Source organism: Salvelinus fontinalis, chromosome 19, assembly GCF_029448725.1.
Source record: "Salvelinus fontinalis isolate EN_2023a chromosome 19, ASM2944872v1, whole genome shotgun sequence".
NCBI lineage: Eukaryota > Metazoa > Chordata > Actinopteri > Salmoniformes > Salmonidae > Salvelinus > Salvelinus fontinalis.
The window spans coordinates 5,091,081-5,154,106 of NC_074683.1; the positions used below are offsets into that span (position 1 = coordinate 5,091,081).

Below are 63,026 nucleotides of genomic sequence, written 5' to 3' on the forward strand. Positions count from 1 at the left end.
TCGGGTGCACGAGTGTGCCAGAGACCAGACCTCCTCTCACTCTTGCGTTCCCATCAATTTTAATGGTTAAGGCGATAAGAGAGTCGAGGTCCCCTGGCAGTTCCCGAGCAGCTAGCTCATCCTTTACCTCCTCAGATAATGTGTGCAGAAAAGTACCGAAAAGAGACTCCCGATTCCAGGCACTCTCGGCGGCCAACATGTGAAAGTCCACCATATAGTTTGCCACACTACGGGAGTTTTGACGTAAGTCAAGCAGTTTGCTGGCCGACTTTCTCCCGGATAAAGGAGACTCAAAAACTTTTCTCACCTCATCCATGAATTCAACCAAATGACCGCAAATGGCAGATTGTTGTTCCCAAACTGCCGTAGCCCAGGAGCGCGCCCTTCCGATATTAGCGTATTTATATACGCTATCTTCGATTGGTCTGAAGAAAACGAAGATGGCTGTAGCTCAAAAATAAGCGAGCACTGCGAAAGAAAACCCCGGCAGGGACCAGGATTCCCCGAATATCGCTCTGGAGGAGGTAAGTGGGGTTCACGGGGAGTCGGGATAGGCTGAACAAACTCACCACAGATAGGGAAAAAATTACTGGGTGATTGTTTTTTTTCCAGAGGTGGCAGGTAGTCTCTGAGCTAACTCCCTGATTTGCTCCATGATAGCCTTTTTCCCACGGTCGTGGCGTTCTGTCAAGGAACTGAGCCCTTCCAAAAGGCCCTGTAGCAACTCCTGATGTCTCCCAATGGTGGCTCGCTGCAGGGAGACAGCTTGGCGGCACTGGTCCAAGTCTGCTGGGTCTGTCATGGCCAGTTCGTACTATCAAGGCACAAGGCGAGACCCAAATGCAGACACAGGAGGCAGATAGTTGGAGTCTTACAATGTTTATTAATCCAAAGGGGTAGGCAAGAGAATGGTCGTGGACAGGCAAAAAGGTAAAAACCAGATCAGAGTCCAGGAGGTACAGAATGGCAGAGAGGCTCGTGGTCAAGGCAGGCGGAATGGTCATGTAGGTGGGTACAAAGTCCAGAAACAGGCAAGGGTCAAAACCGGGAGGACTAGAAAAAGGAGAATACAAAAAGCAGGAGAACGGGAAAAAACGCTGGTTGTCTTGGAAACATACAAGATGAACTGGCACAGAGAGACAGGAAACACAGGGATAAATACACTGGGGAAAATAAGCGACACCTGGAGGTGGTGGAGACAATCACAAGGACAGGTGAAACAGATCAGAACGTGACAACACCTGGCAAAAATACTTGCTCGCTAGCCTAACTTCCTTTCATGGGCAATGATACGCCAGGCCAGCTACTGTAGTTAACATTAGCATACTACATCTAGCTACATGGGCACAATGAATGTATGAATTTAGGGTTGGATCAGAATTGTCTTTATAATCATTGGCCAATATGGAGAATTAAGTAAAACCACAAGTCCAAATACCAATCTCCATCGATAGCTAATTTAGGAAAGGGACAATTTTAGCTACCTAGCTAGCCACCAGAGGACAACAACACAACAAAATGCAACAATAAAAAAAAAATCCTGTCAAGCATGGCGTTTGTCTTCCTTTGACACTTTTTGTTGGTACACCAGGACCATTCACAGCTCACTCAGTTTAGCTCAATGCTGATTGGTTATTGTTATTTTATTTTTTATCAAGGGAGGCCAAATGCTCACTTGGCTTCCCTTGCATTCACTGCTAGAGGCAGCAACAATGTCATACTCTTTCTGACCAGACAGCATCAGATAAATGCCCTACACATACAGACAGATGGGCGCTGTTTCGCTCGCTCAGATGCTTTCTCCGGTGAGATACATTCAACCTCTTGCAAATTGAAGAACATTTATGAAACACAGAGACGAACGATACATTATTTTGTAATTTTTGGGGGGAAGCCTGGGTTCCCTTGGAACTCATGAATACACGCCACTGAATCCTACTAATTACTACACATGCTTAATTACCTCACTTTTATTTTGAGCCAACTTCGCCTTGGGCTTTGAACGGGGCACATGACTCGAGCTCGGGAGGCAGCCCGGTTCTAAATCAAATGCAATCAACTTTCAGCCAGTGCAAAACACGCCTACACGGGTGTCCGGGGGAGATTAAACGAACCCCTTTTGTCATGACAATTGTAAACAGAAGAGGCAGCAGTCCGTTGGTTTAATTTTTACTTAAGAGGAATGTTTCACAGAGATACGAGTAGCTAAAGATGTCAGATCAGATGATTTTGATGATGATCAGGTTTACCTTGGTGTGAGTAAAAGTGTGCTATAACTTGTAATAAACTGTGGTTTGAGTCCTGAATTCTGATTGGCTGACAGCCGTGGTATATCAGACTGTATACCACAGGAATGACAAAACATTTAGTTTTACTGCTCTAATTACGTTGGTAACCAGTTTATAATAGCAATAAGGCTCCTCGGGGGTTTGTGATATATGGTTAAGGGCTGTTCTTAAGCATGAGGCAACGCGGAGTGCCTGGACACAGCCCTTAGCCGTGGTATATTTGCCATATACCACACCTCCTCAGGCCCTATTGCCCAATTATACAACGGATGGGTCTAATCCTGAATGCTGATTGGTTAAAACCGCATTCCTGCCGGCGTCTATTCCACAAGTTACCACAGGCATTTTAACGTCATTGATTTAGCCGATTTACTCTGTTCCATCTGACTGCGCAATCCACTGTCTCATCAGCCAAGCCAGGCACTTTATGAACTTGATCTCCACTATTAAAAGCATTTAGACAATACCTCACATTTCTTTTAGATTTCGTTTTCAACAGTGGAGATTTTTATAAAACTTGCTCCGACATTTGCAACATTGTTTCAATATTCAAATACTATACCTCTCTGTCGCAGCCAGCCGCGACCGGGAGGACCATGAGGCGACGTACAATTGACCCAGTGTCGTCCGTGTTAGGGGCAGTAATGCGTGCACGGCAGTATGCTATAAGGCTAAATGCAATTAGGGGAAAAACACAGTTCTCAAAAGCGCACCACCAGAGCTGTTGCCAGATAATTGAATATTCAATTCTCCACCATAAAACCAACGTGGTTTTAGAGAATTTGGCAGTATGTCCAACCGGCCTCATAACCGCAAACCACGTGTATGGCGTTGTGTGAACAAGCGCTTTGCTGATGTCAACATTGTGAAGAGAGTGGCCCATGGTGGCGGTGGGGTTATGGTTTGGGCAGGCATAAGCTACAGGCAACGAACACAATTGCATTTTATCTATGGCAATTTGAATAAACAGAAATACCGTGATGCGATCTAGAGGTCCATTGTGGAGCCCAATTTTTAAAGGTATCTGTGACCAACAGATGTATTTCTGTATTCCCAGTCATGTAAATTCCATAGATTAGGGCCTTATTAATGGATTTCAATTGACTGATTTCCTCATATGAACTGTAACTCAGTAAAATCTTTGAAATTGCGTTTATGTTTTTGTTCAGTCTATTTCAATTATAAAGATGTTTCTATAATAGCCTAAGTGTCTATCTCATAATTACTGTTCTGGGATTTGCATGTCACTGAGGAATTCTCTCAGTATTAAAAGGTTGGGTGTGATTATAAATAGCCTCCATGGACTCTGCCAGGGTAAAAATGACGAGTCAAAGTTGAGTGAACATTGCCGCCCTGTGATGAAATGCAGAATAGCGGCCATTTATTTTAAGTGTGAAGTCATCATCCTGCGACGAGGTAAAACACATGCGAAAAGCTCAGAGAAATGTGTTTCCACATGAATTAGTGGGAACATGGCGCCAATACAACAAGAATCAGAGATCCAGTTCGCTCAAAGATTGGCATCTAACGAGAAGCCCATGCGGACAAAGGCCATCAAGAAGCTAAGAAAGTATATCAGTGTTAGGTCACAGAAAATCAACGGTAAGGCTAACGGGCTTACCGGGAAATTGGACCACGCACTTCTCTTTTAACATAACGGTGGAAGGGATACGCAGCATGTCCGCCTCATCTCTTCGTATTGCTAGTTTTCTAACCCTTTGATTCGTTTGTGCTTGTTAAAAGATCGGAATTTCACGGTTTAACAATACAATAGTTAACTTGTCATTAGCACAAACAATTATGTAAAAGGTCTTAAGATGTAGAACACATTAAAGAAAAGTCGCACAAGCCCAGTAACGATGCGACCAACAAAGTTGCCAACTTCCTTTTATAGTAACGTTAGTAATTTATCCAGTTGTTTCACCGATTGCCTTTTTTCTAGGTGGTTTCACAGGCGACGAATTACTTAAACTATGGAAGGGCCTCTTTTATTGCCTGTGGATGCAGGACAAGCCACTTCTTCAGGTAACGTCAGTGTCACGCTGTGACCCAACTTATGTGAATTCATGTAAAAAGGTTAAACCATTAGAGTTGATACGCAAGTTTGACAATTTGTGGGTCCAAGAGAAGTTTCATTAATAGGAATTTTACCTACAGGAGGAGTTGTCGAATCAGATATCTGGCCTGATGCATAACTTTCAGAACGTCCAGAGTAGTAAGTCTTCATAAAAAGAAGCTACCATGTATTCATTATTGTCATTTTTTAAATATTTCCTATGGGTCTGTGAACAAATTTTCGGAGAATTGACAGACACTGTACAGAAAGTGTACTCCAATTTGAGATTTGTTTATTTTTTTCATTGACTCTCTAATCCCTTTTGTAGTGTTTTTGTTTCTGGAGACTTTCCTGCAGACCATCAAAAGAGAATGGACTGGCATTGACAGGCTTCGCATGGATAAGTTTTTCCAGGTCAGTATATTCATCCATCAAAATCTTATCAGCTTCTCCTTACCCAATAAATCATTGCATATAGTTGGAGAATAAACTGTGAAAATAATTTGGACATGAAGAAATGACATCATTACCTGTCTCTCATTGTCTTTCTCTGTGACAGCTGGTTCGTTTCGTGTTCAGGAACTCTTTTGAAATGATGAAGAGGAAAGAATGGGAGACCAGGTGGGTGATTCTTTGACCCTAAACATCTGATAAACTACGAGTTTGAACTGTAATGTCCCTTTAAGCCCTTTTGCACGCATCCTCCCTGTGATGTTCAACTAACTTGTTTTGTCTTTCTACAGTGTGGTGACCAGGTTTTTGGAGCTCCTGACTGCTCAGGTCCTCCATAGCACCAGCGGAGACCCTTGTGGGTTGCAGTTTCACATACTGGACCTCTACATGACAGAGCTGGCTGCAGTTGGCTCAGCTGAGGTATAACCTATGGTTACTGTAAGTGCTGATCGAGATTTAGTTTTGCTGCTAAAATTAGGAATATAATTGTGAGGTAATAAATCGATCAATAAATCGGCTTATGAAGGTAGAGACGTGGTATTACTAAAGTATGATACCGATATGGCTGTTATAATAATGGTTAGGGTTTGTTGGGTTTTAGGAATCCATGTTGTGTGTGTGAGCTAGTTCCATGCTGAGATTGGTTCCACCACAGTTTAATGATTTAGGCCTTTGTTTGTGATTGCAGCTCACAGCGGCTCAGAACCTGACGTTTATCGACCCGTTCTGCAAAACAGCATCCAAAACCAAAGAGTGAGTTTTACAGGGAACTTTTGTGCGAGGGTTGACAACAGCCACTTGAGTAATACCACTGTCTTTATATATGACCCTCTTCAAATGAATGGCCATCGCCCTTTGACTGTTGTTTTAACCCACTCTACGCATTCCCCTTCTCTTTTTCTCCCCCCTTGTTTCCTTTGTCCCAGTCGGATCCTGCTCAAGGCTATTTGCGGCAGCATCTTCAGTGCCATCGTGGACCAGGCTCCCTTCGCCATTGAAGACCTGCTGAAGGAGGTGAATGCTACAGGTGGAGGGTCTGAGGAGTCTGACTCGGGACAGGCTTCTGAAGAGGAGGAAGAGAAAAAGGAGCCTCCCAAGGGCAAAAAAGCTGCTAAGAAATCCACCATGAAAACCATTGGAAAGCAGACCAACTGTAGGCATTGAAATTCTGAGGACTAACTGGTAGAGAAATTATCTTGACTTCCACAAGTCTACATTGCAATATACGGAATTGTCTTATTAATGATACAAGGCCTCTAATTAAAAATGTCCAGATATTCAATATTTTATAAGTCTTGTCCTCTTTTCCCTTTGTGGTTTTAGGCACCGCATCAACTGAGGAAGATGAAGGTAGTCTGGAGGAGGGGATCGGACCTGTTCTCCAATTTGACTACTCTGCCCTGGCGGACAGGCTGTTTGGGCTAGCCAGCCGTAGCAACACCCCCAGCCACAACAGACAGAGACTCTACAAAGTCATCAAGACGTAAGTAAACGCACACACTTACATTAGAATAGCTTGAAATGAACTCAGATTAAGAGGAATTTGTTCAGCTTGTGTATTCTGACTGGCAGTCTTATTTTTCGGTTTTGTTCCCCTGCAGTCTCCGGGACCTCAGTGACGGTAGGAATCCTTATGGTCATAACTATTCAATCACAGAGTATCCCTATTATAGATGTGCAAAGAAGCTGACGTCGCTCTTTTCCTTTTGTCTTCCTCTCGCTCTCTCAGGAGTCTTCCCACAGGACGAGTACCCAGAGGAAGTGTCAACGGATGAGGATGACGATGAAATGTTTGGCAGCAGAAAGAGGATGAATAGGGGAACAGCCCTGGAGGAGGAAGAGAGTTCACCAGCCAAGAAATGTAAAGGTACCTCAAACTCACTATTTATACACTAACCTTTCACCTTATGTCTTTGTTACCGTGATTGCCATAGATATTAAGCGTCTTTGTTTATTTATATATTTTTTCAGTATTGAATGTACACTGAACAAAAATATGAACGTAACAATTTCAACAATTTTACTGAGTTACCATTCATTTAAGGAAGTCAGTCAATTGAAATAAATAAATCAGGCCTAATCTATGGATTTCACATGAATGGGCAGGGGTGCAGCCATGGGTGGGCCTGGGATAGGCCCACCTACTTGGAGCCAGGCCCAGCCAGTCAGAATTTAATTTTTCAGACAAAAGGGCTTTATTACAGACCTAAATACTCCTCAGTTTCATCAGCTATCCGGGTGGCTGGTCTTAGAGGATCCCGCAGGTAAAGAAGCTGGATGTGGAGGTCCTGGGCTGGCGTGGTTACACGTGGTCTGTGGTTGTGAGGCCGGCTGGACATACTGACAAATTTCAAAAATTATATTGGGGGGCTGGCTTATAGTAAAGAAATGAACATTCAATTATCTGACGAGCTTTGGTGGACATTCCTGCTGTCAGCATGCCAATTGCATGCTCCCTCAATTTGAGACATCTGTTGCGTTGTGACAAAACTGCACATTTTAGTGTCTTTTTATTGTTCCAGCACAAGATGCACCTGTGTAATGATCATGCTGTTTAATCAGCTTATTGATATGCCACACCTGCCAGGTGGATGTATTCTCTTGGCAAAGGAGAAATGCTCACTAACAGGGATGTAAACACATTTGTGCACAAAATCTGATCGAAATAAGGATTTGTGCGTATGGAACATTTCTGGGCTCTTTTATTTCAGCTCATGAAACATGGGACCAACACTTTACATGTTGTGTTCATATTTTTGTTCAGTGTTGTTCTTACATCATTGCTATCTCCATATTTTCTACTTCAGGCAAGAAAAACGACTCAAAACCAGGGAAGTCAGGCCAGCGTGCAGCATCGGACAAGAGCAAACCAGCAAAGACACCCGGTGACACCACCACGCGGAAGAAGAGGAGCATGGGAGAAGTGAAGAGTGGCGAGCAGAACCGGGTGGCGGAGGAGTCGGAAGTGAAGGCTGAGGCGGACACAACTCCTCCTACAACAGAGAGCAAAACGACAGACGCTAAGAAGGCAGCACCTACAGAAGCAAAGACTGAGCTCTCTGCCCCAATAGACTCTGTAGAGGCGAGGGTAAAGAAGAAAACATCTACCCCAGCCGAGCGCACCGATGTTGGGGAGAAGCAAGAGGCTGTCCTGGAGGAGGACGCCTCTCCTATGAAGGTCACTGATACTCCCTCAGAGGTAACTGCCATGGAGACAGAGGTCCAATCAGAAACTCCACAGGATATAGTGGTGGGGAGCCTATCATCTGTCATGGAGATTGGACAGAAGACCCATTGCGAGACACCAGTACCAGACAGCACGAAGACCAAGAAGTCTAAAACGCCTGTACAGGAGGAGGAGAAAGCGGTAGCAGAACCAGAGACTAATACAGATGTGCCGGAGGCTAGTGTGAAAGCCACGGAGACAGAAGACCAGGCTGCTCCAGCTACCCATGACGGAGAGGCTGCAGAGGGGGCTACAGAGCCAGAGAGCGTCCCTGAGACTGCTACTACCAGCACAACCAAGAGGAAGGGCAGGAGGAGGAGCACCAAGCAGGACCCTGAGGAACAGACAACCGTAGAGGAGGTTGAGACGAAGCCAGATGCTGTATAAGAGATCATGGACACCCCACTTAAGAAGAATAGGAGGAAGAAGGCTGAATGGAGTGCTGAGAGCACAAAGGAAGAGGTCGCTGAAACAGACTCAGCACCGGTTGACACGACACCAGCAGGCCCTAAACCACTGGCCACTCCAGCTGAGGAGCCTCCAGCTGACGTCCGCATCGCCACCACTTCCCTGAAAAAGAAGAAACTTAAGGCGGCCAAGTCTGAAGAGGAGAGTGTGGAGGTTGAGGGTGAAATGCAGCCAGAAACTGAAGCGGACGTCCTACTTGTAGCCGCTGAGACGGTGCCAGCAGAAGTCGCTACACCAACCGTGCTCAAAAAGAAGATGGCTGAAGAACAGAGCGTGGGGGCCGAGGTTAAAACAAAGACTGCGGCAGACTCAAACCGTACACTTGTAGACGCTGAGGCGGAGCTGGTAGAGGTTTCCACACCAGCTCCCCTCAAGAAGAAGAAAAAGAAGGCAGCACTGGTATCTGAGGAGCAGGAGCCAGACATCACGGCAGTGGAGGAGAGCATTGCAGAGGAGCAGCCCACAAAGGTTGACCTGGAGACTCCCGTGAAGAAGAGGAAGATCCCGGTAGTGATAGAGGTCGAGGCTGAGGAGCTGGAGGCTGAGGCAGAGGCTGCTAGAGTCAACGTGAGTTTTAAGTTCACATTTGACTTCAGCCTACCACATTTGATGGATGTCCCCCTCAATCAAATATGCAAATGTTTGAAAGTTAGTTCCTAAATGCATAACCTTTTAGTTAGCTTAAGTGTAGCAGATGTGACCTAGCCATGTGCTTGTAGCCATTGAACAGGTTTCTCGTTTATACATTTGTTTTGACTATTGTTAAATTGCTTTTTGTTTCATCCTCTCCTCAGGACAGCGAAGAGCCATCCACACCGGTGAACGCCAAGAAAACAAAAAAGATGATGCCCAAGAAGGGTAAGGGAGGGGAGGAGTCTGACTTCATTACGTTCCAGAGCCATGCCACCATCCCTACACCCATCTTCTTCAATAGAGCCAAGGGAAGCCCCAGCACATCGTTGTCCAGCAAGAAGGTACTTAACACTGGTTCAACACAGAAGATGCCTATTATTACAGTTACTTCATCACCACCTGTCCTTGTTAACGTCTGTTCACAAATGTGTAATCCCATTTCATCATTTTCTTTCACAGAAGTGTCCGACTCCAGAATCTGAATCCAAGAAGGTTACCTTCGGACTTAACAAAAACAGAACTGCAGGTATGAGGGGGCTGGATAGCACCTTATTTACTCATACAACGGACAAGACCTCTATTATTTTCCAATGTATATACTTTGTTGTCCCGTGTTCAATGATTCATTGATAATCTAGCTTCTGCGTCCTCATTTATTTACAGTTCAATGTTCCATAGTTTTGAGGAGAGTTTCCTATTTGTTTTTGCCCGTTTATGATTCCCAGAATTTAGGAAGACCGATCGCAGCCTGCTGGTGAGTCCAGAGGGGTCGTCCAGAGTGCCATTTGACCCCCAGCAGAAACCCCTGTTCGGAGTGCTGGTCCCCAGTGGCCTCTCTTACCAACAGCACCAAGAAGAAGACCAAGAGCACCCCGAAAGCCACCCCCAAACGCCCTACCGCTGCTGACTTTTTCTAGTCAGTGAGGAGACTGGTGAGACTGAGGACATTTCCCCCCTCAGTCCCACCCCATTGTTTGTCCACTAGGAAAATATAATCATGAACTGAATGACCACAGAATCTGTTATTCCTCCGTTGGGGCGATATTGATATACACTTATTTTGTTTGTGGAATTATTTCTAATTTTCTGTTATTTTGCTGTTCTGTGGGTGAGCAAGTGTTCAAATAAAGACCACTCCCTCCTTTTAGTGAACATGTCTGACTCAGTGAGCAGCTCAACTCGATTATTCATAAACTTCTGCAAGAAATGTTTTGGCTGTTTGGCAAGACATGACAAGTTGGGTGAATCAGAAATGGACTAGACACCTAGGCTATCAATCTGTCAATTTGGATTGAAGTTTGATTGGATTGACAGACAGGGATGTGGAATATAAACCATAAGTGGAGAAGAGTTGATTTATACAATGATGTAGGTCAGATGGTGTACCACTGTACCAAGAATTGCTGTGGTAAGAATGTATGTCCACGATATAGAGAAGGGTTGAACAACATGTACTGGTTAGGGGATTGTAGGGACCAGCCAGGCTGTTCCACCTTTTCTTGTAGGCTCTGTCTAGGTTCTTTTCGTCACGAAATCGATGATCTGTTCTTCAATATTCAACTCGAACTCATGAATTTAATCTGATGAAACAGGTTGAATAGTATTAAATATTCAGCTAAAAGATTCTGAACAAATAACAGCTGCCTCATTTCCATTTTTGTCTCTGAGTTGAAAGTCAATTCAACAGCCCATGGCCAAATCCTGTTTTTATGTAGCTTAGCACAAACTGAAAGGTTTATTGCTGTGATTTGCCCAGTCAGAATTGTAATACTGTATTAAGCATGGCATTAGATGTGCCTCAGCCAAATGCTGAGAGGGAGAAGAAGGCAGACCTTACAGGGAAGAAACAATAGGGTGGCTTGGGGTTAAACACACCCCAGGGTTAAACTGTAATCCTCACAGAAACCATTGTCACCCCCCCACAAAAAATGCAACCCTTTTCCTGGATGCCACTAGTTTGTTTTTATTGAATAAAAATGTGTTTGCCTTCAAAATGTGTTTGCCATAATCAAGGATTGCCAGTTTGCTGGCACAAATGGAATTGCATCAAATACATGTAAACCTTGTATTTGAATCCATTCTGCTTCACCCATTACCCCCAATTAAGGTGCTACCAACCTCCTGTGCTGTACTGGGATATGGGGAAATGAGAGGGAGAAGTACAAATAAGACCCAATCCTCTGGAAAATACCAAGACAGACATAATGTTTCTGGTGAAAAAGTGTTGGAGTTTGATGGACAGGATTGTCCTTTCACTAAGCGCTCCAAATGTTAATGTCAGACAAAAATATAGGCCTCAAATTCAAAGCACTTTTGAACAATGTGGTCTAGTGGGGAATTTGTCTGAAATTAGAACTGAATTGAATGTGCTGACAATTTATACAGTCCACTTATGTTTTCAAATCCAGTGAATACCCACTCATCCAAACCAATTACTGTAGGTTAGGTTAGCTTGCAATTCTGTAAGATCAATGGATGGCAAAAGACACATGGCAATGTTGTAGACACACACACACTGATGTATCCTATAGGGAATTCATTGTACTATACTTTGCTATGCACAGTCTTGAGAACATCATGTACAATGGATTCACAGTCTGCCTAAAATGAAAGGCCACAAGAACTAAAAGATTTTGCAATGTATCTGAGCTCTCATTTTAAGTGGCCTCATTACCTATGCTACACTAATAGATAATCTAATGTTTCTAGTGAATAGTTCAATGTGGTCATTTGCATGATAGTGGAACATTACATTTGCCCTCTGTTCCTCCAAATTTTCAGTTGGAATATCTACTGTCGGTTTCTTCAAGTTACACTAATATTGGTATTTCTCATCTTCTCTCGCTCTGCCACTTATTTGTCATTCTTTCCTCCATCTCTTTGTGTGTGGACATGCTTCATTATACAGTTACTCCATTTGCTGCACGTGATGACAGCATTACATTTGTTTTATTGTTATGCAAAAAAAAAATGTTAATTGTATGGGAATGATAATGAAGAATTTAACGCGCAATACAGTTGGCTACATGATTTTGATTATCTGATTTATCTTCAAAAACTTCCCGTCATTTGGTGGTATTGTCTTAAGTAGACAATATTATTTCAGTCGTAAGCAGAGGCACTTTGAGGAGAACCAGCTAAAACGTATCAGTTAAATTCGTGCGGCAAACCACGGTTTTCTCAGCAGCAACGGAAGATGTAACTTTGTTTCAAATTGGGTTTATGCGGATGCATTTCGGGTCTAGACGCGTTATCCCTTTATCCATAGCAGCGCTTCAATTTCGGAAAATATTACAAAGAAACAGAAGTAATGTTCTTTGACTACTAACGTTAATATCGCTATGTTGTCTCTCACTTCAAATACATGTGTTTGTGTAATCCACCTGCGGTTGTGTAGGTTTTCTAATCGTACCAGGACAATGCGCACAACCCATGAAGATTTAAAATAATTGAGGTAGGCTAATAACGACGTTATTACAGATAATTTAAACCGCAATTGAATAATTGTACATTTTAGATATTTGAACAGTTCTCAGCGCATTCATAGGTAGGTCTTAGTTGTCTTGTTTCGCACGTGTTGCTTGCTATTTATTCATTTGAGGTTATGTAGTAGACCACTGAATTACAATATTGGCAGTGTTATTGTTTTTGATTCTATGCTATATAGTCACGTCCTTCATACAGAGTCTTATATCCTTATTTATCATTTTTATTCAGTAAGGCTCTGCATTCATTCAACTACTGAATTGTATCATTCAATCTGCCACACAGGACTTTCTTTATAAAGATGACCACAGAACGTGTATGTGTTTCCATTGGAGTGCTTCTGTTTGCCTTTTTGTCTTTCTCCATTGTTCAAGGTAAGAGATGAAACATGGTTGCTGTTAAATGGATGTTAAAACCAAAAGACACAATCTGTCAGGGGCTGGTTAGTGGATACCTGCTGCATCCATACCTCATATTGAATGTTGAATAACTATTTTATTTTATTTGTGATTCACAGCTGCTATGTGCCCCACAGGCACTGCAGCTGTAACTGATTGAGGGATCTGAAGAGAAATTACCCAATGGGCTCTGAGGAATTTGAATTAGGCCTATGTTATTATTCATCCTTGTTGAAACAAATCAACCTATTTGGTCAGGTCTACTTCAAAGCTGAGTAGGTGTTGTGTCCCACTTTAAAATCCACTCAGTTTGCCTGTATGTCCTAAAATACCGTTACAGCTTTGGTTGGGGAAAATGTTAAATTGTTATTTTTTTATTTAAGTCTCTTTTTCAAGGGAGACCTGGCCAAGAAGGCAGCAACAATCAATACATTACATAATTAAAACATACAACATGATCCAGCCTAAAAAATGCACACTCAGTAACAGTCTCCCATCAATATTTTAAATTAATTCAGTGGCACTAACATATCTAGATGAAGCATGGATTATAGAATATTCCATGCCTCTGGTGCACAAGAAGAGAAGACAGTCTTGCATAATACTGGGAATGTCCTGGGGACTTTAAGTAGCAATCACCTAACAGACCGGGTATGGTAACTGCTGGTGGTGAAGGAGACCAGACTACAGAGGTAAATGGTCGTGTGTTACCGTTGACCAATGAGGGGATTCAATTATCTGTTTGCACTGGGTGAAAAGTGATTACATTTGTTTTGGAACTGTAGCCTAGGTTAGATTAAGCACATGTAGTGATGAGTACACTCTTAGAAAAAAGGGTTACAAAAGGTTCTTTGGCTGTCACTAATGGATAACCCTTTTATGTTCCAGGTAAAAACCCTGGTTGGTTCCAGGTAGAACCATTTTGGGTTCCATGTAGTTCTACATGTAGTTCTACATGGAACCCAAAACAGTTCTTCTTGGAACCAAAGGGGTTCTACCTGGAACCAACAAGGGTTATCCTATGGCAGGGGTCGGCAACAGGCCCGCAAGTGATTTCTTTTGGCCCCCCAAAGTTTTTTTTATTCAGCAAAAAAAATGTTTAGTCAAAAAAGACTGTATAATCACTAGGATTTCAGCAAAAAATGTGTTTAATTTAGAAATCTGTTCCCAAGAATCTCCATGAATAAAAAAAGAGACATACAGGATCGTGTCTCAATGTAATAAAGGTATGAAATAGTTATTTTCATATACAATCTCTTTTTGGGCTTAGTTGTGGTCAATTTGCAGTGTACAAATTATTATAATTCTGTTCCATCCTCCCGACCATCCACTCCAACAACAATTGGCTTGCGGCTGAATCTAGTTGTCTACCCCTGTCTTATGGGGACAACCTAAGAAACCTTTTAGGTTCTGATAGTAACTTTTTTTCTAACATGCTGACCAGACCGGACACGTTGCGTGAGCGAGCATCGCAAAATAAATGTAGAAATCCATGTTATTCAATTATTGCACCCACACTGCTCGCGCGCGCCAACGAGCGTCTGCGATGCCAATGGCTAAAATAGAACTCCTCTCTATTTCTGACCAGATCGCGCTGAAAGTCCTGCCTCTCCCATCTCCTCATTGGTTTATAGAAGCAGGTACCCACGTGTATCGCCTCATTGGTTATACCCACGTGGGTGATTGAAAGACAAAATGTTTTGCCGTTTGTCGTGGTAAAAGTGTAGATGCCAATCACCATATAAATTCAAAGATGAAAAAGCCTGGAAGGAGGAGATGACTAGAAACAATTCGGTTTGCCGTTTTATGTGTGGATTAATTTTCGGAGTAGAAGACCTTGTGCATTTCAGGTAAAATAACAACTCAATGTTTATATCCCAGGACAAATTATCTAGCAGCAGCAAGCTAGCTAAATAGGACAAATTAGCTAGCAAGTGCAAGCTAACTAGCTAAATTGCAATACATGTTTAATGCTTTTTGACCTGTCCCCAAATTAATGTCATTGGTTCAGAGTTTGTTGTGATATTTTAACCTGCGTGTCATGATCGCGTTTGGTGTAGGGGGACAAAATAAATGTATGCACGATGCACGCGCATGGGTTCCGTGTAAGAGTGTAGGATTCAATTCAATTTTCACATGCAAAAGTGATTGCTTTTGATAAAAACGCTTTATCTGTCTTCCCAATGAAAACATGTTTGGAAATTCTAACATATGTATTATGAAAAATATATGTATGTTTCTGGATAATGCACCATGCACTGTAACTGAAAATTGTAAATGATACGGCAATTTGGGGTATTATTGACAGTAAAATACTCTGGAATGTTTTAATGCAACATACTGTAAATTATGGTGCATTGTGGGAAAATGTTGTGGGTGGGAAGAGAATTGTTGTACAGGTATCCCTCGTTTATCGCGGGGGTTACGTTCCGAAAATGACCCGCGATAAGTGAAATCCGCGAAATAGAAAACTTTTTTTTTTTTTTTACAATTAGCAACTATTACATGTATACAAATACAGTGACTCACGTGTAGGCCGTTTCACTGCTCTTCAGAGCGTTTCGTCGACATTATGGGTTTAGGAGATGTTCGAAATTACAAGATAATTTGGCCAACTTAATGTAAATTTGCCAAGCTGTTTTATGTACGTACACATAACTGCACGAGACGACAAAATGATAGCACAATTCGTAGCATGTTTTGATACAAGAAGCGGGAGTGAGTTTTTAGCGAATCAGAATGCAGAGCACAATGCACCAAAAAAAAAAAAAAAAATGCATTATGAAAATCCGCGAAATAGCGAATCCGCGATAAGTGAACCGCGAAGTGGCGAGGGATCACTGTATTCGAATTGGTACTGTAATTCCACGCCACAAGATACAGTACTGTATCTTTAGAGCACCAATAACCTTTTGACCGCTAGTGGGTGCATGGTATTTAACATACTTTGAGGTTTACCTTATAAGAGGCTGTATTTGTTGCACCTGTAAGTGAGAATGTTGTATCAATTTTGAATAGGGGGCAGCAAGTCGTAAACCTTAAATGGTTGAGCATTTTGCCATGTCCTTTTGGTCTGTTTTGCCCTGTAATCGCTGCCAGTTTGGAAGCCTTTGTTTAGGCCTCTGGAAGTGCAAGTGATATAAAACACCAAATATTCATTAATATACTGTAATGTGTAAACACCTAGCAGCCAACCTGCTTGCACCAACCCCTTTTAATTACAGTAAAATACTGTGAAATACAAACCCCCTCCCCTCAATGAATTTCATCCATTCATTCATTCCGATAACGGTTGCATTGACTTTTTTACAGTATAATACAGTACATTTTACGGTATTGTACTGTGTCATTACACAGTACTTGCTTTGATACCGTATTTATATTACAATAGGTGTACTGTAATATAAATCACAGAATTTTACTTGCGATGAGTTTCCTGGAAGCTGCTGTCAAATTCACAGTACCCTTATGGAACAACCACATGAATTTCACGTGATCGCGTGACATTAATATGATAATGTGACAATATGTAAAAGAAACATGTGATAACATAAAACGACACATTTGAAAACATAATCTCATGTAATGTGACAAAATCGGGATGCAACATTTAAACATGTAATACCATAAAGAAACTACAGCATCTAAAAGTTTTTCACATGTAAAACTGCAAATTCGATTTTCACATGTGAATAACTGACCTCACGTGTCTTTTGTTTTCACGTGTCTCTTTTTGTTTTCAGCTCAACGTGTAAAAACAGCTAAGGTATTTCACATGTGATAAATGTGATTTCCACATGTGACACTACACATTTAATGTTTTTTGTAAGGGAAGTAAATAAATGATTTGGGGGTTTTAATAAGGTAAGTGGTATGCTGTACAGTTAAAATAGTGTAAACATCTTCAAATCAATATGAATACATTTGACATGATCACTTAGTGATGACTTTCAATATGACCCCACCTGGGATTTGAACTCACAACCGCTGGATTTGGGGTACGCCGATCTTTCTGCTGTGCCATGAAGTCTAGCATTCTCAGAAGTCCCATACAGATTAATGATCTATAATTCATCTATCCACAAAAGAGTGCCATCTGCACTGGTATTTCAGTTAAACTGACTATTCTCTCATCATTGATGTAATTGACTTATTTCAGCAATTTGAGGAGTTTCTGTATAGTTGTCTAAGGTTGGTTGGTACTCTGTTTTAATGTTACTCCTGAATCACTACGATAAATATAATCGTTTTTCTAGTGGTCCAAAGTGTAGAAATAGAGGTGAAATTAGTTATTGACACAGACATGGTGGCGTTTGTAATTCCGTTGAACCAAGAGGTTGTGAGTTCAAATCCCAGGTGAGGACATGTTGAATAAAAATTACTGTATAAATGAACATACACAATGTAATCCTGTGTCAAATATGTAAGTTGAAAACACTGACTGCGTGACATTCCGGGGATATCTTAATTACTTATTTTTTTGTAGGGCATTACCTGTGAAATGTTATCAGAAGAATAGCCACGTGAAACTTCATGTGATATATCATCAGATGTAAAGTGTTCCAAAACCACATTATTTCACATGTGAAATAAAATGTTACATGTACAAAACGTGGACATTTTACATGTGAAATCATGTGTTTTTTACGAAAGGGTAACTAACCCCTTTACAGTGTGTTATAAAATTACAGAGCGGTGCCGATTACTGTTAAATTTCAGAAGGGCTCTCTTCCCTCACTGCTTTTGCCTGTTCACTTCACGGGCCATAGACCGGTGCACCACAGCTCAGGTTAATAGAACACCCTCAGTGTCACGGTGTACAAGCACGTGCACAGATGGGGCTCTACCTGTGCAGAGCACATTCCCCTTCCAGTCTCCAAAGTGCCCTTTTCGGTGGAGGTATAATTTCTCCCCAAATTGTTTTGTATTATTGTTTTGTCATTGTTCTGAACCCATACGGCAAGTCATAAAATTCTCATCTATATTCAGAACCAAAAAGTTGCAAGTCTTGATTAATGACCAGAAATAACTTGTTTCATTTCCTCCAATTTTGCCTGGCAAAAACAGAGGAGGCCTACATTTATCATCCATATAAAATACACTAGCAATCTACTACTGACTCATATTTTCCAGAACAATATGGCTACCTGGCGATTTGATTGATCATTTTCATATTTCAGATAGGCCTGGTTTGGATGGCTACTGTCTATGTCTAAAGATAAGCAGCTGTAACATTGCCTTCAATATTATGGGATGAAGATGTAACAATTTTCTGGCAAATTTATTACGATATTTGTGAGGAAGAACAGGGTTACCAGGCTGGCAACGAGCACTCTGCAGGCAGGCTGCTCTCCATAGTGATGGCTCATTGCAGACAGAACATGCTTTCTATCTGATCCTGCAACCTACTCTACAAGTACGCTCATTATTTTGCTTACTCTGGACTCCAGAGAAGTGACATGATATATCCCTAGCTGATATTGGCTGCTAACATGAATTAATTCACCTCCAAATGCAGGTGTAAAACACAGTTTATTTCTGTAGCCTACAGTAATAGTAGCCTATAGTAATAGTAAATATACTATAGTAATGGTAGGCTACAGTATTTCTTACAATATTCTATTTTGACTGGAATTGTGTTGGCTTTTGTTATCAAAATACTTTACTCATCAGATTTTGCATTCTCCTCTTGTAATAATTACTCAACGAGTCTGTGACCCTTGATGCATGATTTCTTTGGGGGGCGGTGATCGGTGATCTTTAAAACATTTATTTTAGCACTTGCCCCTAAAGGTCTGTGCAAGGCCCTGACAATGTGTGACAAAGTGTTTGTGCAACACATTGTATGAGAGAGTGACAGTGAAAGTGACAGAAAGAGGGAGAGTGTGTGTGCAGAGCGAGATAGAGAGAAAACCACTAAAATGTGTTGCAGAGATGTTGTTTCATTGAGTGGTGTAATCAAAACAGCCCTGGTAACGATCCAGGAGAGTGGGGGAACAGAAGGTGTCAGGGGCAGAACAGACCTGTCTCCAGCATCCGGAGAACACTCATTCCCTTTCTGTTGCTTATCGATCGACCTTAGATTAATTTTGTTACACCATTCATTCTGCCTCTTTCAAGGATCTGTCTTTGAATTTCAGACAGCCCTCCCCACATTGAATCAAGCAGGGAGGTAGAAGCGACTCTGACATTGGGGGGGACACATTTTGCTACGGGGGTCTGGAGACATGCCCCGGATAAGAAATAAAGAAAAAAGTATTTAAATGACCTTTGAGAAAAGGGTACTGACAAGTCTTAACTTAAAAATGGACAGATGTACAAGTCTGGGGGGTGGGGGGGCTTGCAGAGGGGCACTTACTCTGATACAGTCCAATCTGTTAAAAAGTAAATAAAATATCATCATACTGCCTCTCTCCAGCATTAAGTTAACACGTGCAATACACCCTCGAGATGTAAGCTACTATCATTTAATCAGAGATCATATATGGTAATTCAGGTTCATTCACACTATGACAGATCATCAGTCTATGAGCTTGGGGAGGCACTTCTCACTTTCGTACCTGTTGGTTTGTGGCCTCTCTCTGTCTGTCTGTGGGTATCATCATAGCTGCTTCTCTCCTGCATGAAGTTAGCATGAAGTGTCCTATTCCGAAAGACTGCAAAAAACCCATTACTCCTGCCAATAGTCGACCAATTAGTCTACTCCCTACACTCAGTAAGATATTGGAGGGTATTGTGAGTAGACAAATGTGGGAGTACATGGAAAATAATGATCTGATTACAGCCAATCAGCATGCTTATCGCAAAAACCATTCCACTACCACTGCATTGGTTGACATGACTGACCAGTGGCTCAATGCTATGGATAATGGCAAGTTTGTGGGTGTACTATTTTTAGATTTTAGTGCAGCATTTGATTTAGTGGATCATGAAATAATTTTGACAAAATTAATGCATTATGGTTTTAAGGAGGTAGCATTGAATTGGGTGCAGTCATATCTAACTGACAGGAAACAGTCCACCTATATCAATGGTTCATTTTCTTCCCCTCATATGTTAAACTGTGGAATACCGCAGGGCAGCTTCCTTGGGCCACTTCTTTATTTAATATATACCAACGACCTTCTCTATGCCTTAGTTGAAACTCAAGCTACTATATTTGCAGATGATACTACAATTTATGCAGCAAGACAATCGGTTCAACAGGTACAGCAGGCTTTACAAGGAGATTTGGAGAATATCAGGGAGTGGGTTTGCCAAAACTTGTTTTAAACACCAAGAAAATCAAAGTTACAGTATGTTGGTCTGTTCAACTCGGAAAAAGCAAAAACAGCATGAGATACAATTAAGTATGGGAGGAATACAAATTGAATGTCACGTTCCTGACCTATTTATGTTAGTTTGTTGTATGTGTTAGTTGGTCAGGACGTGAGTTTGGGTGGGCATTCTATGTTTTCTGTTTCTATGTTGGTTTATGGGTTGCCTGGTATGGCTCTTAATTAGAGGCAGGTGTTTGGCGTTCCTCTAATTGAGAGTCATATTTAGGTAGGTTGTTTCACAGTGTTCGTTGTGGGTGGTTGTCTCCTGTGTCAGTGTTTGTCGCACCATATGGGACTGTTCGGTTTGTTTGTTCATCGTTATTTATGTGTAGGCTATTTTCCCTGTTCATGCGTTCTTCGTGTTTATGTAAGTTCGTCGTCCAGGTCTGTCTACTCCGTTTGTTATTTTGTTTATTAGTCAAGTGTATTTCGTTTTCGTGTTTTCCGTCTTTACTTTAATAAATATCATGTCTTCACAATCCGCTGCATTTTGGTTCAATCCCTGCTCCTCCTCTTCGGATGAAGAGGAGGAGGACAACCGTTACATTGAAGAAGTGGCAGAAACCAAACTATTGGGAGTGCAGCTAGACAACTGCTTATCATGGTCATCTCAAATAACTAATCTAAGTAAAACAGTTATTAAAACAGCATGCATAATCAGATGGATAGCTAAATATTTACCAGGAAAAATTATTCAGCAAATAACACAAGCATTAATTGAGAGTCAGGTGAACTACTGTTCCGTGGTCTGGGGAAATGCATCATCAAGTTAGGAGGCTGCAGAATGCACAGAATAAAGCAGCAAGGATTGTTTTAAGGTGGAGATATGGTTCTTCTGTTGCAGTCATGCGCAGTGTTCTTGGTTGGTCATCAATCGACAAGATAATTGAAAAAAACATGCTTATTTTATTTCACAATATACATCATTTAAAACGGCCAAGTTCTATTCACAACGGTATTCAGTTGGTAAGAGACAGACATTCAGTAAATACTAGGAATAGATTGTCCACCATCTATGCGTTATCCAGACAGAAAAGAGAAATAGGCAAAATAACATTTTGATTTAGAGCAATAAAGAAATGGAATAAATTAACTGAGCAAACTAGAAATCTCTCAATATATACATTTAAACATTATTTTAAAACTATTTAAATATAATACATAGAAATGTTGTGGGACTATAGTAGATGAAGAATCAATCTTTTTTAGATTGAGTATTTATTGGGTCATTATGTTAGTATATTATGTATGTTTGTAATAGTGTGTTATATGTGAAAATGTGTTTGTATTGTAAATTGTATTTTAATGTTTAAGGACTCTTGGAAGATTAGTCCAAATGGGGACTAAAAGAGATCCAAATCAAATCAATACACCTTCTAGACTATCATTTAATCAGAGATGATAATTCAGATTGATTCATACTATGACAGATCATCAGTCTATGAACTCTATGGGCTTGGCGAGGCACTTCTCATTATCTTACCTGTTGGTTTGTGGCCTCTCTCTCTTCCTCTCTGCCTGTCTTCTGCCATGATCATGACAGCACCAAACAAAGTCTTAACACATGGAACACACCTTCATGACCCTTAATCACTGTGATGAAGTTATAGACATCTAAGTTGAAAGCTTAACTAATTTGCCAGTGGTCGTGTGCGGCAGTTGCCAAGAACCTTACTTACTTTTCTTTGCACTCCTTTGCTAACTTGCTGACCCTATGATGAAGACTAAGACAGTGATTGTGCAAGTAATTCTGTAGCTAGCAAGTATTCTTGGCTTCAAAACATTCACTATCAGTTTTTCACACAGCCAGAACTACCCAGCGTTAGCTAGTAATATAGATGAAAATATCTAAACATGATTTATAATGCCAAGTAGCTACTAGCCACTGAGAAAGCTTATAGTTGCTCACGTTCGTTCTAACATTGTAACAATTCTCCTCTTCGTCTGAGGAGGAGTAGGAAATATCGGACCAATGTGCAGCGTGGTAAGTGTCCATAATTAGATTTTTAATAAATCAACTGAACACTGAACAAAATAACAAAAACACAATCGAAACAGTTCTGTATGGTGAACCACAGACACAGAAAATAACTACCCACAACCCATAGTGAGAAAACCGGCTACCTAAGTATGATTCTCAATCAGAGACCATGACAGCTGCCTCTGATTGAGAACCATACCAGGCCACACACAGAAATACAAACATAGAAAAAACAACATAGAATGCCCACCCCAGCTCACGCCCTGACCAAACACATAGAAATAGACAACCTAGACATAAAACATAGAAACAAACTATGGTCAAAACTTGACAAACATATCAAAGTTATTTCCCATTCATGTACTTTTTACATAAACTTTGTTGTTGCCAACAACAATTACTTTCCCTGGTGCGGTGAGTAATGATGGTGCTGCTGCACACTGTGCTTTTTCTCTCATTCACGCGCTACCACCATGCTTATAACAAGAGAGTGAGAACAAACAGTCAGTGGGTGCGGAGGAAGTGACTCACTTTCCAGCAGCCTTTTCAAGATGAAAGTCCCTCAACGAATCGGGCAACTAGTTTTTCTATTAAAAAAAGTACTGCCATTAAAATTATTATTTTTTTTAAATGTATTGAGAGGGAAATTTTTTCCTGCTTCTAACATTGTGGGGGGGACTTGTTCCCACCGGCTCCTACGTCCTTGGAACCAAACATGGCAGGGTTATTTAATGTCCCCAACAGACCACATGGTTGCCCGGATCCCCACATATTATAATATAATAATTTCTAGAACTGACACTGGTGAGATGACAGGTCTGTCATCCGTATCGTAATTAAATCGATCAGACCTCAGAATAGAGTTTAATTCAACACTAACACACATTCCTGGGAGGCTTTGTTGACAGCATCTCGCTCCATCCTTATGGTTATATTTCTTTGTAGAGGACCGTGTCAAAACAGAATGACCCCCCCCAACGTAGTGTACATGGTTGTCTATAACTATCATTACGGTTCTAAAAACTGTTTTTTGTATTCCGAGAGCATTTAGAGATTCTATTCAGTTGGATAGAGTCAACAGACTATTTCATCTCTCGCTTTGTCTCTCTGTCCCTCTCTGAAATCTTGTCTCTGTATAAATCTCTATCTTTGCACGGGGAGCTTAATTGGATTCCATTATTGCATTGAATCGTTCATTTTACTGATTAATCACGCACAGCTTGGATGATAGAATGACGTGTTGCAATGCGTTATTAAAGAGTAGGACAGCTGTCGATCAATTGGGCTAGTCATATTTAAAGAGTGAGACGGTTACAGTAATTACACATAGATAATGGAAGAGAGGAAGATGACAATCTACATGAATATACATCGAACAGAAATATGAAAGCATGTTGGTCCCATGTTTCATGAGCTGAAATAAGACACCATACATTTTGCATACGTCCAAAAAACGAATTTCTCTCAAATGTTGCGCACAAATTTGTTTACATCCCTGTTAGTGAGCAATTTTCCTAATCCATCCACCTGACAGGTGTGCCATACCAAGAAGCTGATTTAAAAAGCATGATCATTACACAGCTGCACCTTGAGTTGCGCGGCAGGTAGCCTGGCGGCTAGGAACGTTGGGCCAGTAACATAATGGTTGCTGGGTTGAATCCCTGAGCTGACAAGGTACAAATATATCGTTCTCTCGGTGCTGATGATGTTGATTAAGCCCCCCCTCACGCACCTCTCTGATTCAGAGGGGTTGGGTTAAATGTGGAAGACACGTTTCAGTTGAATGCATTCAGTTGTACAATTCACTAGGTATCCCCTTTGTGCGCTGGGGTGGCAAGTTTTGTATAATATACAGTATATTCTAACTCAACAGTAAGTTGAGACGCCGACTGAGTTCCAAAAAACAACACACAAAAAACCATGACCCACTCTACAAATGATCATGAACCCAAACGGGTCTATAATGGGCAAAAATACAAAATATGTATAAACTTCCCCAGGTTTCTTCTAGTAATTTCCTCCACTCTTCCCTACCGACGAATTAAGGAAGTTCTGAAAAGCGTGACAACGACAGTAAAGCATAGTAATCTTAGGAGTAAAGTAGGAAGCCCAGGTTTCTATATGTGATAAGATATGAATGTTTCAAGAAAGGAGTGTGGACATTTGGCCTGACCAAGCAGTTTTATGTGCTGACTGAATGGGAGCTGATAATTATGAGGTTTTTTCTCCGTTTGTCTCAGCTCGTCTCGGAAGAAATTATGAGTCCTCACTGTCTGAGACAAATTTGTCTGACACGAGACAAGACCGAGACACTCAATATGTGGTCTCAAGACCGGTCTCAACACTGCATATCATTATATTAATCCCAGGGAACAACCTGGTCTCAAAGCATTTCGTACAATATGTTACAAATTCCAATTTGGTGTTGCTAGGTGGCTAGGTGGCTAACAGTAGCTTGCTGGCTAATGTTAGCTAGGCTAGGGGTTAGGGTTAAGGTTAGGAGTTAGGGTTGGGGAAGGGTTATCCAAAAGGGTTAAGGTTAGTGGAGGGGTTACTAACATGCTACGTAGTTGCAAAGTAGGTAAAACATATTAGTTTGGAAAGTTGCTAAAAAGCAAAAGTTGTCTGTGATGACATTTGCGTTATACGCTCATTCATCCAACCCAACCAACCACCCTCCTTTCGTTTTTTTGACTTAGGTAACCTTCTGTCCTATGTAAACATACCAAACATAAGATGTCATACTAATTTGAGACAAGGCTGCAGGAAAGTCTCTAAGGTGTTGCTGGAAAATAGGAAATGCAATTAGAGTATGAGTCACTCACAGGGGCGGCTCAATTAGATGGCTTGGAGTGGGTGTCTAAATTGGGGGTTTTGAGGCTTATCTTGGAGCTCAAAAATAATTGAGAGTGGTATTGATGCACAGTACCATTTAATATCATGAATGAAAAATCCCCTTGGAACTCAGTTGGCACTCTTGGTTAGTGCACACACTTCATTAGTGTAGTCTGTGTTGGTAATTGGGGGGAGTAGAAATGTAGTTTTAATATAAGGACCAGACCTTTTATCCAGAACTGGTAGTATCACATGGTGTGGTGTAAATTAGTTTGCTAGTCTTGCCATTAACCCTGCAGTACAGTAAGTGATTTTGAGAAATTGTGTAAATAACAGTTAATAATAGTACTGTTTCTCCTAATGTTTTTAATATAAACTGTAATTACAACAACTTTTACATGAAATGGAGCTGTGGGAGGTTGATTGAGGCTCAGAGGAAGAACAAAGGGAGCAATGAAAAGAGTGAGAGAGGATGGAGTGAAATGGAGCAAAACCAACGAAGGAGATTTATATAGCAAATAAGAGGGTTTCAAGTGTCGCCACTAATCAGAGAGAAAGGATGAGGGAAATAGTTATTTGTAATAAGACTCACAGGTGTCTCTCTGTCCGTGTCAGAGAATGAAACCTGATGAAATTCAATTAGACATTTGGACTTTGAGAATTGTAATTGTAAAAAGATTTAATCTTTGGTATAAAATTGAATTAATCATTTCAACCTGTTTTCCTATATTTGTCACGGATTCCCCGGTACTGCTGCTCTTTCCGTGCACCAGTTCCGGAGGTCTACGTCACCGGTTTCTAGGCGTCACTGAACTGTCACATTACACTCACCTGATTCCAATTCCCCAGACTAGTAATTGTATATATGTGCCCTCTTTTGACCATTGTCTTGTCGGTTTTTGTTCCCATGTCCATTGGTCTTGTGAGAACCTGTGCTTTGTTGTTTCGGCTTTAGTGCTGCGTGTATTGTGTTCTCGTTATTACGGGTTTCGTCCCGTGTATTGTTGTGCACTTGTTATTACAGGTCTCGTCCCGTGTATTTATTAGAGGTTTAACCTCACTCTTTTGTTTGGGTTACATCCCTGTGTTTGTTTTGGGCTTCGTCCCCGTGCCTTTCATGGCATGTTGTATTTTTGGGGTCGGTTATTCTGTCAAGTTGTATAAATGATTGGAGACAGGCGCAAGAATTCCTAATAGGGGGTTTAATACTCCACCCAAAATAAACAACATGCCATGAAAAGGCCCGAGGACGAAGCCCAAAATAAACACGTATACAAAACCAAGGGATGTAACCCAAACAAAAGAGCGAGATAAAACCTATAATAAATACACGGGACGAGACCCGCAATACACTATACGGGGCGGGACCCGTAATAACATATGCACAATACACGCAGCATGAAAGCCGAAATAACAAAGCATAGACCAACGGACATGGGAACAATAACCGACAAAACAATTGTGAACAGTGGGCACATATATACAATTACTAATCACGGGGAATGGGAACCAGGTATGTGCAATCAGACAGTTCAGTGACACCTAGAGGCCGGTGACATAGACCTCCGGAACTGGTGCATGGAATGAGCAACAGTACCGGGGGGGGATCCATGACAATATTTCCAGTATAGCTAGGCTGTCTGAACAGTGACATGATCAACCTGAAAGACAGAGTGAATTGGAATTTGTGGAATTGTTGGGGATAATATTGAATTGAGAATACAATTATTGGAATGTACCTAACATTAGAATTCAGAGGAATTTAATTATCTCTGAATTCAAAGACTGACCTGGAATTTGAATTTAATAAAATGTCTCTCTCTCTGTTGTTTCTCTATCCACAGTATATACACTACCAGTCAAAAGTTTTAGAAACTACTCATTCAAGGCTTTTTCTTTATTTTGACAATTTCCTACATTGTAGAGTAGTAGTGAAGACATGACAACTATGAAATAACACATATGGAATCATGTAGTAACCAAAAAAGTGTTAAACAAATCAAAATATATTTTATATTTGAGATTCTTCAAATAGACACCCTTTGCCTTGATGACAGCTTTGCACACTTGGCATTCTCTGAACCAGCGTCATGAGGTAGTGACCTGGAATCATTTCAATTAACAGGTGTGCCTTCTTAAAAGTTAATTTGTGGAATTTCTTTCATTCTTAATGCGTTTGAGCCAATCAGGTGTGTTGTGACAAGGTAGGGGGCTAATACAGAAGATAGCCCTATTTGGTAAAACACCAAGTCCATTTTATAGCAAGAACAGCTCAAATAAGCAAGGAGAAATGACAGTACCTCATTACTTTAAAACATGGTCAGTCAATACGGAACATTTCAAGAACTTTGAAAGTTTCTTCAAGTGCAGTCGCAAAAACCATCAAGCGCTATGATGAAACTGGCTCTCCACAGGAAAGGAAGACCCAGAGTTACCTCTGCTGCAGAGGATAAGTTCATTAGAGTCAACTACACCTCCGATTGCAGCCCAAATAAATGCTTCACAGACACATCTCAACATTAACTGTTCACAGGAGACTGTGTGAATCAGGCCTTCATGGTTGAATTGCTGTAAAGAAACCACTACTAAAAGACACCAACAAGAAGAAGATACTTGCTTGGGCCAAGTAACACGAGCAACGGACATTAGACCAGTGGAAATTTGGTCTTGAGTGCAAATTGGAGATTTTTGGTTCCAACCGCTGTGTCTTTGTAAGACGCACGTGGCTGAATGGATGATCTCTGCGTGTGTATTTCCCACTGTAAAGCATGGAGGAGGAGGTGTTATGGTGTGGGTGTTCTTTGCTCGTGACACTTTCTATGATTTATTTAGAATTCAAGGCACACTTAACCAGCATGGCTACCACAGCATTCTGCAGCGATCCGCCATCCCATCTGGTTTGGGCTTAGTGGGACTATCAATTGTTTTTCAACAGGACAATGACCCAACATACCTCCAGACTGTGTAAGGCTATTTGACCAAGTAGGAGAGTGACGGAATGCTGCGTCAGATGACCTGGCCTCTACAAACCCCCGACCTCAAACAAATTGAGATGGTTTGGGATGAGTCGGACCGCGGAGTGAAGGAAAAGCAGCCAACAGGTGCTCAGCATATGTGGGATCTCCTTCAAGACTGTTGGAAAAGTACTCCAGGTGAAGCTGGTTGAGAGAATGCAAAGAGTTTGCAATGCTTTCATCATGGCGAAGGGTGGCTATTTTGAAGAATCTCAAATGTAAAATATATTTTAATTTGAACACTTTTTTTGGTTACTATTAGATTCTATATGTGTTATTTCATAGTTTTGATGTCTTCACTATTATTCTACAATGTAGAAAATTGTAAAAAATAAAGAAAAACGCTTGAATACGTAGGTGTTCTGAAACTTTTGACCGGTTGTGTACACTCAATGGCCAGTTTATTAGGTTCACGAAAATGGTTCGCTCCTAAAGACAGCCTTGGCTGTTGCTTGCTATATAAAGCATGCAGACCGGCATAGAGGCATTCAGTTATTGTTTGATTGAATGTTAGAATGGGCAAAACGAATGACCTAAGCAACTTTGACCATGGTATGATCGTAGGTGCCAGGAGCACCGGTTCCAGTATCTCAGAAACGTCTGCCCTTCTGGACTTTTCACGCACGACAGTGTCTAGGGTTTTACAGAGAATTGTGCGACAAACAAAAAACATCCAGTCAGCGGCAGTCTTGTGGGTGAAAACAGCTCATTGATGGGAGGTCGAAGGAGAGTGGCAAGAATGGTGCAAGCTAACAGGCGAGCCACAAACATGCAAATAATGGCGCAGTGCAGAACGGCATCTCAGAACGCACAACTCGTCGGTCCTTGTCACGGATGGGCATGTAATCACCAACACTGGACAATTAAGGAGTGGAAAAACATTGCCTGGTCTGACGAATCCCGGTTCCTGTTTGGTCATGCTGATGGTTTGACCCAACAGGAGCGTCAGGTAGCTTAGTGGTTAGAGCGTTGGACTTGTAACCGAAAGGTTGCAAGATGGAATCCCCAAGCTGACAAGGTAAAAATCTGTCGTTCTGCTCCTGAACAAGGCAGTTAACCCACTGTTCCTAGGCCGTCATTGAAAATAAGAATTTGTTCTTAACTGACTTGCCTAGTTAAGTAAAGGTAAAACATTTTATTTTTAAATGGTAGAATCAGGATTTGGCATAAGCAGCATGAGTCCATCCTGCCTGGTGTCAACAGTAGAGTTTGGTGGTGTAATGGTGTGGGGAATGTTTTCCTGGCACACATTACGTCCCTTGATACCAATTTAGCAACGTTTCCATGCCCCAAAGAATTTAGGCTGTTCTGGAAGAAAAGGGTAGTCCGACCTGGTAGTAGAATGACGTGTTGCAATGCATTATTAAAGATTAGGACACAGTGGTTGATAGCTAGTCATATTTAGAGTGAGACAGAGCTCTGAGCAGCTACAGTGATTACACAGAGAGAAGACAGAAAGATAGCAATCTACAATAACGTAGGTTTAAGTATACTTTATATATATATATATATATATATATATATATATATATATAGTCTGAACAGACGTTAAAGCTGTATCAGTCAATTAATCTCAGGAAAGGGTCTCTAAAGTGTTGCTGGAAAATAGGGAATGCAATCAAATGAGGAGACGAATGGAGGATTGCTGGGATGAGTGGGTGTCTAAATCCAATCAAATTGTATTTGTCACATGCTTCGTAAACAACAGGTGTAGTCACAGTGAAATGCATACCTACTGCCCTTCCCAATAATGCAGAGAGAAATAAAAAAGAGAACTAATATAAAAGTAATAACAGGTAATAATAAAAGTAATCAAGTTTTTAAAGTCTCATGCACAAATACAGTGAAATGCCTTTCTTGCAAACTCAAAACCCAACAATGCAGTAATCAATAACAAGGTAATACTAGAAAAAACACCCAAGAAATAAGAAGAACACAATAAGTAAGAATACTATATACACTTACAGGGTCAGTTCCAATAACATTTACAATGTGCAGGGACACTGGAGTGATGGAGGTAGATATGTATAGGGGTAAGGTGACTAGGCAACAGGATATAAGATAAACAGAGTAGCTGCAGCTTGTATGTGAGTGGATGAGCGTGTGTGTAGAGTCAGTATAAATGTACGTGCATATTATGTGTGAGTGAGCAGATGATGGAATTAATGTGTAGGGCCCTGTGAGTGTGCAGAGAGACAGTGCAAATTTTAATTAAAAGGTCAATGTCACACCCTGACCTTAGTATTCTTTGTTTTCTTTATTATTTTGGTTAGGTCAGGGTGTGACGAGGGTGGTATGTGTGTTTTTGTCTTATCTAGGTTTTTTTGTATGTCTAGGTGTGTGTGTCTAGTCTAGACATACGTAGGTCTATGGTGACCTAGATTGGTTCCCAATCAGAGGCAGCTGTTTATCGTTGTCTCTGATTGGGGATCCTGTTTAGGTTTCCATTTTCCAGTTTGGTTTGTGGGTTATTGTCTATGTGAAGTTGCATGTCTGCACTCATTGTTTATAGCGGTCACGGTAGTTTGTTTTGTGCTCATTCGTCTTACATTAAAAGTATGTATTCACATTACGCTGCGCTTTGGTCTCACTATGACAAACGTCAAAGATTTGAAGTTAACTCATATAGTCCATGTCGCTATTTTATTAGCTATTTATCAGTCTTACTGCTTGGGGATAGAAGCTGTTCAAAGCCTGTTGGTGTCAGACTTGAAGCACCGGTACTGCTTGCCGTGCGGAAGCAGAGAGAATAGTCTTCCACACCGCCTGATATATTCTTCCACACCGCCTGATATAGTCTTCCACACCGCCTGATATAGTCTTCCACACTGCCATTCTTCCACACCGCCTGATATAGTCTTCCACACCACCTGATATAGTCTTCCACACCGCCATCCTTCCACACTGTCTGATATACAGTATTTTGATTTTGATTTAACCTTTATTTAAACAAGGAGTCACATTGATATTAAAAATCTATTTGACAAGAGAGCCCTGTACACATCACAATAAAAACAGAATATTAAGACAACATACACGTGTATAAAACAATATAAGTCAGCACAATAAACAAAAATAAACATATTTAATAAAAGCAATCACATTCAACTACATAGAGGTCCTCAATCAATAATTTAAACTACCTGAGTGGCTCCAGCACATCTAGCTGCAGTGAACTCTGCTTATTGTTTCACAAATTAGGGGCAAAAAAACTCAATGCAGATTTACCGAAATCTGTGGAGACTGAAGGGATCTCTAGTGTTATCCATTCTTGTGAACGGGTTTGGTAACTTATGGTTCTTATCTTATTTAATTATGATACAAATAGAGGGAGTTTATGTAACATTGCTTTGTAAATAAATAAAAGAGAATGAAGCTCTCTTCTTACAGACAGCTAGGTCCATCCCACATTTCTATACAGACTACAATGATGAGTCCTAAAAATGTCCCCGTAATAAAAAGTATTGCGGAATGGTAGACTGCAGCCAAAGGTTTTAAAACAGAGGTTGCCGCATGCATGTAAACAATATCACCAAAATCCAATACAGGGAGAAGCGTTGTTTGAACAATCTTTCTCCTATTTTTGATACTAAGGCATGATTTATTTCGATATAAAAATACAATCTTGGATCTTAGCGTCTTAGTCAGATTTTCTATATGCGCTACGAAGGACAACTTGTCATCAATCCAGACACCCAGGTATTTATATTGAGAAACAAGCTCAATTTGGGCTCCATTTATAGAGCAAATATGCAGGTCCTCAGGGTGAACATTTTGTGACCTAAAGAACAGCATGAGCTTGATTTCACTTGTATTTAACACTAACTTAAGATCTGCAAGTAATTTCTGAATTGAATCAAAGTCATGCTGAAGTTCACGAATGGCCTACTGCACTGAGGTGGCACAGGAAAACAAAACTGTGTAGTCTGCATAAAGATGAATGTTACAAGTATTAACAGTTTTTCTTATGTCATTAATATACAAAGTGAACAGTAATGGACCCAAAATCAAACCCCGAGGAACACCCTTTTGAATCTCAAGAAATTCAGATTTAACCCCATCTATTAAGATGGCCTGAGTCCTGTCGCTAAGATAATTCGGAAAACATAAACAGGCTGTATATCCCAGGTCTACTCTCGATCATTTCTTCAGCAAAACAGAATGATCAACAGTGTCGAACGCCTTTGATAGGTCAATAAACAAGGCAGCACAGCTCGTTTTAGCATCCAAGGCATTGACAAGATCATTAACAACTAACGTGGTTGTACTATGCCCAGGACTAAATCCTGATTGGTTTATGTTAAGAATACAATTATCAGATAAAAAGGAACGATGTTCCTTTTGTACATTATCCAAGGATTCAAGAATCGTAGCTAAACAAGGTGGTATTGAAATGGGGCGATAGTTGTCAAGATCATCTGTATCCCCACCCTTATGGAGTGGCAGAACATATGCGGATTTACATGCTTTTTGAATACTTCCTGATAACAATGTTAAATAAAAAATGTCAGCCAGCAATAAGGGGGGCTGCACACTTAAGCAGACCAGGCTCCAAATGATCAGCCCCTGTGGATTTTTTTGTCTATTGTTAACAAAACATCCAGGACTTCTTTATCAGTGAATTTCCAAAAGAAAACTCCTGACCAGCATTTTCAGTATCATTCAATAGATTTTCACCATCAACATCCAAACTACTCCTTTCAAGATCTGGCTTTGAAATGCATTCAAATATAAAGCCTGCAGAGATAAAATGGTGATTAAATGTATTAATGATATCAATTTTGTCAGTAATAGGGCCAGAATCTAAATTAATTTATTGGGGGAGAGAAGTGGAGACACAACCCTTCAGTGATTTAACAGCTTTCCAAAATGTGGCTGGGTTCCCTGTACATTCAGATAGTGTATTGACATAATAATCTGATTTAGTTTTTTAAACTAGTTTTACACACAGATTTCTCAATCACCTGAAAGACTGCCAGTCTGGGCCCGAGTCTGTGAATCTAGCTTCGGCCCAGGCAGCATCTCTGTTGTGTATGACTTCAGACAGCTTTGGACTGAACCAAGGGCAATTTCAATTTTTTTTTATTCTCAGTTTTTTAAAGGGTTTATCATGTTTATCTGCAATACAATTGAAAACTTTTGAGAAGTGTTTTTTGTGTAAATAGCAACACCTTTGCCTTTCCTATCAGCCCTAAACACATTGTAACCATCCATATCAACCTCAGAGTCCAGGGTTTTATCAGTTAACCAGGTAAAATAAAAACATCAGGGTCTCCCTGAGAGAACCAGATCTTGACATGATCAATTTTAGGGAATAAACTATGAATATTAAGATGTAAAAATGTCAAACCTTTTCTGCATTTAAAATCATACAGAGTTTCAATACAAGTCAGAATACTCTGAGATTTCAGAACTACATGATTCTCAAAGATTGGATTATACCTATTAGGAAAAGAAAACAAAGTAGGAATAGCAATGACATTTCTCCATTTAGCACCATTTGGCCTGTCACCACTTGCAGATACAACATGTGGAACTCTCACAGTGACCAAAGAGGAGATGGTAAAAACTGACTTACATGATGTCCTGGATGGCAGGGAGCTTGGCCTCAGTAATGTACTGGGCTGTCCGCACCACCCTCTGTAGCGCCATGCAATCGAGGGTGGTGCTTTTGCCAAACCAATCGGTGATGCAGCCAGTTGTAGAACTTTTTGAGGATCTGAGGGCCCATGCCAAATCTTTTTCAGCCTCCTGAGGGGGAAGAGGCGTTGTGGACCATGATAGATCCTTAGTGATGTGGACACCGAGGAACTTGACGTTCTCGGGCGTGCTCGGCCCTCAGTTTCCTGTAGTCCATGATCAGCTCCATTGTCTTGCTGACGTTGAGGGAGAGGTCCTGGCACCACACTGCCAGGTCTCTGACCTCCTCTCTATAGGCTGTTTCATCGTCGTCAGTGATCAGGCCTACCACCGTCATGTCATCAGTGTGACAGATGTGTTGTTGCCTACCCTCATCACCTGGGGGCGGTCCGTCAGGAAGTCCAGGATTGTTACGCACGCCTCTGAGAAGAGGGAACGCAACACCCTGCTGCAACTCAACTCCCCGTGAAGCAAAAGAGGTATGAACTGTAGGTGCGAGAAAGGACGACAAAAGGCAGAATTGACCTCTTACTAGGATTTATTTCCTTTACACGGTAATATGGGGAAAAGGGGCTGGACGGAACCAAAGCAAAGACAGTAAATATCAAAGCTCCCCCTCTCCTATCTAACCTGCCTACCCACTACTTACCTAACTTAGCACCACCTGGTGCACTAACCAAAATACAGGGGGTGGTCCGCCCAGGTCTTACCTAGTGTGCCTAGACAGTGAATATACTACGGGTATATGCATGCCTGCGGGTCTCTTGCCTAAGCACTTCCTAGGTGCCTTCACCTTCCCCCCTGGGAATGTCACGTTCTTTCAAAATCGAACCCAGAAGCAGACCAGGACAAGGAGCGTAGAAAGAAGGTGAGTATTTATTTTCAAGTGAATGAGAATGAGTAGATATATCCAGGTGGCGTAGCGGGCAGCGGAGGTGAGTGGATGGGAGTAAATAGGTGAATCCAATGGAGTAGCGGAATCCTCCGTCGACCAGGCGGGAATGGTCCGGGTGAGTAACTGAAGACAAAACAAACGGAGGTAAGTTCAAGGCAAGCAATACGTAAACAAAAACAACAAAACAAATACTATCCAACTTGAGGCTGATACTATGGCACAACATACTGTTCATGTCTAACGATCCGGCAGGGAATGGAAGTCAGGACAGAGCTTTTGAAGGGGAGAGGTGATGATCAGGACAGGTGTGCAGATTACTGATGGGATACAGGTGCGGGTGAACATCAATCTCCCAACGAGCTAATTCGCCCGGCAACCAGACAGGATGCGTTCCAGGACACCGGAAACACACTCCAGAACAGACAGACAGGCAAACACAGACTCAGGAAGCGGGATTCGTGACAGGGAACAAATGAAACAGAATATCAAACAATTACTCAAACAAACTAATGAACAACAGAACACTGGCTTTTATTGCTTCAGAAGGCATTGGTAATTAGAGACAGCTGCGTCTTGACGAGGGGGCGGGGTCAGCTCTCCAATCATCAATTGGAAGCCATCTCCTGAAATACACACTCAAATACAAACTACAACACAGAAACTGGGGAACGTAACAAGGATCCAGTTGCAGAAGGAGGTGTTCAGTCCCAGGGTCCTTAGCTTAGTGATGAGCTTTGAGGGCACTATGGTGTTGAATGCTGAGTTTTAGTCAATGAACAGCATTCTCACATAGGTGTTCCTCTTGTCCAGGTCGAAGAGGGCAGTGTGTAGTGCAATAAAGATTGCGTCATCTGTGGATCTGTTGGGGCGGTATGTGAATTGGAGTGGGTCCAGTGTGTCTGGGATGATGGTATTGATGTGAGCCATGACTAGCCTTTGAAAGCATTTAATGACTACAGCTGTGAGTGCTACGGGGCGATAGTCATTGAGACAGGTTATGTTGGCATCCTTGGGCACAGGTACTATGGTGGTCTGCTTGAAATATGTTGGTATTACTGTGGGTCAGTGAGAGGTTGAAAATGTCAGTGAAGACACTTGCCAGCTGGTCAGCACATGCTCTGAGTATGGGTACTGGTAATTAGTCTGGCCCTGCGGCCTTGTGAATGTTAACCTGTTTAAAGGTCTTACCTCGGCTACGGAGAGTGTGATCACACAGTCGTCTGATGCTCTCATACATGGTTCAGTTTTGCTTGTCTCGACGCGAGCATAGAATACATTTAGCTGGTATGATAGGCTTGCGTCACTGGGCAGCTCGTGGCTGGGTTTACCTTTGTAATCCGTTATAATCTGCAAGCCATCCCGCATCCGACGAGCGGCACAGTTTGTAAGAATTTTGAGGCTTATCTCTGAGCTCAGAAATAGTATAAAATGGACTGTAGGATTTGTTTTTAATCATTTCAAACTATATTCTTATATTTCCAGTATAGCTAGAACAGCTGAACAGTGACATGATCAGCCTGAGGGAATTGAATTCGAATTGGAATTTGTGGAATTGTTGGGGATAATATTGAATTGGGAATTGAATTCTTGGAATTTACAGAATAATCAGAATTCAGATTAATTGAATTATCTCTGAATTCAAAGACTGATCTGGAATTACATGGAATTTACAGGGAAAGAGAATTGAATTAGAATTACATTTGTGTAATTGACCCGAACCCTGATATGTATCTCCCTCTCGCTCTCTGTCTTGACCCCAACACTGGTAGCTACGCACCAAGCTAGACGACAGAGCCACAGCACATAAGGCTATAGCAGCTAACCCTGAGGCTACGGTCAAGGCTACGAACACTTAGACAAAAACAGCACTGAGCCTTGCGTGAACTCACTCTCCGAGGCAGACGTGAGTAAGACTTTTAAACGGGTCAACACTCATAAGGCCAGACAGTATTCCAGGTTGTGTTCTCGGAGCATGCGCAGACCAGCTGGCTGGCGTCTTCACGGACATCCCTGTCTGTCTGTAATCCCCACATGTTTAAAGCTGACTACCATCATTCCTGTTCCCAAAAACTCTAAAGCAACGTGCCACAATGACTACCGCCCTGTAGCAATCACATCAATAATCTGGAAGTGCTTTGTAAAGCTGGTGATGGCACACATCAACGCCATCATCCCAGACACCCGGGACCGCCCCAACAGATCCACAGACGACGCGATCTCAATTGCACTCCACACTGCCCTCTCCCACCTAGACATTATTATGATGATTATTATTATATTGGTATTTAAGCCACTAGTCACTTAACCCCTGTTTATGTGTACATTCCTTCCTCAGTCACTCAGTACCCCCGCACATTTTAATAACAGTGCTGGCACTGCATTGACCTGTATATAAGACATGTATATAATTGCATTCTCATGTTTCTCTTCTTTTTCCTTCTCTCGTATTTCACATTTATCTTCCTATCGCTATTATTACCTTTTTTGTGAATGCAGTTGGGAAAGAGCTCGCAAGATAAGCCTTTCACTGTTTTACACCTGACGTATACTGTGCATGTGACAAGAATTTGTCTAACCAAAAGAGTACAGAACCTGGCACAATGACTCAGAAAGCCATCATGTTTCTGAGTCAATGCTGCAATCAGAGGCTGAGCCTCGTCCTCTACTCTACTCCAGCACACGGGGTTATGTAGATACAGTATATTCATTTGGGTGACAAATAGTGTTGTTGTTGTCTTAGAGATGGTTTGGCCAGGGTAGGCCGTCAATGTAAATAAGAATTTGTTCTTAACTGACTTGCCTAGTTAAATTTTAAAAACACTGCATAGCAGTGCTAGCTGTGCCACCAGAGACTCTGGGTTCGAGCCCAGGCTCTGTCGCAGCCGGCCGCGACCGGAAGGCCCATGGGGCGGCGCAAAATTGGCCTAGCGTCATCCGGGTTAGGGAGGGTTTGGCCGGCAGGGATATCCTTGTCTCATCGTGCACTAGCGACTCCCGTGGCGGGCCGGGCGCAGTGCACGCTGACCAGGTCGCTAGGTGTACGGTGTTTCATCCGACACATTGGTGCGGCTGGCTTCCTGGTTGGATGCACGCTGTGTTAAGAAGCAATGCGGCTTGGTTGGGTTGTGTTTCGGAGGACGCATGGCTCTCCACCTTCGCCTCTCCCGAGTCCGTACGGGAGTTGTAGCGATGAGAAAAGACAGTAACTACTAACAATTTGATACCACGAAATTGGGGAGAAAAGGGGAAAAAATTTAAATCTTTTTTTCCCTTCTTTTTTTCTGATTTATCACATAAATTATTAGATTCGTACAGGTGTGGGTGTAAATGTGAGAGAGAGTGTTTGCGTGTCTATGTGTTTGTGTACATGCGACTCCATCTGTGGAAGTATAATACCATTATTGTGTGTAATTGAAACAGATTTGCAAACAGAAAGAAGGATATTGTTTCCATTCAGAGCTATAACTCTATTGAAAAACGTATTTTCACCACAGACAGTTGGAACTGTTCCAAGAAACTTTTTTTTATTTACCCTGCCTGTGTGTGCCCGTTCATTATATCTTCTCAACAGGTAAAATAAAATTCTGGCAGCGGCATGTTATTTTTCCTTTAATGTAGTTTCTGTCTAGACTCTCCCCAGAACAACAGCTAGCCACAGATAATCAAAAGCCTTCTCCACCTCCTGCTCCTCCCTAGAAAGCAGTGTACAGTGCAGCACAGTATGAAATACGTTAGGGAAAGGGGGGATACCTAGTCAGTTGAACAACTGAATGCCTTCAACTAATCCAACCTCTCTGAATCAAAGAGGTGCAGGGGGCTGCCTTAATCGACATGCACGGCACCCGGAGAACAGTGGGTTAACTGCCTTGCTCAGGGACAGAGCGACAGATTTTTACATTGTCAGCTCGGGGATTCGATCCAGCAACCTTTCGGTTACTGGCCCATTAGTATGTTATTAATTTATTCTATTCCCCAGGCCCGGCATAAAAGCCCAGCTGCCAACAACACTAGTAACCATAATTATAAACATCTTAGTGACAGTTTCCCTGTCACACTGGTATAAAGGATTTTGGAGACAGGCGCAGGAATACACAACAGGGGTTTTTAATACACCCAAAACAAACACGTATACAAAAACACTGGGCTGTACCCAAACAGAAGAGGAGGGTAAACCTTGTTGAACACCACGGACGATACCCGTAATACACAATATATAAAGCACGTGGCGTAACAGCTGCACCAACGCATAGGTACTCACACCACCAACGGACATGTGAACAATAACCGACAAAGACAGAGGGAACAGAGGGCACATATATAACATACTAATCAGGGGAAATAGGAATCAGGTGTGTTTAATTAGACAAGACAGTTGATGATAATGAATCCCGTTCAGTGAAGCCTGAAAGCAGGTGACGTAGACCTCCGGAACTGGTGAACAGAATGAGCAGCAGTACCAGGGGGATCCGTGACATTTCCTTTCATTATAGGTGCCAGCAGCCATCACGGAGCGGATGCATGAGGAACCCATGGGAGATTCAGTCACGGTTTCTCACTGTTCTCAAAGGCTTGTCCCTCCCTCCCAATAGCATACAAAGTTATAACTACCGTGGTGGTAAATAATCCCTTGGAAGAGAATATTGAAATGACAATAACCTGCTTATGAAGCTGTTGGCTTAAACAGTAAACATTCTACTACAGTACCTTCAACACTACGCACTACCTATTCCAACCTACTAAACACAACCTGGCATCCACTACAGCCTTGTTGACTGAAGAAAAAATACCTCCTCCTAGTTACAGTTGGTGTTTTTGCCCAAACCTGACAAGTCGCTCTGGATAAGAGCGTCTGCTAAATGACTTAAATGTAAATGTAATGTCATTGACCCCAACTCTCTTGTTCATCCAGGTCACACCACCAACCGACCGAGTATGAACCCAGCGGAGGGCAGTGGTGCTGGTTTCAACGTGGGGGGTCTGAAGTCTGTCCTGCAGAACGCCGTGTCCCCAGCCTTCGGCGCCACCATCATCATCATCATCACTGTTATCGTGTCAGGGAGCGCCTACCTCTGTTTCCTCAAGTACATCTGTGCAGGCTGCTGCAAACCCACACAGGTGGCCCCGGTCACACACCTGGACCCAAACAAGAGTGAGGAGCAGGTGTAGCGGAGTCTGTCAAGTTTCAAGTTTTTATTGTCACGTGTACTAGAACAATGAAATGCCTTTCTTGCTTGTCCTTTTCCAACAATGCAGTAGTCAATATCAGTAATACTATGAAATTAATTGAAAAGTTAAGTAAGAACAGGAGAAAGTAAGTAAGCTATATACAGGGTCAGTTCCAGGGTCAGTGCCAATACCATTGACAATGTGTAGGGCGGTGGCGACACATCATTCAGGGCAGAGCCCCAACTGTTTGGAGACACCCCATTAATAAGTGTCACATATCAGTTTACAAACAATGTAAAATATAAATAATCATTGAGTTAATAAAGCTGCATACCAACATGGTTTCTTTTTGCTTTCTTGAGTAAGGCAGCTCCAAAATGCAGGGGTTTTAGCTAGAGGTCGACTGATTAATCGGAATGGCCGATTAATTAGGGCCGATTTCAAGTTTTCATAACAATCGGTAATTGGCATTTTTGGACACCGATTATGGCAGATTACATTGCACTCCACGAGGAGACTGCGTGGCAGGCTGACTACCTGTTATGCGAGTGCAGCAAGGAGCCAAGGTAAGGTGCTAGCTAGCATTAAACTTATCTCATAAAAAACAATCAATCTTAACATAATCACTAGTTAACTACACATGGTTGATGATATTACTAGTTTATCTAGCTTGTGTTGCATATAATCGATGCGGGGCCTGTTAATTTATCATTGAATCACAGCCTACTTCGCCAAAAGGGTGATTTAACAAGCGCATTCGCAAAAAAAGCACTGTCGTTGCACTAATGTGTACCTAACCATAAACATCAATGCCTTTCTTAAAATCAATACACAAGTATATATTTTTAAACATGCATATTTAGATAATATTGCCTGCTAACATGAATTTATTTTAACTAGGGAAATTGTGTCACTTCTCTTGCGTTCTGTGCAAGCAGAGTAAGGGTATATGCAGCAGTTTGGGCCGCCTGGCTCGTTGCGAACTGTGTGAAGACCATTTCTTCCTAACAAAGACCGTAATTAATTTGCCAGAATTTTACATAATTATGACATAACATTGAAGGTTGTGCAATATAACAGCAATATTTAGACTTATGGATGCCACCCGTTAGATAAAATACGTAACGGTTCCGTATTTCACTGAAATAATATTTTTTTTGTTTTCGAAATGATAGTTTCCGGATTTTACCATATTAATGACCTAAGGCTGGTATTTCTGTGTGTTATTATATTATAATTAAGTCTACGATTTGATAGAACAGTCTGACTGAGCGGTGGTAGGCAGCAGCAGGCTCGTAAGCATTCATTCAAACAGCACTTTCCTGCATTTGTCAGCAGCTCTTCGCTGTGCTTCAAGCATCGCACTGTTTATGACTTCAAGCCTATCAACTCCCGAGATTAGGCTGGCAATACTAAAGTAACAATTTGAACATCCAATAGTCAAAGGTATATGAAATACAAATGGTATAGAGAGAAGTAGTCCTATAATAACTACAACCTAAAACTTCTTACCTGGGAATATTGAAGACTCATGTTAAAAGGAACCACCAGCTTTCATATCTTCTGAGCAAGGAACTTAAACGTTAGCTTTTTTACATGGCATATATTGTACTTTTACTTTCTTCTCCAACACTTTGTTTTATGCATTATTTAAACCAAATTGAACATGTTTCATTATTTATATTATTGATGTATTATATTAAGTTAAAATAAGTGTTAATTCAGTATTGTTCTAATTGTCATTATTACAAATATATATATGAAAATCGGCCGATTAATCAGTATCGGCTTTTTTGGGTCCTCCAATAATCGGTATCGGCGTTGAAAAATCATAATCGGTCGACCTCTAGTTTTAGCCTAGCTCAGTGCTTTCTGTGGTGGTGGGGCAGTCAGCGGAAAATACGGAGCATAGGGTTGGTATCTCTAGTTGTGCAGTGATTGTCTCAGTGTTCTGTCACTCATGAGGACACTACGTCACCGCAAAATCTACGGGGAGAGCTCAAAAATTCAAGCCCTTTGGGTGCTGCCATAGAGTTACATTGGAAGTGCCAATTCAAGAAGGCTCAAGGTCGTTGGCCAGAGATAAAATTACGTCAAATCACGTTATATCTACAGTAGATTTGATTGGACTTTCAAAATCTTAGCGAGCAAGCAAGCAGTCATCATCATGAATCAGGTCGACAATCTAATGGAGAGAAATTATAGATAAAACATATCGGTGCTCATCGGCTATTGGACATAAACATTACACAACAAGCTGAAATTGCAAATTAAAAAAGGAGTAGTTTGGAAGGAATCAGAGGCTAACTGCAAGCATGGCAAAGCAATCACTAGCCTGCTATTCAGTGGAGTGGATGTGTGGTCCAAGTCTGGGTTTCAGGGTCTCTTTTCCAAGCTTAAAAGGATAAACGTTCAACATTGGCCATGCTGTCAATCCAGCATGACTTCTGCCGTGCTCAAAACAACTGGAAACTCGAAACTGGGAAATATCAGACTTCAGTGAGACAATTGGGAAGACAATTGGGAAGCTCCGACTAGGAAAAAAAGTTTTGAACGGTCATTCAACTCGGAATTCCAAGTTGGGAACTCTGGCCTCTTTCTAGAGCTCCAACCTGAAAATCACTAAAGTCATGATTCAACCTTTTTTTCAGAGTTCCCAGTTGTCTTGAAAGCACCATAAATCCAGATAATGCCAGACTTTGATGTCAAAGTTTGATGACAAAGTTTGCCCACGAACGACCGCTGCGCCACCTTTCTGTTCAAGTGAGCACAGCACAACAAGGTGGGTCCAAAAAGCTATTGTATGCTGCTGCATAAATTCTGTAATATGCCAGGGAGATATGTATAGTGTAGCTACGGTAAGAAAGTAATACTAAGTGTATGTTGTGTAGTAAGCTGTTAGTTGCCCATATGATTCACCTTAATAATTTGGTCCCTTTTCCTCTCAACTTAGCCTACTGTTCTGACTTGGTGGTGCACATGTAGCCTAGAGTCTGTTTTAGATAAATATCATCATTGAATATTGTAAGAGCTTTCATTGTCTGCTTATATGCTTCCTTTATTTATCGTACGGTTCTAACTTGGTGTACAGGGAGAATACTGTAAGAACAGCCCATGTTCTGAATTATGCCGCTGTACATGTCAAAAGTGCTGAACAAATAGTTATATTGACTACGCCCGTCCTAGCTCGCTCATTGTCTTAATCAAAAATACAGATTGCCTCTCATCTGCTCGTCCACCCGTTATGTCATTGCTGGTACATCTCAATTGTCAGTAGAAACCAAGTCAACCATATCAGCTATGTTTTTTTAAAAGGCAGTAATTGAGGCTGAATGAATTGTTTCGCTGTGAGACAAGGCTCTGCTGATAGCCAGGTGTAACAGTGACAAGGTATTGGGACTGCTGTTGGGACTCTGCTGTTGGGACAGCTTTATGTAGGCTTTATGTAGGTTTGTGGGCACCATTTGTCACCGTTGTAGTCCAATTAATGTATTGTTTAGTGTTGTGTTGTATTGTGCAGTGTAGTGGCTTTGCTGGAATGCATCTAAAACATATTTCTTTGTTTGCCCCACCAATATTTACATGCTACAATCACCGCTGGTGAAGGGGTAGATACAGTGCCTTTGAAAAGTATTCAGACCCCTTGACTTTTTTCACATTTTGTTACGTTACAGCCTTATTCTAAAATTTGTTAAATTAAAAACAGAAATACCTTATTTACATAGGTATTCAGACCCTTTACTATGCGATTCGAAATTGAGCTCAGGTGCATCTTGTTTCCATTGATCATCCTTGAGATGTTACTACAACTTGCTTGGAGTCCACCTGTGGTAAATTCATTTGATTGGACATGATTTGGAAAGGGACACACCTGTCTATATAAGGTCCCACAGTTGACAGTGCATGTCAGAGCAAACACCAAGCCATGAGGTCAAAGGAATTGTCCGTAGAGCGCCGAGACAGCATTTTGTCAGGGCACAGACCTGGGGAAGGGTACCAAAAAATGTCAGCAGCATTGAAAGTCCCCAAGAACGCAGTGGCCTCCATCATTCTTAAATGGAAGAAGTTTAGAACAACCAAGAGACCTCCTAGAGCTGGCCACCCGGCCAAAGTGAGCATTCGTGGGTTGATGGGCCTTGGTCAGGGAGGTGACCAAGAACTCGATGGTCACTCTAACAGAGCTCTAGAGTTCCTCTGTGGAGATGAGATAACCTTCCAGAAGGACAACCATCTCTGCAGCACTCCACAAATCAGGCCTTTATGATAGAATGGCCAGACGGAAGACACTCCTCAGTAAAAAGCACATGACTGCCCGCTTGGAGTTTGCCAAAGGGCACCTTAGAGAAACAGGATTCTCTAATCTGATGAAAAAAGATGGAACTCTTTGGCCTGAATGCCAAGGGTCACATCTAGAGGAAACCTGGCACCATCCCTAGGGGGAAGCATGGTGGTAGCAGCATCATGCTGTGTGGATGTTTTACAGTGGCAGGGACTGGGAGACCAGTCAGGATTGAGGAATAGATGAACGGAGCAAAGTACAGAGATATAGAGGTACAGAGAGATTATTGATGAAAACCTGCTCCAGAGCGCTCAGGTCCTCAGACTGGGTTTTAAGGTTCACCTTCCAACAGGACAACGTCCCTAAGTACGCAGCCAATACAATGCAGGAGTGGCTTCGGGACAAGTCTCTGAATGTCCTGAGTGGCCCAGCCAGAGCCCAGACTTGAACCCGAACATCTCTGGGGAGACCTGAAAATAGCTGTCCATTAACGCTCCCCATCCAACCTGACAGAGCATGACAGGATCTGCAGAAAAGAATGGGAGAAACTCCCCAAATACAGGTGTGCTAAGCTTTTAGCGGCATACCCAAAAAGACTCAATGTTGTAATCAATGCAGTGTAGACATTTTTTTAGCTATTTATGGATTTAGGATAGAAGCTGTTCGGAAGCCTGTTGAAGTCTGACTTGATGGTCTGGTACCGCTTGCCATGTGGAAGCAGAGAGAATAGTCTATGGTTTGGGTGGCTGGCGCCTTTAACAATTTTCCGGACCTTCCTTTCAGACCACCTAATATAGAGGTCCTGGATGGCAGGGATCTTAGCTCCAGTGATGTACTGGGCTGTCCGCACCACCCTCTGTAGTGCTATGCGATCGAGGGCAGTACAGTTGCCATACCAAGCAGTGATGCAGCCAGTCAAGATGCTCTCAATGGTGCAGTTGTATAACTTTTTGAGGATTTGAGGACCCATGCCAAAGAATGTCAACATCCTGATGGGGAAGAGGCGCTGTCGTGCCCTGAAAGTTTGCGTGTGTGTGGACCATTTGAAGTCTTTAGTGATTTGGACTCGAGGAACTTGAAGCTCTCAATCCACTCCACTGCAGCCCCGTCGATGTGGATGGGGGCGTGGTCGCCCCCCTGTTTCCTGTAGTCTACGATCAACTCCTTGGTCTTATTGACATTGAGGGACAGGTCACTGACCTCCTCCCTGTAGGTTGTCTCATTGTCGCCTGTGATCAGGCCTACCACCGTCATGTCATCAGCAACCTTGATGTTGGTGTTGGAGTCGTGCGTGGCCTCGCATTTGTGGGTGGATAGGGAGAGTGTGAGCGTATGTGCATGCATGGGAAACAGATGTCAGTGTGTGTGTACATCAGAAAATGACCTTTATCCAAAACAGCTTTTTTCCAAACTATTAGCACTTGATGGAACCCTGCGGTTCATCTCTTTGATGTTTAATGAAAGTGAACCAGAATTATTTATTAAAGAGCTTTGTGTGTAACTACAGTTCCCACCAGCTGTGTTGGGCCCACCACCACCACCTCCCATGGAAGGGACACACAGAGAGACAGAAGCATGGAGGGGTGGATGAAAGGCTGCAGAACGCTCACACACAGTGGGAAATTAAGTGGCTCAACCAAGCCTAACATCGATTCGGTAAACAGCGTGTGAGCCTTAGTGTCTGTGCGTCATGTATGCTTTTGTGTGACTGAGTGTGTGTGTGTGTGTGTGTGTGTGTGTGTGTGTGTGTGTGTGTGTGTGTGTGTGTGTGTGTGTGTGTGTGTGTGTGTGTGTGTGTGTGTGTGTGTGTGTGTGTGTGTGTGTGTGTGTGTGTGTGTGTGTGTGTGTGTGTACGTGCATGCGTGTGTTTTCTTTCTGAAGGAGCGACCTGACGCTGTCGTGAGGAAGCGAGAACACAGACCGCCGCCTCTGGATTTAGACACACACAAGTACACTCACAGGTTACCTTGACACAACCTCTTTCTCCTCCATTTTTCTCCTGTTATTTGTTCTTTTTTCCCTTCAGAAGGGTGAGTGGAGTGTTTACCAGAATCTCATGTTTAAAAATCGTCCTCTTCTCTTCTCTTCTCTTCTCTCACTTCTCCTCTTCTCTCACTCATTGAGTGTCTTCATTAGATTTCATTGATACTATATACACATCTTCTCAGAAGCACCAATGATGTAAAAAGAAAAAATCACCTCACCTAAAAATATACATTTTCCATAATGAATATTAGACCATGGCAAGGTATTGTGAAGAGGAGTGAATGGTATTCCCCTCTCCTTCCTCTGAAACACATAAGAGAGACTGGATTAAACCAATCATCCTCAATTACTGAGGTTGTCATCTCTTTGTGTGTTTTGTATAAACTGGGCTTTAGTTTTTCACAATGCCGTTATTCTAAATGTGTTTTCATGTAGTGTGTCTCTGGAAATTAGTGATTAAAATGTCACCGTGCCCCTGCCATCTCTAGATGAGTTCTGTGTGGTCTGTTTTGATTTGATTCGCCAATGGCAACAGCTAGTCTTACTGGGGTCCGACGTACACTACTGGTTAAAAGTTTTAGAACACCTACTCATTCAAGGGTTTTTCTTTATTTTGACTATTTTCCACATAGTAGAATAATAGTGAAGACATCAAAACTATGAATTAACCCATATGGAATCGTGTAGTAACCAAAAAAGTGTTAAACAAATCTAAATATATTTTATTTTTGAGATTCTTCAAATAGACACCCTTTGCCTTGATGGCAGCTTTGCACACTCTGGCATTCTCTCAACCAGCTTCACCTATTCCAACAGTCTTTAAGGAGTTCCCACATATGCTGAGCAGCTGTTGGCTGCTTTTCCTTCACTCTGCGGTCCAACTCATCCCAATCCATCTCAATTTGGTTGAGTTCGGGTGATTGTGGAGGCCAGGTCATCTGATGCAGCATTCCATCACTCTCCTTCTTAGTCAAATAGGCCTTACACAGCCTGGAGGTGTGTTTTGGGTCAGTTTCCTGTTGAAAAACAAATGATAGTCTCACTAAGCGCAAACCAGATGGGATGGCGTATCGCTGCAGAATGCTGTGGTAGCCATGCTGGTTAAGTGTGCCTTGATTTCTAAATAAATCACTGATAGTGCCACCAGCAAAGCACCCCAACACCATCACACCTTCCCCTCCATGCTTCACGGTGGGAACCACACATGCGGAGATCATCCGCTCACCTACACTGCGTCTCACAAAGACACAGCGGTTGGAACCAAAAATCTCAAATTTGGACTAATCAGACCAAAGGACAGATTTCCACAGGTCTAATGTCCATTGCTCATGTTTCTTGGCCCAAGCAAGTCTCTTCTTCGTATTGGTGTCCTTTAGTAGTGGTTTCTTTGCAATTCGACCATGAAGGCAGTCAACAACAGTTGATGTCAACAACAGTTGATCAACAACAGTTGATGTTGAGATGTGTCTGTTACTTGAACTCTGTGAAGCATTTATTTGGGCTGCAATCGGAGGTGCAGTTAATTGCCGATTTCTGAGGCTGGTAACTCTCATGAAATTATCCTCTGCAGCAGAGGTAACTCTGAGTCTCCCTTTCCTGTGGCGGTCCTCATGAGAGACAGTTTCTTCATAGTGCTTGATGGTTTTTGCAACTGCAGTCTAAGAAACGTTCAAAGTTCTTGAAATTTTCCGCATTGACTAACTGAAGGTAATGAGGTATTGTCGTTTATCTTTGCTTATTTGAGCTGTTCTTGCCATAATATGGACTTGGTATATATTCTGTATACCAACCCTACCTTGTCAAAACATCTGATTGGCTCAAATGCATTAAGAAAGAAAGAAATTCCACAAATTAACTTTTAACAAGGCACACCTGTTAATTGAAATGATTCCAGGTGACTACCTCATGACGCTGGTTGAGAGAATGCCAAGACTGTGCAAAGCTGTCATCAAAGCAAAGGGTGGCTACTTTGAAGAATCTCAAATGTAAAATATACTTTGATTTGTTGAACACTTTTTTGCTTACTACATGAGTCCATATGTGTTATTTCATAGTTTTGATTAGGGATGCACGATATATCGGTGAGCATATTGGAATCAGACGATATTAGCTAAAAATGCCAACATCGGCATCGGCCTGATATCTAGTTTAATGCCGATGTGCAAAACCGATGTCAGAGCTGACATGCATACCTATATAACGTTAATAGATTACATAATGACGCCACTAAAAATACAGTGCTACTGTCACAATTCCAATGGTGAAATGAAGGAGTCAGGTGCAGAGAGCAGGGTAGTTATTTAAACACAGTTGGCCCACCAACTTTTGTGCGGGCTTGTTATTCTGTTTTTTGTGGTGGTGATTTATATAGTGGATTCTGTCCTAATTTATGTTGGACTGTATTTTTTGATGCTGTATTTTTTGACGCGCCCTTTGTTGTGCCCTTTGTTGTGTGGCGTAGCCGTCTCATAGATTGGCGTAGCCGTCTCATAGATTATTTCTGGTTGAATAATAACTTGCAAGTGGAATTTATTATTTCAACCAGAAATAATCTATGAGACGGCTACGCCACACAACAAAGGGCACAACAAAGGGCGCGTCAAAAAATACAGCGTCAAAAAATACAGTCCAACATAAATTAGGACAGAATCCACTATATAAATCACCACCACAAAAAACAGAATAACAAGCCCGCACAAAAGTCGGTGGGCCAACTGTGTTTAAATAACCCCCTACCCTAAACACAAAACAGGTGCAACCAATTAGACAAACCTAAATGAAAACAGAAAAGGGGATCGGTGGCAGCTAGTATGCCGGAGACGAAGACCACCGAGCGCCGCCCGAACGGGAAGAGGCACCATCCTCGGCGGGATTCGTAACAGCTACACAGAACAAACGCAGAAAAATACTAAGCGCACACTTCCAACAACTAAATAAGTTCAAGTCGAACACTCATTTGAAAGAGTAAGAACATTTCAACAAGACAACTCAAAGGCGAAACCCATTAACGCCAAGATAATGGAATTAATTGAAACCCATTAACGCCAAGATAATGGAATTCATTTCCCTTGACAATCAACCGTCCTCTGTCGTGGATTATGGTGGCTTTCGCCGACTGGTCAAGCCCCGGTACACACTATTTTTCAGATGTTGCCCTACCAGAGTTACACAGTATTGTTGAAATGTACATCTATTAGCTACTTGCTATGGCCGTCACTGCTATTAGCTTCACGACTGACATTTGGACCAGCGATGTCAGCTCCATGAGCATGCTGAGTGATGGTTCTCATACCGCTGCTGCCATTTTAATGGTATTTGAGAACATGTTTGAAACATGAACACACTCCTAGATCCATTCGAACAACTGACTCGAGAAATAAGCTCATCAAACTGCGTCTGCAGCAGACATTATACCCTCTGTCATGGCATTGAAACGCCTGCTCAACAAAACTGCAGACACAGACCGTGGGGTTAAAACTTACAAAAGTACTTGAGGCTGTGAACAAGCGATTCGTGGCTTTCTCTCTGAGCCTCTTTACTGTGTCGCCACAATGCTCGATAATAGGTACAAGGACCGCTACTTCAATGCAGACAAGAAACATGGTTTACGTGAATTGTTACATAAACAGCTGGACAAGATGGAAACGGACACAGTGACAGTGACGCACCGAGGAAGAGAGGCCACGGACAGACAGAGATGAAACTTCACTGCTTGATATGTATGATGAAATCCTGGTTGAGAATGAAACGACTGAACAAATGAACAACGAAACAGCACAGGAAGTAAGGGAAAGAAATAGGTGTTGATTATGTTTTACTGGTAATGGGGAGATACGTAAAGGCCAACAAAATAACTTTTTGGTCAGTGTGGTTTGAAACCTTTATTTTACTAGCCAAGTCAGTTAAGAACAAATTCTTATTTACAATGACGGCTTACCCCGGCCAAACTCGGACGACGCTGGGCCAATTGTGTGCCGCCCTCTGGGACTCCCAATCATGGCCGGATGTGATACAGCCTGGATTCGAACCAGGGACTGTAGTGATGCCTCTTGCACTGAGATGCAGTGCCTTAGGCCGCTGTGTCCGTGTGTGTGATAACTATTTAACTGTACTAGAATGCTTAAAAGGAGGGCCTCCCGGGTGGCGCAGTGGTCTAGGGCACTGCGCCACCAGAGTCTCTGGGTTCACGCTCTGTCGCAGCCGGCCGCGACCGGGAGGTCCGTGGGGCGACGCACAATTGGGCTAGCGTCGTCCGGGTTAGGGAGGGTTTGGCCGGTAGGGATATCCTTGTCTCATCGCGCTCCAGCAACTCCTGTGGCGGGCCGGGCGCAGTGCGCGCTAACCAAGGGGGCCAGGTGCACGGTGTTTCCTCCGACACATTGGTGCGGCTGGCTTCCGGGTTGGAGGCGCGCAGTGTTAAGAAGCAGTGCGGCTGGGTTGGGTTGTGCTTCGGAGGACGCGTGTCTTTCGACCTTCATCTCTCCCGAGCCCGTACGGGAGTTGTAGCGATGAGACAAGATAGTAATTACTAGCGATTGGATACCACGAAAATTGGGGAGAAAAGGGGATAACATTTTTACAAAAATGTAAAAAAAAGAAAAGAAAAAAAGAATGCTTAAAAGGCCGCTAACATTTAAAACATCGGTTATCGGTATCGGCCAAAAATGTTATATCGGTGCATCCTTAGTTTTGATGTCTTAACTATTATTCTACAATGTAGAAAATAGTAAAAATAAAGAAAAACCCTTAAATGTGTAGGTGTGTCCTAACTTTTGATTGGTACTGTAACATTTTATGGTCAATTATATCATAGGCTGCACTGAAATCTAACAGTACAGCTCCCACAATCTTCTCATTATCAATTTCTTTCAACCAATCAGTAATTTGTGTCATTGCAGTACATGTTGAGGGCCCTTCTATATAAGCATGCTGAAAGTCTGTTGTTAATTTGTTTACAGAGAAGTGGCATTGTATTTGGTCAAACACAATTTTTTCCAACAGTTTTCTAAGAGCTGGCAGCAAGCTGATAGGTCTGCTGTTAGAACCAGTAAAGGCCACTTTACCACTCTTGGATAGCGGAATGACTTCGGCATGACTTCGGCTTTCCTCCAGGCCTGAGGACAAAAACTTTCCTCTTGGCTCAGATTAAAGATATGACAGATAGGAGTGGCTATAGAGTCAGCTACCATCCTCAATAGTTTTCCATCTAAGTTGTCAATGCCATTAAAATAATTGGCAACATCAAATGGTTTTGTGATGAATAAGCCATCTGATTTGATGAAAGATGGAGTTGGATTTGTCATTCTGCCCATAATTTTATTTAAAGTACTCCTAATTATTTATATCATTGATCTTGGCTTCAAAATACAGTTTCTTCTTCTTTTTGTTGAGCTTAGTCACATAATTTCTCAATTTGTCATAAGTCAGTCAGTCAGATGTGCAGCCATACCTATTAGCCACTCTATTTGTCCCATCTTTTTCAGCCATACCATTTTTAAATTCCGTATCAATCCATGGAACTTTAACAGTTCTTGTCTTAACAGGTGCATGTTTATCAATAATTGGAAGAAGCAATTTCATAAATTCATCAAGTTCAGCGTCTGGATGCTCATTATTAATCACAACAGACCAACAAATATTTTTAACATCATCCACGTAAGAGTCACAGCAAAATCTTTTGTATGGTCTCTTATACACTATTTTAGGCCCATCTTTTGGAACTCTGGTTTTCCTGGATATAGCCACTACATTATAATCACTGCATCCAATGGTTACGGATGCAGCTTTAAAACAAGGGAGCGAGGGTATTTAAAGTAAAGATCCAGGCAGCCTCTCTTTTAACAATAAATTGCAGAGGTCACCTCCTCTCCTAGGGAGGATGATGTGTTTGATGCCGATATAACGTAGGGACGAAATCGAGTGGTTCGCTTCCAAAAATTGGGCCGCAACTGGGTACGTTGAGTTTTTGCACCTAATGGTGCTACGATGCTCTCGATTCGTGAATTTAATTTGCGCTTCGTTTTACCCACATAATGTTTACCAAAAAGACAAGTTATAAGATAAATAACTGCCTTATTGGAGTAGACTACTGAACTTTCATCTGAAGCTATTCCTGTGATTATTGTGATTTTGCTATTTATTGTAAATGTTTGTTGGCCTATGTAGCCAAAATGTATCTATGATTGTATGCTATCCATTCATTCATGTTTTTTGTATGTTCCATTTATATTTGAAATTAACCAATGATATCAAGCCACACCCGGCTATGATTACAGACACCTGTGTGTGTGTCCTTTGACACTATATAAACTAGTGCCCTGCAGTGTTTGTCATTATACCCCGATGAAGACAGCTTGTCTGTCGAAACGTTAGCTATTAGGTTATACAATTATTGCATCTGAGCTCCTAGTGTACTTAGCACTCCTAGTGCTTTTCTTTTTCAAGTGTTGTATTTCGCTTGCCAGCACCTCGCCTAAACAGGTGTGTGTTTCTTTCACCTCCTGATTAATAACCTGAACCAGAATACAGGCACTGGTTACATTGAGAAGCTTCCTCTTGAGCAGACAGCTTTATGAAAACCAGTCAATATTCAGGTCCCCAAGAAAGTAGACCTCTCTGTTTACGTCACATGCACAATCAAGCATTTCACACATATTATTTAGATACTGACTGTTAGCACTTTGTCGTATATCACAACACTTCAATAACACTTGACATAAGATCTTCTCTAAGCATTACAGGGATATGGCTCTGAATATATACAGCAACACTTCCCCCATAAGCATTCCTGTCTCTTCTATATATGTTATATCTTTGCATTGCTACTAATGTATCATCAAATTAATTATCTAAGTGAGTCTCTGTCACGAGAATTTTCAATCCCAATGATGATAACTAAACAATAATTTAAGCTTTGACCAATTCCCGAGGTTTGTAAGACCCTGGGTTTAATAATAATTAGGCAAAGACTCAGGTTCTGCAAAAGGTTCGTTGTTCTTTATTCATGAGAGCTCTGAAGTAAAAAATGCAAAAACAGTCATTTTATAACTCCCACCCCCACCTACTTACACACACACACACACACACACACACACACACACACACACACACACACACACACACACACACACACACACACACACACACACACACACACACACACACACACACACACACACACACACACACACCCATCCAGCCTTGGCAGTTTCTCACCATTCCTCTCCTCCCTAGACTAGAGGGGCCTTGGAAGGGCCCTCTTTCCTGCTGTCAGTTTTCAGAGTTACAACCAGGTCATGTGTAGTTCAATTGTCCTTTGTTTTCTCAACCATACATTTCTCACCCTTAACTTGTCTAACACATACATTATTGGATTATAGTCTTGTAATTCTAATACATTTCACACCGTTAAATACATTTCAGGGTGGAATTCTTTAGTCATTTCTTTAAACATATAAATTCCCTTATCAGTCTCTGAAATAGCTAATATTTGAATGTTATATTGATTTCATGAACCTTATTTTATAAAGCTACATATATTAATATGGACTATTTTCAGCCCTTTCCTGGGTAGCTGATCAGAGATAGACAAAGCAACAAAAAAAATATATTCAGCAGTCCATTAATCAGTTGGTGTGTGTAAGTGTACCTGGGGCGGCAGGCAGACTAGTGGTTAGAGTGTTGGACTAGTAACTGAAAGGTTGCAAGATCAAATCCCCGAGCTGACAAGGTAAAAATCTGTTGTTCTGCCCCTGAACAAGGCAGTTAACCCACTGTTCCTAGGCTATCATTGAAAATAAGAATTTGTTCTTAACTGACTTGCCTAGTTAAAAAAAGTGTGTGCTGTGGGGTTGAAGCTATGAACCCATAGGCTTGGCTCTCTCATCCCTTCCAGCCTTTTGGGAGGGAGGTTGGCAATGTCCCCATATGCTCTGTCAGGTTTCATAGCTTGGATAAGTTCTTTCTTCTTCTGGTGCACAGCTTCAGGATAGTCCTTGTTGAGGAAGATTTACGTTCCTCTCAAGGTCTTGGCTCTTTCCAGAACAGCTACCTTGTCCTTGAACCTCAGGAACTTTACCACTATTGGCCTTGGCCTGTCACGCTCCACCTCAATCTTCCTGTGGTCCATCTTCGATTTCTCAGAGATCATTTCCCTCACTTTGTCCTCAGACTCCGTCCATGTCTCATGTGGAGATTCAGAAATTCTGTCCACAACCATGTTGTTCCGCATTGTTTGTCCCTCAAGATAATCTGATTTCTCCATCATTGTTATCATGGATTCACATACAGAACTGATGTCCTCTCTCAATGACTTACAGATTGCTGTCATCTTGCCATTCTCCTGTTTGAACTTATCGAGCTGACCCTGGGAGAACTGCAAACTGTTCTACAGGTGCTGGACCTCTCTAGTCAGGTCTACTATTATTTTATTAGTTGACCACCAGTATTTGGACAAAACACTTGAAGTTATTTTGTTGTTGTTGTAAGAACTGCTTGTAGAACTATTATTATTATTATTTATTTTTGTAATAATCTTTTTATTAGAATGTTATTGTCTTTTAACAGGGGTTACATAGACAACCAAACAAAGTGCACCAAACAGACAAAGTACAATAAAAGGAATAAGGATACAGCAAAATATTATACAAAAAGGCAATCATAAAATGGAGAAATGATATACAAACATCACATTTATCAAACATGGGGCATGTATGGGAGGTTTTCTACATAGACCCACAATGAAGACCAGATTTTCCAAAATATATCGGACTTCTGGTGTAAAACAAAGTTTAGTGTCTCTAGGGGTAGAATAGAAGAAGCTTCAGAAAGCCATATTCTAGTAGATAGTACTTCAGGTGTGGACCATAATAACAATATTCATTTTTGGGCTAAGTAAACAAGGTTATTGAACAGATATTTTAATTGACTGTATGGTCTACTTGTTGAATGTTTGTGAATTTCTGATTGGTGGTTGTGTCACGGCCGTCAAAAGAAGTGGACCAAAGCGCAGCGTGGTGAGCGTACATATTCCTCTATTTATATGACGCCAACAAAAACAATAAACATTCCAAAACAACCGTGAAGGTAAAGGGCTATGTGCCACAAACAAAGTTAACCTCCCACAAAGACAGGTGGGAAAAAGGGCTACCTAAGTATGGTTCTCAATCAGAGACAACGATAGACAGCTGTCCCTGATTGAGTACCCTACCCGGTCAAAACATAGAAATACAAATAATAGAACTAAAGAACATAGAATACCCACCCCAAATCACACCCTGACCAAACCAAATAGAGACATAAAAAGGATCTCTAAGGTCAGGGCGTGACAGGTTGTTTGTAATGTCTTGTTAAATGGTGTTGGATCTCAGGAATATTAGCTAGCATTACGAGGTTAGCTAATGGGGATCCTAATAAAAATGACAAATTATGTTCAGAGTCAGGGTCAAACAGAACGTGACAATCAAAGTATGGCAAATATTAATTCAGTTAAAAAGCAAATTGTCTACCCAAGATCTTCTGGATGTGTAAATGAATATCATTCCAATAAGACTGGATTCTGCTAAAGTACCAAAAAACCTGCATGAAGGTGCCAGTATCCTGTTTACATTTGAAACATAAATGTGATGCATTGGAAAACATTCTGTGAAGGCGGACTGGTGTAAAGTAGGTTATATGAAAAAAATAGAAATGTAGGTATTGTATGCTTATTGGGGGTGTATTTGGGGTAGACACTTTCGCTGATAGAAGCCCATTCTTCCTTTGTCTGAGTGGACATTCAGTTTTCTAATAGCCTCTCTCTCTTCTTCCTGTGGCTGCACCATACTCTGATCCCTCACTTTGATGTAGGCCTATAAGCTGACATCCCATTTTCACCAAGACCCACTTTTAAGTGGCACGGTAATAAAACGTTTTCCCCAAAAAAGTTTTTGACATAACAAGTTCAAAAGAGTTCATATACTGCATTTAAAATGCAGTGGCTTGCTCCAGCAGGCTTCCAGTATCAGACTGCACACTGCTAATAGTCATCTGTCTGCTTTGTATTCTAATTACAGCAACTAGCATATAGGCCATAAGTGATGAATGGGACAACCTAATTGGTCCACGAAAGGAGCTAAATTATCTCTTGCATAGTAACCATATCCGAGTGTAAGTCATGATGCTGCGTAGTTTCGAGGTAAATGTCAACATTATGTTGAAATGGGTGACAGTGACAGACAATATATAATCATCACATCACGCGCTGACTGTTCTGTGACATTTCCCCTTAGCTACCTTTGATTTTCTTATTTTTACATATGGATGAGTGACACAAATGTAGAATTATGTACAGTCGTGGCCAAAAGTTTTGAGAATGACACAAATATTAATTTTCACAGTCTGCTGCCTCAGTTTGTATGATGGCAATTTGTATATACTTCAGAATGTTATGAAGAGTGATCAAATGAATTGCAATTAATTGCAAAGTCCCTCTTTGCCATGCAAATGAACTGAATCCCCAAAAAACATTTGCACAGCATTTCAGCCCTGCCACAAAAGGACATCATGTCAGTGATTCTCTCATTAACACAGGTGTGAGTGTTGACGAGGACAAGGCTGGAGATCACTCTGTCATGCTGATTGAGTTCGAATAACAGACTGGAAGCTTCAAAAGAAAGGTGGTGCTTGGAATCATTGTTCTTCCTTTGTCAACCACGGTTACCCGCAAGGAGACACGTGCCGTCATCATTGCTTTGCACAAAAAGGGCTTCACAGGCAAGGATATTGCTGCCAGTAAGATTGCACCTAAATCAACCATTTATTGTATCATCAAGAACTTCAAGGAGAGCGGTTCAATTGTTGTGAAGAAGGCTTCAGGCTGCCCAAGAAAGTCCAGAAAGCGCCAGGACCATCTCCTAAAGTTGATTCAGCTGCTGGATCGGGGCACTACTACTTTTTTCTCTCCACATCCCCGGAATTCAACCGCAAGCTCTGGACATTTACACCTGGATTTCGCTGCTATCCGTGTGACTATTGGCTTACGTCAATCCCGGAGCAAACATCAATTATTCCGGAGCTAGCCAGCTGAAGAGTTCCATCAGGCACTCCTGGGCTACAATTACCTATCCGGAGCTGTTTTACTGCCAATGCGGAGCCCCACTGGGCCTTCACGACTGGACAACCGACGTTATCTGCCCGAGGGAGTTATCCAACTGGCCCCTCCGTCGCAACGTAACCTGAACGCCCATCTGCGGCCCGCTAATCGTTAGCTGTCTTATCGGACAATGTCCTATCGGACAATTTTTCTTGGGTCACTATAACTATATCTATTTTGCCAATTGGATTGATCCTCTCTACCACACGGAACCCCACTAATCTACCGACGGAAACGCACGAGGTGGCTAAAAACAGACCTCCATCCTATGCTAGCTTGCTACCGATGGCACGACTAGCTGTCTGAATCGCCGTGACCCCAACCAACCTCTACTCACTGGACCCTTATGATTACTCGACTAAGCATGCCTCTCCTTAATGTCAATATGCCTTGTCCATTGCTGTTCTGTTTAGTGTTTATTGGCTTATTTCACTGTAGAGCCTCTAGCCCTGCTCACTATACCTTATCCAACCTTTCAGTTCCACCACCCACACATGTGATGACATCACCTGGTTTCAATGATGTTTCTAGAGACAATATCTCTCTCATCATCACTCAATACCTAGGTTTACCTCCACTGTATTCACATCCTACCATACCTTTGTCTTTACATTATACCTTGAAGCTATTTTATCGCCCCCAGAAACATCCTTTTACTCTCTGTTCCCGACGTTCTAGACGACCAATTCTCATAGCTTTTAGCCGTACCCTTATCCTACTCCTCGTCTGTTCCTCTGGTGATGTAGAGGTGAATCCAGCTCCACTCCTATTCCCCAGGCGCTCTCTTTTGATGACTTCTGTAACCATAATAGCCTTGGTTTCATGCATGTTAACATTAGAAGCCTCCTCCCTAAGTTTGTTTTATTAACTGCTTTAGCACACTCTTCCAACTTAGGAAGACCACCAAAAATCCTGACATTTTCATCCCTAACTATAACATTTTCAGACAAGATAGAACGGCCAAAGGGGCGGTGTTGCAATGTACTGCAAAGATTGCCTGCAGAGTTCTGTCCTACTATCCAGGTCTGTACCCAAATAATTTGAACTTCTACTTTGAAAAATCCACCTCTCTAAAAACAAGTCTCTCACCGTTGCCGCCTGCTATAGACCACCCTCTGCCCCCAGCTGTGCTCTGGACACCATATGTGAACTGATTGCCCCCCATCTATCTTCAGAGCTCGTGCTGCTAGGTGACCTAAACTGGGACATGCTTAACACCCCAGCCATCCTACAATATAAGCTTGATGCCCTCAATCTCACACAAATTATCAATGAACCTACCAGGTACCACCCCAAAGCCGTAAACACGGGCACCCTCATAGATATCATCCTAACCAACTTGCCCTCCAAATACACCTCTGCTGTTTTCAACCAAGATCTCAGCGATCACTGCCTCATTGCCTGCATCCGTAATGGGTCAGAGGTCAAACGACCTCCACTCATCACTGTCAAACGCTCCCTGAAAAACTTCAGCGAGCAGGCCTTTCTAATCGACCTGGCCGGGGTATCCTGGAAGGATATTGATCTCATCCCGTCAGTAGAGGATGCCTGGTTATTTTTTTTAAATGCCTTCCTCACCATCTTATATAAGCATGCCCCATTCAAGAAATGTAGAACCAGGAACAGATATAGCCCTTGGTTCTCTCCAGACCTGACTGCCCTTAACCAACACAAAAACATCCTGTGGCGTTCTGCATTAGCATGATATGCAACTTTTCAAGGAAGCTAGAAACCAATATACACAGGCAGTTAGAAAAGCCAAGGCTAGCTTTTTCAAGCAGAAATTTGCTTCCTGCAACACAAACTCAAAAAAGTTCTGAGACACGGTAAAGTCCATGGAGAATAAGAACACCTCCTCCCAGCTGCCCACTGCACTGAAGATAGGAAACACTGTCACCACCGATAAATCCACTATAATTGAGAATTTCAATACGCATTTTTCTACGGCTGGCCATGCTTTCCACCTGGCTACCCCGGTCAACAGCACTGCACCCCCCACAGCTACTCGCCTAAGCCTTCCCCATTTTTCCTTCTCCCAAATCCAGTCAACTGATGTTCTGAAAGAGCTGCAAAATTTGGACCCCTACAAATCAGCCAGGCTAGATAATCTGGACCCTTTTTTTCTAAAATTATCTGCTGAAATTTTTGCCACCCCTATTACTAGCCTGTTCAACCTCTCTTTCATGAAGTTTGAGATTCCCAAAGATTGGAAAGCAGCTGCGGTCATCCCCCTCTTCTTGACCCAAACTGCTACAGACCTATATCTATCCTACCCTGCCTTTCTAAGGTCTTCAAAAGCCAAGTCAACAAACAGATTACTGACCATTTCGAATCCCACTATACCTTCTCCGCTATGCAATCTGGTTTCAGAGCTGGTCATGGGTGCACCTCAGCTACGCTCAAGGCCCTAGCGATATCTTAACCGCCATCGATAAGAAACAATACTGTGCAGCCTTATTCATTGACCTGGCCAAGGCTTTCGACTCTGTCAATCACCACATCCTCATCGGCAGACTTGACAGCCTTGGTTTCTCAAATGATTGCCTCGCCTGGTTCACCAACTACTTCTCTGATAGTTCAGTGTGTCAAATCAGAGGGTCTGTTGTCCGGGCCTCTGGCAGTCTCTATGGGGGTGCCACAGGGTTCAATTCTTGGACCGACTCTCTTCTCTGTATACATCAAGGATGTCGCTCTTGCTGCTGGTGAGTCTCTGATCCACCTCTACGCAGACAACACCATTCTGTATACTTCTGGCCCTTCTTTGGACACTGTGTTAACAACCCTCCAGGCGAGCTTCAATGCCATACAACTCTCATTCCGTAACCTCCAACTGCCTTTAAATACAAGTAAAACTAAATGCATGCTCTTCAACCGATTGCTGCCTGCACCTGCCCGCCCGTCCAACATCACTACTCTGGACGGCTCTGACTTAGAATATGTGGACAACTACAAATACCTAGGTGTCTGGTTAGACTGTAAACTCTCCTTCCAGACTCACATCAAACATCTCCAATCCAAAGTTAAATCTAGAATTGGCTTCCTATTCCGCAACAAAGCATCCTTCACTCATGCTGCCAAACATACCCTTATAAAACTGACCATCCTACCGATCCTCGACTTCGGGGATGTCATTTACAAAATAGCCTCCAATACCCTTCTCAATAAATTGGATGCAGTCTATCACAGTGCCATCCGTTTTGTCACCAAAGCCCCATATACTACCCACAACTGCGACCTGTACGCTCTCGTTGGCTGGCCCTCGCTTCATACTCGTCGCCAAACCCACTGGCTCCAGGTCATCTACAAGACCCTGCTAGGTAAAGTCCCCCCTTATCTTAGCTCGCTGGTCACCATAGCAGCACCCACCTGTAGCACGCGCTCCAGCAGGTATATCTCTCTGGTCACCCCAAAACCAATTCTTCCTTTGGCCGCCTCTCCTTCCAGTTCTCTGCTGCCAATGACTGGAACGAACTACAAACATGTCTGAAACTGGAAACACTTATCTCCCTCACTAGCTTTAAGCACCAGCTGTCAGAGCAGCTCACAGATTACTGCACCTGTACATAGCCAATCTATAATTTAGCCCAAACAACTACTTATTTCCTTAATGTATTTATTTATTTATTTATTTTGCTCCTTTGCACCACATTGTTTTTATCTCTACTTTGTACATTCTTCCACTGCAATTCAACCATTCCAGTGTTTTACTTGCTGTATTGTATTTACTTCGCCACCATGGCCTTTTTTTGCCTTCACCTCCCTTATCTCACCTCACTTGCTCACATTGTATATAGACTTATTTTTATACTGTATTATTGATTGTATGTTTGTTTTACTCCATGTGTAACTCTGTGTTGTTGTATGTGTCGAACTGCTTTGCTTTATCTTGGCCAGGTCGCAATTGTGAATGAGAACTTGTTCTCAACTTGCCTACCTGGTTAAATAAAGGTGAAATAAAAAAATAAAAAAACACCAGTACAGAGCTTGCTCAGGAATGGCAGCAGGCAGGTGTGAGTGCATCTGCACGCACAGTGAGGCGAAGACTTTTGGAGGATGGCCTGGTGTCAAGAAGGGCAGCAAAGGAGACACTTCTCTCCAGGAAAAACATCAGGGACAGACTGATATTCTGCAAACGGTACAGGGATTGGACTGCTGAGGACTGGGGCAAAGTCATTTTCTCTGATGAATGCCCTTTCCGATTGTTTGGGGCATCCGGAAAAAAGCTTGTCCGGAGAAGACAAGATGTGCGCTACCATCAGTCCTGTGTCATGCCAACAGTAAAGCATCCTATGACCATTCAAGTGTGGGGTTGCTTCTCAGCCAAGGGAGTGGGCTCACTCACAATTTTGCTTAGGAACACAACCATGAATAAAGAATGATTCCAACACATCCTCCGAGAGCAACTTCTCCCAACCATTCAGGAACAGTTTGGTGATGAACAATGCCTTTTCCAGCATGATGGAGCACCTTGCCATAAGGCAAAAGTGATAACTAAGTGGCTCGAGGAACAAAACATTAAAATTTTGGGTCCATGGCCAGGAAACTCCCCAGACCTTAATCCCATTGAGAACTTGTGGTCAATCCTCTAGAGGCGGGTGGACAAACAAAACCCCACAAATTCTGACAAACTCCAAGCATTGATTATGCAAGAATGGGCAGCCATCAATCAGGATGTGGCCCAGAAGTTAATTGACAGCATGCCAGGGCGGATTGCAGAGGTCTTGAAAAAGAAGGGTCAACACTGCAAATATTGACTCTTTGCATCAACTTCATGTAATTGTCAATAAAAGCCTTTGACACTTATGAAATGCTTGTAATTATACTTCATTATTCAACAGTAGCATCTGACAAAAATATCTAAGACACTGAAGCAGCAAACTTTGTGGAAATTAATATTTGTGTCATTCTCAAAACTTTTGGCCATGACTATACACTACTGTTTTAAAGTTTGGGGTCACTTAGAAATGTCCTTGTTTTTGAAAGAAAATCACATTTTTCGTCCATTAAAATAACATCAAATTGATCAGAAATACAGTGTAGACATTGTTAATGTTGTAAATGACTATTGTAGCTGGAAACGGTAGATTTTTATGGAATAAATACATAGGCGTACAGAGGCCCATTATCAGCAACCATCACTCCTGTGTTCCAATGGCACAGTGTGTTAGCTAATCCAAGTTTATAATTTTAAAAGGCTAATTGATCATCAGAAAACTATTTTGCAATTATGTTAGCACAGCTGAAAACTGTTGTCCTTATTAAAAAAGCAATAAAACTGGCCTTCTTTAGACTAGCTGAGTATCTGGAACATCAGCAATTGTGGGTTTGATTACAAGCTTAACATGGCCAGAAACAAAGAACTTTCTTCTGAAACTTGTCAATCTATTCTTGTTCTGAGAAATGAAGGCTATTCCATGCGAGAAATTGCCAAGAAACTGAAGATCTCGTGCAACGCTGTGTACTACTCCCTTCACAGAACAGCGCAAACTGGCTCTAACCAGAATAGAAAGAGGAGTGGGAGGCCCCGGTGCACAACTGAGCAAGAGGACAAGTACATTAGAGTGTCTAGTTTGAGAAACAGACACCTTACGAGTCCTCAACTGGCAGCTTCATTAAATAGGCCCCGCAAAACATCAGTCTCAACGTCAACAGTGAAAAGGGGACTCCGGGATGCTGGCTTTCTAGGTAGAGTTGCAAAGAAAAGGCCATATCTCAGACTGGCCAATAAAAATAAAAGATTAAGATGGGCAAAAGAACACAGACACTGGATAT

The 63,026-nt window shown here is 41.9% G+C and overlaps 1 protein-coding gene across 1 annotated transcript; it reads left to right on the forward strand.

The window, feature by feature from the left end:
• The first annotated feature begins 3,693 nt into the window (after positions 1 to 3,693).
• LOC129816240 (ribosomal RNA processing protein 1 homolog B-like) lies at positions 3,694 to 40,195 on the forward strand. Its single transcript, XM_055870483.1, is given in 18 exon segments — positions 3,694 to 3,890; positions 4,231 to 4,313; positions 4,446 to 4,503; positions 4,673 to 4,758; positions 4,904 to 4,965; positions 5,088 to 5,217; positions 5,486 to 5,550; positions 5,724 to 5,950; positions 6,121 to 6,280; positions 6,399 to 6,418; positions 6,527 to 6,664; positions 7,605 to 9,058; positions 9,286 to 9,465; positions 9,584 to 9,650; positions 9,850 to 9,943; positions 9,945 to 12,578; positions 12,896 to 12,984; positions 39,602 to 40,195. Coding segments are annotated over 16 exon segments (3,051 nt in total). The 5' UTR covers positions 3,694 to 3,760; the 3' UTR covers positions 10,042 to 12,578; positions 12,896 to 12,984; positions 39,602 to 40,195.
• Positions 40,196 to 63,026: the final 22,831 nt, after the last annotated feature.